This window comes from Scyliorhinus torazame, chromosome 3, assembly GCF_047496885.1.
Source record: "Scyliorhinus torazame isolate Kashiwa2021f chromosome 3, sScyTor2.1, whole genome shotgun sequence".
Lineage (NCBI taxonomy): Eukaryota > Metazoa > Chordata > Chondrichthyes > Carcharhiniformes > Scyliorhinidae > Scyliorhinus > Scyliorhinus torazame.
The window spans coordinates 7,261,599-7,322,546 of NC_092709.1; the positions used below are offsets into that span (position 1 = coordinate 7,261,599).

The window sequence follows — 60,948 nt, forward strand, 5'->3', positions numbered from 1 at the left end:
TGCGGGACAGCGAGTGTGGGCAGGGCACTGCGGGACAGCGAGTGTGGGCAGGCACTGTTGGATAGCGAGTGTGGGCGCCAGCACTGCGGGACAGCGAGTGTGGGCAGGGCACTGTGGGACAGCGAGTGTGGGCTCTGCACTGCGGGACAGCGAGTGTGGGCAGGGCACTGCGGGACAGTGAGGGTGGGCCAGCACTGCGGGACAGCAAGTGTGGGCAGGGCACTGCGGGACAGTAAGTGTGGGCTCAGCACTGTGGGACAGTGAGTGTGGGCTCAGCACTGCGGGACAGCGAGTGTGGGCTCTGCACTGCGGGACAGTGAGTGTGGGCAGGGCACTGTGGGACAGTGAGGGTGGGCCAGCACTGCGGGACAGCGAGTGTGGGCAGGGCACTGCGGGACAGTGAGTGTGGGCAGGGCACTGTGGGACAGTGAGTGTGGGCAGGGCACTGTGGGACAGTGAGTGTGGGCTCAGCACTGCGGGACAGTGAGGGTGGGCCAGCACTGCGGGACAGCGAGTGTATGCTCTGCACTGCGGGACAGCGAGTGTGGGCAGGGCACTGCGGGACAGTGAGTGTGGGCAGGGCACTGCGGGACAGTGAGTGTGGGCAGGGCACTGTGGGACAGTGAGTGTGGGCTCAGCACTGCGGGACAGTGAGTGTGGGCAGGGCACTGTGGGACAGTGAGTGTGGGCTCAGCACTGTGGGACAGCGAGTGTGGGCTCAGCACTGCGGGACAGCGAGTGTGGGCAGGGCACTGCGGGACAGCGAGTGTGGGCAGCGCACTGCGGGACAGTGAGTGTGGGCAGGGCACTGAGGGACAGCGAGTGTGGGCTCAGCACTGCGGGACAGTGAGTGTGGGCTCAGCACTGCGGGACAGTGAGTGTGGGCTCAGCACTGCAGGACAGCGAGTGTGGGCAGGGCACTGCGGGACAGCGAGTGTGGGCAGCGCACTGCGGGACAGCGAGTGTGGGCAGGGCACTGCGGGACAGCGAGTGTGGGCTCAGCACTGCGGGACAGCGAGTGTGGGCTCAGCACTGTGGGACAGTGAGTGTGGGCTCAGCACTGTGGGACAGTGAGTGTGGGCTCAGCACTGCGGGACAGCGAGTGTGGGCTTGGCACTGCGGGACAGTGAGTGTGTGCAGGGCACTGTGGGACAGCGAGTGTGGGCTGGGCACTGCGGGACAGTGAGTGTGTTCTCAGCACTGCGGGACAGTGAGTGTGTTCTCAGCACTGCGGGACAGCGAGTGTGGGCAGCGCACTGCGGGACAGCGAGTGTGGGCTCAGCACTGCGGGACAGCGAGTGTGTTCTCAGCACTGCGGGACAGTGAGTGTGTTCTCAGCACTGCGGGACAGCGAGTGTGGGCTCAGCACTGCGGGACAGTGAGTGTGGGCTCAGCACTGCGGGACAGCGAGTGTGGGCAGGGCACTGCGGGACAGCGAGTGTGGGCAGGGCACTGCGGGACAGCGAGTGTGGGCTCAGCACTGCGGGACAGCGAGTGTGGGCAGGGCACTGCGGGACAGCGAGTGTGGGCAGGACACTGCGGGACAGCGAGTGTGGGCTCAGCACTGCGGGACAGCGAGTGTGGGCTCAGCACTGCGGGACAGCGAGTGTGGGCAGGGCACTGCGGGACAGCGAGTGTGGGCAGGGCACTGCGGGACAGTGAGTGTGGGCTCAGCACTGCTGGACAGCGAGCGTGGGCAGGGCACTGCGGGACATTGAGTGTGGGCTAGGCACTGCGGGACAGCGAGTGTGGGCAGGGCACTGCGGGACAGTGAGTGTGGGCTCAGCACTGCAGGAAAGTGAGTGTCGGCAGGGCACTGTGGGACAGTGAGTGTGGGCTCAGCACTGCGGGACAGTGAGTGTCGGCAGGGCACTGTGGGACAGTGAGTGTGGGCAGGGCACTGCGGGACAGTGAGTGTGGGCAGGGCACTGCGGGACAGTGAGTGTGGGCAGGGCACTGTGGGACAGTGAGTGTCGGCAGGCACTGTTGGATAGCGAGTGTGGGCGCCAGCACTGCGGGACAGCGAGTGTGGGCAGGGCACTGTGGGACAGCGAGTGTGGGCAGGACACTGTGGGACAGTGAGTGTGGGCAGGGCACTGTGGGACAGTGAGTGTGGGCTCAGCACTGTGGGACAGCGAGTGTGGGCTCAGCACTGTGGGACAGTGAGTGTGGGCAGGGCACTGTGGGACAGTGAGTGTGGGCAGGGCACTGTGGGACAGTGAGTGTGGGCAGGGCACTGTGGGACAGCGAGTGTGGGCTCAGCACTGTGGGACAGTGAGTGTGGGCAGGGCACTGTGGGACAGCGAGTGTGGGCAGGGCACTGCGGGACAGCGAGTGTGGGCTCAGCACTGTGGGACAGTGAGTGTGGGCAGGGCACTGTGGGACAGTGAGTGTGGGCTCAGCACTGCGGGACAGCGAGTGTGGGCAGGGCACTGCGGGACAGTGAGTGTGGGCTCAGCACTGCGGGACAGCGAGTGTGGGCAGGGCACTGCGGGACAGCGAGTGTGGGCAGGGAACTGCGGGACAGCGAGTGTGGGCTCAGCAATGCGGGACAGCGAGTGTGGGCTGGGCACTGTGGGACAGCGAGTGTGGGCAGGGCACTGCGGGACAGCGAGTGTGGGCTCAGCACTGCGGGACAGCGAGTGTGGGCTCAGCACTGCGGGACAGCGAGTGCTGGCAGGGCACTGCGGGACAGTGAGTGTGGGCAGGGCACTGCGGGACAGCGAGTGTGGTCAGGGCACTGTGGGACAGCGAGTGTGGGCAGGGCACCTCGGGACAGTGAGTGTGGCAAGGCACTGCGGGACAGCGAGTGTGGGCTCAGCACTGCGGGACAGTGAGTGTGGGTAGGACAATGCGGGACAGTGAGTGTGGGCAGGGCACTGCGGGACAGCGAGTGTGGTCTCAGCCCTACGGGACAGTGAGTGTGGGCAGGGCACTGCGGGACAGCGAGTGTGGGCTCAGCACTGCGCGACAGTGAGTGTGGGCAGGGCACTGCGGGACAGTGAGTGTGGGCAGGGCACTGCGGGACAGTGAGTGTGGGCAGGGCACTGCGGGACAGCGTGTATGGGCTCAGCACTGCGGGACAGTGAGTGTGGGCAAGGCACTGCGGGACAGCGAGTGTGGTCTCAGCCCTACGGGACAGTGAGTGTGGGCAGGGCACTGCGGGACAGCGAGTGTGGGCTCAGCACTGCGCGACAGTGAGTGTGGGCAGGGCACTGCGGGACAGTGAGTGTGGGCAGGGCACTGCGTGACAGTGAGTGTGGGCAGGGCACTGCGGGACAGCAAGTTTGGGCAGGGCACTGCGGGACAGTGAGTGTGGGCAGGACACTCCGGGACAGTGAGTGTGGGCAGGGCACTGCGGGACAGTGAGTGTGGGCTCAGCACTGCGGGACAGCGAGTGTGGGCAGGGCACTGCGGGACAGTGAGTGTGGGCAGGGCACTGCGGGACAGTGAGTGTGGGCAGGACACTCCGGGACAGTGAGTGTGGGCAGGGCACTGTGGGACAGTGAGTGTGGGCTCAGCACTGCGGGACAGTGAGTTTGGGCAGGGCACTGCGGGACAGTGAGTGTGGGCAGGGCACTGCGGGACAGCAAGTGTGGGCAGGGCACTGCGGGACAGCAAGTGTGGGCAGGGCACTGCGGGACAGCGAGTGTGGGCAGGGCACTGCGGGACAGTGAGTGTGCGCTCAGCACTGCGGGACAGCGAGTCTGGGCTCAGCACTGCCGCCGCAGTTTTTCTCATGATGTGGAGATGCCGGCGTTGGACTGGGGTGAGAACAGTAAGAAGTCTTACAACACCAGGTTAAAGTCCAACAGGTTTGTTTTGAATCATTAGCTTTCTGAGCACTGCTGCTTCCTCAGGTGAGGAAGGAGCAGTGTTCCGAAAGCTAGTGATTCAAAACAAACCTGTTGGACTTTAACCTGATGCAGTTTATATCCGCAGGGTGGAATTTTACGAAATGCTTGCAAATTGTTGGTTCCAGTGAAAAATACTGGCTGCCAATCTCACCGAATATTCAGCCTCTTTAACAAAATTATTTTTTCCATGTGATTCACGCTACGCTCATCGCGCTCGCCTCTGAATAGCTCGCCCGGGAATACGTAATCTCTGCAATCAGCGGGGAGTTGCTTTTAAACGCCTTCCCAGCCCGAGTCCAGGCAGGGGGTTGGCTGTCAGGAAAACAGCACCAAGACGTTTGCAGGGAGCTCTCACCAAACCTCTGAATGGTGTTGAGCAGAGACGTGACAGCCTCTATCTGTGATTGGCATCCATCAACCAAGACATCCATCAACCAAGGTCACTACCCCGCCTGGGAGGCTGTGGCCATGATAGTGCGTTCCAGCTCGTCCATAAGAGGATGGTGAAACAGCATTGGAAGAAGGTGAAGAACCTTCATCGTGCAGCCAGGGTAAATCTGCCTCCTGATGTCTCCCGTTGCACCCCTTAACACATCCATCACACCTCCACGGTGATCTCTCAACAGCCACCTCACGGGGCCCCAACACTTGACAAGCCCCCGTGGCGGAAGGCGTCAGCTCCATGGTGCAGATCTTCAACTGCAAGGGACAGGAACGAGTGGGAATCCACCAGTGTCAGCGCCAGAGGACAGGGGGTCTTCTCGATCTCACTCCAGCTCTCCCTCTATCCCATGGAGGAGCCCATGAACCCCTGGGCACCCGAACGGACGAGGATAGGCAGGAGCAAGCCTGGGGACTTCCACCCAGGAGACCTTGGGGATTTCCAGCCCATCTGACAGCCTCCTCCCTGCGAGGGACACACCTTCAGCCCCCACACCACGGAGGGCAGGTCAACACCACCCATGCAACCAGAATGTTGGCCTGGAACCTCAAGGTCCAGGCCCTGCCCGGGGACCTCCGCCAAGGTCATCTCAGGTAACAGGGTGTGGGTGGCACCCTCTAGAGGGTGTGGCTAAACCTAAACATCAGGAGAGATAAGTCACCATTGTAATAATGCTCTTGTAAAAATCACTTTGTTCACCCTCACAGATCCTCCATGCTGTTGTTTCATGGCGGCAAACTCCGCAAACACCCCCCCCCCCTCCCACCCCCCGCCCCCCCGGCGCACACTCGGCACTTCAGCCCTTGAGTGTGCGCATGGACACCGCATGCACCCTCTTCAGGGACACCTGGCCGCGAATATAGTCACAGACGAGGGGCAGACAGTCGGGTCAGATGACCCCTTCGATTGCTCACTGCCTAGGCCTGTTGGTGGCAAGTTTGGCCAGGTCGAGGGGCATGTTCATGAGGAGGTCCTCCTCCTTCCCCGCCCTTCTCTGCGCCGGCTGCCCCTCAGTAGCGTGGGACTGAAGTGGAAAGAAAACTGCTTCCAAAGGGTTAACAATTGAGTGCTGATCAGTTTCACACTCATGCATTTCTTTGACTCTTACCAACTTTTACAGATGCACCATAGAAAGCATCCTATCGGGCTGCATCACAGCCTGGTATGGCAACTGCTCGGCCCAGGACCGCAAGAAACTTCAGAGAGTCGTGAACACAGCCCAGTCCACCACACAAACCTGCCTCCCATCCATTGACTCCATCTACACCTCCCGCTGCCTGGGGAAAGCGGGCAGCATAATCAAAGATCCCTTCCACCCGGCTTACTCACTCTTCCAACCTCTTCCATCGGCAGGAGATACAAAAGTCTGAGAACACGCACGAACAGACTCAAAAACAGCCTCTTCCCCACTGTCAGCAGACTCCTGTATTCCCCTCTTATGGACTGAACTGATTACTACTGCAATCCTGTCTGCTTCACCTGATGCCGGTGTCTATGTATTCACATTGTGTACCTTGTGTTGCCCTATTATGTATTTTCTTTCCATGTACTAAATGATCTGTTTGAGCTGCTCGCGGAAAATACTTTTCACTGTCCCTCGGTACACGTGACAATAAACAAATCCAAATCTGACTGAATCGGCACAATTGACTCACCACGGTAGGGTCAGCGAGCTGATGAGGCAACTGGCTTCTCCTTGAGGCAGGTGAGGCATAGTAGATGCATGTGAAGCCTGCAATAATGTCAACGTTATCCTCAGAGCGCACCCTAACTCCCAGCTCGCAAACCTTCCAAGTGGAACAGCCAGCCCCCCCGGACACTACTCCCTGACATCCCCGCCTCCATAACCAGTGGCCTTGAACCGCCAGACATCTCCTGCCCTCAGACATTGCAGTGTTGCCTGCGTGTGGGAGGGTGGGGGGAGGGCGGGCGGGGGGGGGAGGGGGGTTCATTCCCACTCCCCCATGTGATGGTCTTCAACCCTCGCGAGGTTGGAAAATACCCCGTGTCCCCCAGACTGCCCATTCAGCTTGGCCTTTCATGGGACCCCACCCGACGAGTTCGCAACCTGCTCCCACCCACTTTCCAGCCGCCTCTCTCAAAGGGCAATCTCTCAGCGGTGATATTACCACAAGCCCACCCTGGGAGAAACGGGAAGCGCTGCCTGAAAACCTGCCGCCAGGCCCCTTTAAACCTAGAGGCTCGTAGACATCAAGGGCGCTGTGGCCTACGAGCGACCGCACCCCCAAGATGCCAATACTGAACCCCACCGCCCAGGCGTGTTGAACCTATCTGGGTCACTCGCATCCCCTCCGCCCGCCCCCTCTGTCACTTACACCCTGGATGGTAATGGCGACGTGAGCGCTTAGGTTGCATGGTGTTTGGGTGGCACTGGATAAGCGACAAGGTCCATTTCCCAGTGGAAATCAGCGCAATAATTTGCAGCATGAACTAAAGAACGAGTACCCAGGAAGTAAACAACGTGGGGCTGGATTCACCGTTTCAGAGACTGCCGACGCTGGCGTGGGAACTGGCGTTTTACGACGGCATAATTGGCACCGAACCCTCATCGATCCTGAAACCAGTGAGGGGCTAGCAGTCGTGCCAAGTAAAACTCCCGGCTCCCTTGATATAAACGCCTGGAGAATTGCCGGGTCCGTAGCCGTGCATGCACACAGTGACGACCTGCAGCGGTCGCACCGTAAAACATGACACTGCCTGTGCGTGGACCCGACCTTTCAAATAGTGCCCCTCTAGCCACCCCTGGCCACCTCGCACCAGTCCCCCCAGCCCGCTGGAAGCCCCCGCCCCCCCGGCCAGCAGCACGATTCCGCCCGACCGTTGATGACGCTGGGCACAGTCCGCAGCCGCCATGCCAGGTTCCCGACTGCTGAGACCACACATCCACCGCACGGTCGGGGACACGGTGTAGCGCACAAAGACTCCGAGAGACGAATAGAGTGAAGTCGATGAGGCTTTATTAAGCGTGTCTGTTCCCCAGCAGCTCGATAGTAAACTGGCCTGCGGGGGAAGACACCGGCTTCTTATCCTCCGCCTTCAGGGCGGAGCTTGAGGTCAACGGCCAACCAGGACCCGGGATCTGTCAGCCAATGACATTAGGGCTTCCAGTCCCACATGACCCCCAATACATACTACCACATTCACCCCTTGTCAAAAATGAACCCGGCGGGGTGATGCTTCGTATGGTGGTAAGGGTTTACAGGGCTGGTCCTGGGAGGATAGAACATTCACATGGTAGTACAGTATTGGACAGTTTCGTCCTGTTGCAACTATTTACAGAGGGTATAGGAAAAAAAACAAAATGTTCTTGTGAACAGTCCATCTGTGTTTTACATCGACGCCACGAGTCGGTCGGGCGGTCTGGTCGTCCGTGTCGATCGCCTCGGCCCCGGCGGTGGTGGTGGTGCCTGTACCGGTGTTGTCGCCTCCAGGAGCCGTACAGTTTCAGCTGTCGGTGCAAAGGGGAGGGGGACTGATCCTCCTGGGAAGGGGGCGGTCGCGGGGTGCGGCGGTGGCAGGAAGGGGGGCGGTTGGGTTGATGGTGTCGCGGGGGTGTGCGTGGTGCCGGCGGGCGCCAGATCCCGCAGGGAGACCGTGTCCTGTCGGCCGTCGGGGTACTCCACGTCGGCGTACTGGGGGTTTGCGTGGAGGAGGTGAACCCTTTCGACCAACGGGTCCGCCTTATGTGCCCGCACATGCTTTCGGAGCAGGGTGGGTCCTGGGGCCGCCAGCCAGGTCGGCAGCGACGTTCCAGAGGAGGACCTCCTAGGGAAGACAAGGAGATGCTCGTGAGGCGTTTGATTAGTGCTTGTACATAATAACGACCGGATGGAATGGAGAGCGTCCGGGAGGACCTCCTGCCACCGTGAAACTGGGAGATCCCTGGACCGTAGGGCCAGTAGGACGGCCTTCCAGACCGTGCCGTTCTCCCTTTCTACTTGCCCGTTCCCCCGGGGGTTGTAGCTGGTCGTCCTGCTTGAGGCTATGCCCTTGCTGAGCAGGAACTGGCGCAGCTCGTCACTCATGAAAGAGGACCCTCTGTCGCTGTGGACGTATACGGGGTAACCGAACAGTGTGAAGATGCTGTTCAGGGCTTTAATGACTGTGGCTGCGGTCATGTCGGAGCAGGGAATGGCAAAAGGGAAGCGGGAGTATTCGTCCACTACATTAAGAAAATATGCGTTGCGGTCGGTGGAGGGGAGGGGCCCTTTGAAATCGAGACTGAGGCGTTCAAAGGGGCGGGAAGCCTTAATCAGGTGTGCTCCATCTGGCCTGAAAAAATGCGGCTTGCATTCCCCGCAGATGTGGCAGTCCCTTGTGACTGTACGGACCTCCTCTAAAGAGTATGGGAGATTGCGGGACTTGATGAAGTGGTAAAACCGAGTGACCCCCGGGTGGCAGAGGTCCTCGTGGAGGGTTTGGAGGCGGTCAATTTGTGCGTTGGCACATGTGCCGCGGGATAGGGCATCGGACGGCTCGTTCAGCTTTCCGGGCCGGTACAAGATCTCATAGTTGAAGGTGGAGAGCTCGATCCTCCACCTTAAGATCTTGTCATTTTTAATTTTGCCCCGCTGTGCATCATCGAACATGAAAGCTACCGACCGTTGGTCAGTGAGGAGAGTGAATCTCCTGCCGGCCAGGTAATGCCTCCAATGTCGCACAGCTTCCACTATGGCTTGGGCTTCCTTTTCCACTGAGGAGTGGCGGATTTCTGAGGCGTGGAGGGTTCGGGAGAAAAAGGCCACGGGTCTGCCCGCTTGGTTAAGGGTGGCCGCTAGAGCTACGTCGGAGGCGTCGCTCTCGACCTGGAAGGGGAGGGACTCGTCGATGGCGCGCATCGTGGCCTTTGCGATGTCCGCTTTGATGCGGCTGAAGGACTGGCAAGCCTCTGTCGACAGAGGGAAGGTCGTGGTCTGTATTAGGGGGCGGGCCTTGGCTGCGTACTGGGGGACCCACTGGGCGTAGTACGAAAAGAACCCCAGGCAACGTTTCAGGGCTTTTGGGCAGTGCAGGAGGGGAAATTCCATGAGTGCGCGCATACGTTTGGGGTCGGGGCCTATTATCCCATTGCGCACTACGTAGCCCAGAATGGCTAGCCGGTCGGTGCTAAAAACGCACTTGTCCTCGTTGTACGTGAGGTTCAAGGCTTTGGCGGTCTGGAGGAATTTTTGGAGGTTGGCGTCGTGGTCCTGCTGATCGTGGCCGCAGATGGTTACATTGTCGAGATACGGGAACGTGGCCCGTAACCCATGTTGATCAACCATCCGGTCCATCTCCCGTTGGAAGACCGAGACCCCGGGCGAAATTCTCCGTTATCGGCGGAAACTCCGCCGATCGGCGCAAAAAACGGCGCAAATCCCACTTGCGTCACGTCATAAAAATGGGCCGATAGTCTGCGGCCCGAAATGGGCTAGCAGCGACGTAACGGGATCCGCGCTTGCGCAGTGGTTCACGCCCTGCAGCGTCATACGCGCTGCACGGCGTGACGGCTCATAAGGCCGCGCAGCTCCCCCCCACCCGACCGGAACAGCCGACCGCAACACCCGACTTGATGGCTGGCCGTCGCTCAGCCCCGAGGTTCGAGTCACGCGATGTGGAGGCGCTCCTGGATGCGGTGGAGCAGAGGAGGGACGCCCTGTATCCCGGGCACGGCCGCAGAGTTGCCCCACGCCACAGCCGGTGTCTGTGGAGGGAGGTGGCAGAGGCCGTCACCGCTGTGGCCCTAACACCACGGACAGGCACCCAGTGCCACAAGAAGGTGAACGACCTCGTCAGAGCAGGCAGGGTGAGCGTCCCCCATATCCCCCATATCCCCTCTCCCCCAAATCCCCCCCTCCCCCATATCCCCCCCTCCCCCATATCCCCCCTCCCCCATATCCCCCATATCCCCCCTCCCCCATATCCCCCCTCCCCCATATCCCCCCCTCCCCCATATCCCCCCTCCCCCATATCCCCCCTCCCCCATATCCCCCCCTCCCCCATATCCCCCCTCCCCCATATCACCCCTCCCCCATATCCCCCATATCCCCCCTCCCCCATATCCCCCCTCCCCATATCCCCCATATCCCCCCTCCCCCATATCCCCCATATTCCCCCCTCCCCCATATCCCCCTCCCCCATATCCCCCATATTCCCCCCTCCCCTATATCCCCCCTCCCCCATATTCCCCATATCCCCCCCTCCCCATATCCCCCCTCCCACATATCCCCCCTCCCCCATATCCCCCATATCCCCCTCCCCCATATCCCCCCCTCCCCCACATCCCCCCTCCCCCATATCCCCCCTCCACCATATCCCCCATATTCCCCCCTCCCCCATATCCCCCATATCCCCCCTCCCCCATATCCCCCATATCCCCCCTCCCCCATATCCCCCCCTCCCCCATATCCCCCATATCCCCAAGTGAATCCAGCCCTAACCTTAACCTCTGCAATGCACGCGCAACCGATGGCGTGCATTCATATACCTGCCTAACACTGTTGCCTTTTACCCCTGCCACCACCCCCCCACCCCCCAGGAGAAGCGCGCACACAACAATAGGGAGCATGTGAGGACTGGAGGAGGGCCCGCTGATGAGAGGCCACTGACCGTACACGAGGAAAGGGCCCTGGAACTGGCTGGCGGACCTGAGGACCGGGAGGTTGCTGATGCAGAGGTCGGGGCCCCACGAGCAAGTGAGCCACCAACAGCCCGTCCCCATATCCCCCCTCCCCTATATCCCCCTCTCCCGTATCACCTGATCACTGCCTGATGTCTAACCATGCATGCTTCATTGTGTATCGCAGGACCAAACGTCCAGGCACCCATCCCCGCAGATGCAGACCGCCCGCAGGATGCCCCTCGGAGACCACGGGAGACGGAGAGACCCGCACCCTCCAGCATGCGACGCCCGCAGGATGCCCCTCGGAGACCACGGGAGACGGAGAGACCCGAACCCTCCAGCATGCGACGCCCGCAGGATGCCCCTCGGAGACCACGGGAGACGGAGAGACCCGAACCCTCCAGCATGCGACGCCCGACGGATGCCCCTCGGAGACCACGGGAGACGGAGAGACCCGGACCCTCCAGCATGCGACCCCCGCAGGATGCCCCTCGGAGACCACGGGAGACGGAGAGACCCGGACCCTCCAGCATGCGACGCCCGCAGGATGCCCCTCGGAGACCACGGGAGACGGAGAGACCTGGAGCAACAGGGAGACGACACCCCCGTCACGTGCGGGAGCGACCACCCAGCGATGAGGGGGGCAGCCACAGGCCCCCGTCACATCCGAGCCTGGACACCACTACCCAGGACACCACTATCCAGGACACCCCTACCCGGGACACCACTACCCAGGACACCCCTGTCATGGTATTCAAACACACACATCATGATAGACACACCAACAGACAAATCAGAACACACAACACCACAACCAATGACAGAAAGATATAAAAGCACAGACACGACCCCCGGTGGTCAGTATTAGCTGCAGAGGAGAACCAGGACACATCTATTGCCAAACACACTCAGGGAGACAGCACGTGCAGAGTATCCAGAACAAACTGTATTATAAGAGTTATAATAAAATAGAGTTGTACCACATACAACTGTGTTGGCTCATCTGTGCACCAGAGCACCCAACACCACATGGTACAGGAGTGGATCGATACCTGCCGGCATACCTCAGTGTACAGAGACAACCAGCAGTGCCCAGGCATGATGTACGAGCTCCCGGTTCCGCAGGCGCTCCAGTGCCACGGCGACCTCCGCGAAAACTGGCGGCGATTCCGGCAAAATTTCGAATTGTTCCTGGTGGCAGCTGAACTCAAAGACCTGGATGATAAGGAAAAAATTGAATTTCTCCTCACCGTCGCCGGTGCAAGGGCAAGAGAAATATTCAGAAGGTTCAGGTTCTTCAGGAGGCAGCAAAGGCACGATTACCAGGCAGTCCTGGACAAATTCTCCAAGTACTGTGAAGAAAACGCAATCCAATCGGCAAGTAAAGGTAAGAAAAGCTGCAGTACTCACCTCGTGGCTGGGATCCCGGAGCCCGAAATCCCGGGCCTGAGAAAAGGCTGGGTCGAGGTCGGCGGCCATCTTGCTAAAGGTATAACGCTATCACAGTTGCGCGAGAAGTGCGCAGAACCGGAAGTTTCGTTTGCGCATGCGCGAGATGCTGCGCATGCGCAGTCAAGAAAACGGCCATCGGTAAAGGAACAGCGATCTGAGCATGCGCAGTCGCTTCCTACGTGCTACATACCGAGCGTCAGGATGTCAGAGGCCCCAGACTGCACCAATTTAAAAGGGAAATGTCCCAAATCCAATTTAAAAGGGAAACGTCCCAAATCAAAAAAACAAAAATCTGTTAAAGCTGTAAAACAACCTTCCCTCACCTGGAATGACAGCACAGTGCCGCAAATTGACCCAGGAGATGAATTTGACCTCCGAAGAACCCTCCGACAAGCAGTTACCTACGCACAAGCCGATGATTCCGACCTCGAATACTTCGATGACGATCTTTACAGTGTTTCCGGACCTCGCGAGCCCAATGATAGCTCCGTGGTCCTATATGACTATGACTCGGACGAACCTTTCGTGTTGCACATTGGCGGCCCCCACATTGAATCCGACGCAGATGCGGATTCATTTTTCGGATTTGAGGATCTTCAATCCAGCAGATATGACGTTCCAACTTATCAGTACCGGATGATGCTGCAGCCTGACATTAACAGACAGGGAGCGGTGCAAGCACACGGAGAGTGCCCTACTGCCACACAGAGCGTGGTCCACGTCCCGCTCAACGTTCCCGACTCTATGAAAGAAGACATGCAAGACTCCAGAGTGCAGTCCTCGCATGAACCAGAAGTGACTCCAGTGTCACAAGCTTCCACAGCAAGCTCGTGGACAGACTCCACAATTGCAGAAATGCAAGACTCCAGAGCGCAGTCCTTGCACGGACAAGAAGTGACTCCAGTGTCACAAGCCTCCACAGAGAGCTCGTGGACAGCCTCCACGATAGAAGCAACGCAAGACTCCAGAGCGCAGTCCTTGCACGAACAAGAAGTGACTCCAGTGTCACAAGCCTCCACAGAGAGCTCGTGGACAGCCTCCACGATAGAAGCAACGCAAGACTCCAGAGCGCAGTCCTTGCACGAACAAGAAGTGACTCCAGTGTCACAAGCCTCCACAGAGAGCTCGTGGACGGACTCCACGATGGAAGGAACGCAAGACTCCAGAGCGCAGTCCTTGCAGGAACAAGACCATGAGGGTCTAGCAACCTCTCCTGACCAACCAGCGGCAGACGATGCAAGTCTGCCATGCTCACGTGAACAGCAAGAAGGCTATAACAGCCTACCATGCTCCACTACACAGCAGCATGACCATGACGGTCTCTCATGCTACAATGAAGGGCACAGCGCTGAAGACTGTTCAAGCCCAACTGAAGACAAGCCAAAGGAATCGCCTCGTCCAAACCCGAAGAAAAAAGGTTTATGCGCTGACCTTCAGGATCATTGTAGCCGAACAGAGATTAATAATGCTGCACGGCCACAGAAGGATGCTGAGGATTTGCTAACGAAATTAATTGAATGTTTAACTTGCAAGGAGCAGACTGAGAATTGCCAGTGTTTTAGTACGGATCGAAAAAATGGACAAGACATTGATCCTCAGGTAATGGAAATAACACAACCTGAATCATATCTACAGCAGGGACAAATGTCTCCCTTCAACACAATGCCGCAAAATCCCAACTTCGGAGACCAGCAGTTAGTCAGTAATGACTCTTCAAACCTTGAGGGGAACATTAATTGCATTGAACCTATACACACTCCACTGATTATTGAGCAGAACATTGGAGCAAGAATCCTGAGGACACCGACATCGAGTAGCCAGATAACGAATTTAAAACCCACAGCAGTTTCAAGTGAACCAAGTGTGCTTTCCACTAATGGTGAAGATGCAGATAAGGTCGACCCGATTATCCATTGTACCACACTAACCCCAGTGATTAAGCAGTTATGTATGGGGAGTATAATGTGGGCAATTGAGAACAGTAAAAGAGAGACTGTGACCATGCCAGTCCCAGCAAAATCAGACCCAGAGACCATGAAGGCATGTACATTAAACAAAGTTACATATGAGGTACCTGAGAAGAAAAGTGAAACGGAATGTTCTTTGGAAAATGGTACAATGTCGATAGAAACAGTGGATCCTATATTCGAGACCATACATATGGGAGAATTTGGGGGTAATAAACAAGGTTCTGCAATGTCTGGGGGAAGATTTAAAGTTCCAAAGAAGAAAAGCCCAAATGAAGGACAATGGCAAGACAATGACAGTCCACCGACATGGTGTGCACCACCAGATGAAAACTCTGACAATTTACCCAACCCTAGTGAACAGCAAGCTGCTAATGACGATCTATCCACGGGATGTGAGACGAGTGACGACAGCATCCCACTTCCCATGCAAAAGGTGCAAGGTGACAGACCTCGCCTAGTGCGTACCGAGGCACTCGACGATCATGGTGGGACCACTGACGACTGCGGTGGCGGCGCACCGCTTCCACCCTCGATGGCTCGAGCCTCTCCACTGGTTGGTGCATTCCTGCATGTTCCGACTCCAGAAGTGCAGCTTCAGGGAATCTCGGCTGCCTCCAGTGAACCTGTTGGGACTCCGGACGGGGGGCATCGACGGAAGGCAGACCGGACTCCAGATGGGGAGCAGCCAAGCGCCGACTCTGATTTGCGCACGCCAGACCTTGCTCCGGACGGGCGGTGTCGCGGCCTCGGTGATGGCACGCTCAGGGTGACGGCAGATGCCACGGCGACAGGGAATGGATCGCGTGGCAGTCCCACTGGGTCGGCAGTGGCAACCAGCACCGGCGGTCCAAGATGGACACACCAATTCGCGCCATCGCCAGACGTTGATGCGAGCAACAATTCTCTCTCCAAGGCGACATGCTTCGACGTTTCTCTGCGGAGTCGCCCTTCCGGCACAGCAGGTGGCCGGAACCAGCGTACACGGTCTCGGCCAACTTCCACATCTGGCACAGTCATCGCCTTGCATGATATTAGTGATGGTGCTACTTCGATGGCAACGACCCATCGGCTACAAGATGCCGTCCACCATAAACATAAAAAGAAAACAGACTCCACCTTGTTCCTGGCATGCAGGGCGGATGGATTGGTGCGTAGGCGCAATCAGCGGGCTTTGTGCCGCCTTCCACGCTCGCAACTGCACCGTACGCACACGCCGGATCCTCCACTGGTTCCCAAGGATGACTTCGTGGAGATGCCACGGATCATGCCCCTTCCATCGCCACCAGAACCAAATCTCCACAGCTGAACCGGCTTGAGGACCAGCCCATTCTTGAGGCGGTCACCCATTAGACTGGACTTATAACGCTGTTCATACGTTCAAAAAGTCAAACACTTCTGTATTATAACCTGTTGTTGTTTATTGTTCCAGATATCGTCTGACCGGACCAATGTTCAAGTTTTTTTTTTTCTCTCGCATCCAAGTTTTGTTATGGTACAACCTTGTTAGTGTGACGCACCCGACATCGCCCCATGTAAATAGTTACGTCATAAACACACGCTGTACACAACACACACACACACTCTTAGATGCACTCACGACACAATTATATTTATAACCACGTAGGCACTTATCTTTGTAAAAAGGGGGGATGTCATGATATTCAAACACACACATCATGATAGACACACCAACAGACAAATCAGAACACACAACACCACAACCAATGACAGAAAGATATAAAAGCACAGACACGACCCCCGGTGGTCAGTATTAGCTGCAGAGGAGAACCAGGACACATCTATTGCCAAACACACTCAGGGAGACAGCACGTGCAGAGTATCCAGAACGAACTGTATTATAAGAGTTATAATAAAATAGAGTTGTACCACATACAACTGTGTTGGCTCATCTGTGCACCAGAGCACCCAACACCACAACCCCTACCCGGGACACCACTACACAGGACACCCCTACCCGGGACAGCACTACCCGGGACAGCACTACCCGGGACAGCACTACCCGGGACAGCACTACCCGGGACAGCACTACCCGGGACAGCACTACCCAGGACACCCCTACCCGGGAAGACGAAATACCGGACAGTGACTCAGAGTGGATGGGTGGAGACGAACCCCCACCCCAAAGTGCCATGGACTCAGAGTGGGACGAAGAGCACGACACAACGCCACTGCTGTCACCAACACCCTCCACCATCGCAGAAACACTCACCACGGTTGGGCACTTTAGTGATGAGGCGTCTGGTACACTCACTGGTGCGCACAACACAGCCGTCCCGGTACAGCAGGTGGAGGTAGGAGCAGCAGAGGGACCGGGCGGTCGGAGGGCAGCCCAGGCCAAGCGAACATCTGCCGCCCAGATGGATCCCGGGTTCCTGCAGTTACCACACCCACACATAGATCCTATGCAACCACCGACACGGAGACGAGCGAATAGGGTGATGGGTGGCTTGCGGCGGCTGCGGTCGCAGGTGGAGGAGTCCACCCGCGTCCAGAAGCTAGGAGTGGTCCCGGTCATGCGTGCCACCCAGGCTGACACCGCACGGGTGGCGTCCGCGGTGGAGGCAATGGGTGCGACGGTGTCAGACATGGGGAACGGTTTGCGAGGCCTGGGGCCTTCCATGCAGGCGGCGTCTGTGGCCCAGAAAATGGCTCCCCTCTCACAGGAGGCCATGAGCCAGTGCCAGCGCCAGATGGCAGAGGCGCTCAACGCCATAGCCCAGTCTCAGCACGCCATAGCCCAGTCTCAGCAGGCCATGGCCCAGTCTCAGCAGGCCATGGCCCAGTCTCAGCAGGCCATAGCCCAGTCTCTGCAGGCCATGGCCCAGTCTCTGCAGGCCATGGCCCAGTCTCAGCAGGCCATCGCTGAGGGCATCGACGCCAGTGGCCATGTGCGAGCTGGCGTCGCACTGTCGCAGACAGGGTTCGACAACCCCCTGGGCTCCATGGCTGCAAACCTGCAGACCCCTGTCGATACCAGCACGGGCCTCCAGGACTGGCAGCGCCAGATGTCGGGGGCGCGTCGGATGGCCAGTCCGTTCGCATCCCCCACCCATGTAGAGGCCTGGGGGCCATCGGGCACCCCGAGGGAGGAGGAGGTGGTGTGGTCCGTCCCGGCTCCCTCTGTAGGGGAGGTCCCGGTACACCGCGACACCTCGGACTCCCCCCCTTCCGTCCCAGGTGCATCGGGTGGGCAACGGGCAGGACAGGCTGGCAGCTCGCCATCCCAGTCGCCCGGGCCGCAGCCTGGCCCATCTAGGCCAGGACGCCCCAGGAAACGGCCGCCAAAGGGATCCAGTGTCAGAGGGCAGGAATCACAGGAGTCCACCTCCAGTTCTGCTGTACCGTCTGGGGAACCACGTAGACGTAGTCAAAGGGCCCGTAAGGCCAAACAATTAGACACTGAGTAAGTTGGCACGGGTGCAGGGCACAGATGAGTTTTAGGCGCTAGGGCACGTGCATGAACTCCTTTGGTTATTAAAGTCAATGTTACACCTACCGAAGCTGCCTTTGTGCTCTGTCCAAAGTGTGCGGGCGTGTCATGTACGTTGAGCGCAAGTGTGTGTGTGACGGGTGGTCTTACCTCAGCCCCAGGTGAGTCTGCCCCCTTCCCCCTGGGCCGCCATCAACATCCCCCGGGCAGAGGACGGGACCGTGCGCTGCAGTGTCACAGCCGCATGCAGGGATGGTCCGGGTGGATGGTGGTACTGTGGCCATGGGTCAGACATAGTCCAACGATGTAGAGCCAGGAGCTCATCGGAGGCGGGTTGTCATCATTCTCCATGGCCTGCGATAGACACGCGTCCACCCGCAACTGGGTGAGCCCGGCCCGTTGTGCCGCCGGTGGATCGGCAATTGGGAGTGAGGGGGTGGTGTGCATGCGGGTGGGGTGTGTGGGGTTGGGGAGGGGGGTGAGGGTGCTGGGTGGGTGGATGGGTGGGGGGTGTGGGTGGTCGGCTGTTGTCATGGTGTGCGGTCTGTGGCCATACTACCCGATTCCCACGCCCATCTAGTCAGTGAAGCGGGCGTCTATCAGTCTGTCCCGTGCCCGCTGGGCCAGCCGGTAACGGTGGACAGCCACCCATCTGTGTCTACCCCGTCTGCCCTGACCATTGCCCCCATCCCCCTCATCTGGGGAGGACTGGGCCTCTTCCTGCTGCTCCTCCACTCCGCCCTCCTCTGCCTGTGGCACATCGCCCCTCTGCTGGGCTATGTTGTGCAGGACGCAGCACACCACAATGATGCGGCCGACCCTATCTGACCGATACTGGAGGGCGCCCCCCAGAGAGGTCCAGGCACCTGAAACGCATCTTCAGCACGCCAAAGCACCTCTCGATCACTCCCCTTGTCGCTACGTGGGCATCATTGTAGCGGTTCTCCGCCTCATTGCGTGGCCTCCGTATAGGCGTCATCAGCCACGATCGCAATGGGTAGCCCCTGTCGCCCAGCAACCAGCCCCTCAGCCGGGGATGGCGTCCCTCGTACATGCCGGGGATGGATGACCGCGACAACACGAATGAGTCGTGTACACTGCCTGGGTGACGGGCGCAGACGTGCAGGATCATCATGCGGTGGTCGCAGACCACCTGTACGTTCATCGAATAGGTCCCCTTCCTATTAGTGAACACGGCCCTGTTATCTGCAGGTGGCCGCACGGCGACGTGCATCCCATCGATCGCGCCCTGGACCATGGGGAACCCGGCAATGGCAGAGAAGCCCACGGCCCGGGCATCTTGGCTGGCCCGGTCCACGGGGAAGCGGATGTAGCGGTGCGCCATGGCATAAAGGGCATCTGTCACTGCCCGGATGCACCGATGTCTGCGATATGCCGGACAGGTCCCCACTCGGTGCCTGGAATGACCCCGTTGCATAAAAGTTCAGGGCCACCGTAACCTTGACGGACACGGGGAGAGGGTGTCCCCCGCCAGTGCCACGCGGTGACAGGTGTGCCAGCAGGTGGCAGATGTGTGCCACGGTTTCCCGGCTCATCCGGAGTCTCCTCCTGCATTCCCGGTCCGTGAGGTCCTGGTATGACTGCCGGGGCCGGTACACACGGGGCGCCCTCGGGTGCCTCCGTTGCCGTGGGGCCGCGACGTCCTCCTCCCCCTCCTCGGCCTGTCGGTCAGGTGTCCCTCCAGCCTGGGCGGCTGCCGCCTGCCCCTCTGCGGCAGCCTGCGCCGCCTCTCTGGCACGCTCCTCCTCCTCCTCCTCCTCCTCCTCATCCAGGGCAACATAGACATGAGCGGCTGCCACCACGGCGGCCAACATCGCTGGATGGTCTGAAAACATGACGGCCTGGTGGGGGGGAGGGGAACGACGACATGTCATCATTGCCCATATCCCCTCCTCCCCCCAGCCAGGTGGCATGGACCGCATGGGTCCAACTGTTGGAGGCTGGCACCTGGCCAGGTGGACCAACTCATTTGCCCTCCCATCACCCACCCCGGCACGGACCCCCCCCCCCCCCCAACCTCCACCCCGGCACGGACCCCCTCCCCAACACCCACCCCAGCACGGACCCCCCCCAACCTCCACCCCGGCACGGACCCCCTCCCCAACCTCCACCCCGGCACGGACCCCCTCCCCAACCTCCACCCCGGCACGGACCCCCTCCCCAACCCCCAACCTCCACCCCAGCACGGACCCCCCCCAACCTCCACCCCGGCACGGACCCCCTCCCCAACCCCCAACCTCCACCCCAGCACGGCCCCCCCCCCAACCTCCACCCCGGCACGGACCCCCTCCCCAACCCCCAACCTCCACCCCAGCACGGACCCCCCCCCAACCTCCACCCCGGCACGGACCCCCTCCACAACCCCCAACCTCCACCCCGGCACGGACCCCCTCCCGGCACTCCCCCGGAGCCCAGCCTACTCTAACCCCCCCCCGCCGCACACACACACAAGCCGAGACACACCTCTCCTCAGGCAATCAGTCTGCGGCCACGCCATTTCCTGCCCAGAGCCAACCCCCCAGGCCGTCACTCACCTCCTCGCTGGTCGGCGTGAGCCTGGAGCACCGGGTCACGCCGATGAAAAGGAGGTTTGATTCACGTCGACGTGAACGGTCATCACGTCGACGGGACTTCGGCCCATCCGGAAGGGAGAATATCGGCAGGCCGAAAATCGGCTGCCTTGCGCAGACCCGTGACATTCTCCGCGGCAGCGGCGCCATTAACGCCCCGCCGACTTTTCTCCCTTCGGAGACTTCGGCGGGGGCGGGGGCGGGATTCACGGCAGCCAACGGCAATTCTCCGACCCGGCGGGGGGTCGGAGAATGACGCCCCCCGTTTGTGACGCCAAAAGGGACCCGTAGGAAATGGTATAATCGCCCGTCTGCCTCGAAGGCTGTGTACTTGCGGTCACTTGGGCGGATGGGGAGCTGATGGTAGGCGGACTTGAGGTCCACGGTGGAGAAGACTTTATACTGGGCAATCCGATTGGCCATGTCGGATATGCGGGGGAGAGGGTACGCGTCTAGTTGTGTGTACCTGTTGATGGTCTGGCTATAGTCAATGACCATCCTTTGTTTCTCCCCTGTCTTCACTACTACCACCTGCGCTCTCCAGGGACTATTGCTGGCCTGGATTATGCCCTCCTTTAGTAGCCGCTGGACTTCGGACCGAATGAAGGTCCGGTCCTGGGCGCTGTACCGTCTGCTCCTAGTGGCGACGGGTTTGCAATCCGGGGTGAGGTTCGCAAACAAGGACGGGGGTTGCACCTTGAGGGTAGCGAGGCCGCAGATAGTGAGTGGGGGTATGGGGCCGCCGAATTTAAACGTAAGGCTCTGTAGATTACATTGGAAATCTAATCCCAGCAAGGTGGGGCACAGAGTTGGGGAAGGACGTTAAGTTTGTAGTTTTTGAACTCCCTCCCCTGCACCGTTAGGGTAACTATGCAGAATCCCTGGATCTGTACGGAGTGGGATCCTGCAGCTAGGCAAATCTTTTGTGCGTTGGGATAGGTGGTCAAGGAACAGCGTCTTACCGTGTCGGGGTGTATAAAGCTTTCCATGCTCCCGGAGTTGACTAGGCATGGCGTCTCGTGGCCGTTAATTAGGACCGTTGTCGTCGTCGTCTGGAGTGTCCGGGGCCGAGCCTGATCGAGCGTAACCGAAGCGAGCCGTGGTTGTACCAGTGGGGTGGGGTCCGTTGTTGCCGTCCAAGATGGCGTCGGGGATGGACAAAATGGCCGCCCCCATACATCGCACGTGGCTGGGGGGTCACAAGATGGCGGCGGGGGTGGACAAAATGGCCGCTTCCATGCGTCGTACAGGTCGGGGGCGGTCCAAGATGGCGGCGCCCCTCCTCCCCTCGTGGTGGTCGGGACCCAAAATGGCGGCGTCTGCGGGTCGCACAACGGCGCCCCTCCTCCCCTCGTGGTGGTCGGGACCCAAAATGGCGGCGTCTGCGGGTCGCACATGGTGTGCTGGGGGGTCTGGGGAGCGCTAGGACCGCGAGCGCTAGGACCGCGCGGAGCTCCCTCACCGCGAGCGCTAGGACCGCGAGCGCTAGGACCGCGTGGAGCTTCCTCACCGGGGACAGCGGTGGTCGTGGCCCAAGTCGGCGCGCCGGCAGGTCAGGCGTGGGGCCGCGAGCGCAAGGAGCGCGAGGAGCTCCCTCACCGGGGACAGCGGTGGTCGGGGTCCAAGTAGGTGGCGCCGGCGGGTCAGGCATGGGGCGCGGGACGGGGGTGAGGGTGGCGTTAGGGACGCGAAAAACCCCCTCCTCTCCGTGGAGAGTGTTGGCCGGGACCCAAAGCGGTAGCGCCGGCGGCGGGTCGTACATGGGCTGCGGGGAGGGGGGTTGGGGAGCGTAGGCAGCGTGCAGGGCTCCCAGTTCTCCCGGGACCGCGGTGGTCGGGAACCAGAGCGGCTGCGCCTGCGGGTCGCACATGGCGTGCTGGGGGGGTTGGGACGCATAGACTGCTTGTAGGGCTCCCTGTGGCCCCGGGACGGCGGCGACCTCGCGGGATCGGCACACCACCGCATAATGGCCCTTTTTCCCGCAGCTTTTGCAGATGGCTGCGCGGGCCGGGCAGCGCTGTCGGGGGTGTTTCGCCTGGCCGCAGAAATAACAGCGGGCGCCCCCGGTGCGACTCGGCGTTTGGACTGCGCGAGCCTGTGGGGTGTCCGGGGGCGGGTAGGGGGTTTGCCGCGACGGGTACGTACGGGGCCCAATGGTTTGCCGCGCGGTCGGGGCCGTAGGCGCGGGTATTACGCGCGGCCACATCTCGGGAGGCTGCTAGGGCCCGTGCCTCTGAGAGTCCTAGCGACTCTTTTTCTAGAAGTCTTTGGCGGATTTGGGAGGATTGCATACCTGCCACAAAAGCGTCGCGCATTAACATGTCCGTGTGTTCGTTTGCGTTCACCGACGGGCAGCTGCAGGCTCGTCCCAAAATCAGCAGCGCGGCGTAGAACTCGTCCATCGATTCTCCGGGAGCTTGCCGTCTCGTCGCGAGCTGGTAGCGAGCGTAGATTTGGTTAACTGGGCGAACGTAGAGATTTCTCAGTGCTGTGAACGCCGTCTGGAAATCGTCGGTGTCTTCGACGATACCACACACGGTCCATTGGTGGCGGAGCATCGGGGAGGGCCTTCAGGTGACGCTACAACGCCGTTCCAACGGTGTGCGCCGTGCGACGCCATGACGCCATTTCAGAGGGGGAGGAGGATTAAAACCGGCGTCAGAACTGGCGCCGCCCCCGATCTCGGCGTCGGAAGGGATTTTTGCCCGATTACGATATCAGCGTCAGAGAACGGTGACTCCCACCCCGTAATCTATTTATTTGCAATCTTCAATCGTACACTAAAGCATAAATTAAAGTATTAAATAATAATATCTAGGCATGGATTCCAGATAGATTCCCAATTGATTCCTGTTGGTAAAATGATTTGTATTTGGGGAACATCTTCTATTCTAGTCAGTCGAGCATTCGGTTGGTAGAATGTTGGATAACACAAAGCCGACTGTATAGAAAAACAGGCCATTCGGCCCAACTAGTCCATGCTTGTGTTCTGCTCCACGTGAGCCTCCTCCCACGCCTCCACATCTCACCCTATCATCATCCTCTTCTATTCTTTTTCTTCCTCATGTATTCATCCAGCTGCCCGGTAAATATATCAATCAGGGAATGGAGGGTATAAAGCGGGGAAGTGGAGTTGAGGATTATCTCCGATTAGTCATTGATCTCAGTGCAGAGTGGTGCAGACTGACTGGGCTGAATGGTCTACCTCTGACCGTACTATCTTCCAGTCTATTCATCTCGACCGCTTCCCATGGTGACCAGGTCCACCCTCTGGGTGAGACCTGAATTTCGGATTTATTAGTGGCTGTCTGATGTTTTTATGCATTTTGTCGGATGCCTGAAGTGGTTAAGTGTGAGACGTGTGTTCAAGTCCAGGCGTGCGTTGCTGCATTCTTGGGTTCTGACCGATCTAAATTATTCAACGTGAAGCGGAAGCCCGGTGGGATGTGAAGGAAACAGCAACGAATTGGAATGTGTGACACACTGAATGAGCGAAAAGGAACCCATTATGAAATCCACTTGTGGCAGGGAGCTTGCCAGAACATCTAGTCCTCTGAGGAATGTAGAATTGTGAAAATTTGGGCAAAGTAGATGGAGCAGAACAAAGAGAGGTTGCAAATAGCTTCCTTGACCTTCAGAAGCTATTTGCGTAACTACAAAATAAAGAAATAATTTGCATCTATACAGCGTCTTCCACAACATCAGGCCAAACCAAAATACTTTACGGCCAGTGCTGTACTCTACTTTAATGGAGGGGCATGTAGGGGTTAATGTAGGGTCTGGTTTAGCACGTGGGCTAAATAGCTGGCTTGCAATGCAGAAGAAGGCCAGCAGCGCGGGCTCAATTCCTCGTACCGGCCTCCCCGAACAGGCGCCGGTATGTGGTGCCTAGGGGCTTTTCGCAGTAACTTCACTGAAGCCTCCTTGTGACAATAAGAGATCATTATTAATATGTGTGAACGGTGGCACAGCAAGATCCCACAGCCGACAACGTGATCATTTCCATTTCAATTTCACTTTATTCCCCAGACGGCAGTTAATTTTGGGTACATAGCTCATGTGTCAAAAAAAAATACACATAAATGAATAGCAACACTATAAGAACACCGATTACCCTGTTACAATGGCCCAACTTTCATTAAAATCAATATTAAAAATATTCCGATGCATTAAAATAATCAGTCAGCGAGTCTCACCCTGAGTACTTATCTTGATCCAGACATCAAAATTCCTGAGAGAATGGCGTAAGTTCAGGGATGGATTTGTCCTGTATCTGAGGAATTGTAACCTTTTCTCGGAACACAACCATACTGAGACAGGGAGAGATTCCCATTGTTCGTGATACTCTTTACTTTGGTCAATCACCATCTCATTGGTTTATTTTGGTGTTGTTTGAGGGGGAAATGTTGGCCGAACACCCATTCGCGTCGTGCCATGGGATCTTTTCACACCCAAGAGAGGAAACGAGCCTCAGTTTAATCCCTCCTGCAAAGCAAATAGTTCTGATGCTTTTGGGGGTTAAGCCTGTGACTCGAAACGGGAAAATGTTTAAATCCAGGTCATTAAAATGTTGCAGTCAGGTACACAAAATAGTCAAAAGTGTTCAGGGAACATTCGTCTTTATACTAGAGGATCGATAAAATAAATAAATAGGAGAAGTGTTACACCCATGATGCACAATCAATACTCTTGAGTCCACGTGGAGTCATATCGATTCAGCTTTAATCAGATAGAACTGTACCCAGCAGCGATGTTACAGAAGTGAAGGCTGCTGGGACGGCATTGGTTCTTATACCCCGCCTCTGAGGGCGGGGCTATGTACATTCCCCAATGGTAGACCCCGCGGTCTAGCCAATGGTCATTCCTCCCTCAGGCAATACCTGGTGTTACCACAACCAGTCCTTCAAAGCCCTGGGCCAGAGTTTTATGCCACCCCCCACCCCCAGCCCCCACCCCCTCCAGCAGGTTCTGAGGTAGGGGGGGAGAGGTAACATTGAGTGGACAGATTCCTTTCGGCATCACGCCTGTCCGAATCTGGCCACAATTTTACAATGGGGTGGGCAGGCAGGGTTCAGGTGGCAGACCTGCCCTTGACCCACTTAACGGTCACTGTTACATACCCTGTCCCGCGGCACATGCGCCAGCGCGCAAGATGACCGACTTTGGGCTATCCACGAAGACCTCTGTCGCCCGGGGGTCACCCGGCTTATCCACTTTATTAAGGCCCGCAATCTGCCCTTCTCCACCGAGGAAGTCAAGGCAGTGACCAGGGACTTCCAGGTCTGCGCGGAGTGCAAACCGCACTTCCACCGGCCAGACAAGTCCCGCCTGGTAAAGGCCCCGGCCCTTTGAGCGCCTCAGCATGGACTTCAAAGGGCCCCTCCCCTCCACCAGCCATAATATATACTTTCTAACCGTCGTCGACGAGTACTCCCGCTTCCCCTTCGCAGTCCCCTGCCCCGACATGGCCTCGGCCACTGTGATAAAGGCACTGCACAGCATCGTCACACTGTTCGGTTTCCCTGTTTACGTCCACAGCGACCGGGGTACATCGTTCATGAGCGATGAGCTGCGTCAGTACCTGCTCAGCAAAGGCATCGCCTCGAGCAGGACTACGAGCTATAACCCGCAGGGAAATGGGCAGGTGAAGAGGGAGAACGCGACGGTATGGAAGGCCGTCCTTCTGGCCCTCCGGTCTAGAAGTCGCCCGACCCCCCCCCCCCCCCCCGCTGGCAGGAGGCCCTCCCCGACGCCCTCCACTCCATTAAATCACTCCTCTGCACAGCCACGAATGAGACCCCTCACGACCGTTTGTTTGTATTCCCCAGGAAGTCCATCTCTGGGGTCTCGCTTCCATCTTGGCTGACAACTCCGGGACCTGTCCTTCTCCGGAGGCACATGAGGAGCCATAAGACCGACCCCCTGGTCGAGAGGGTCCAACTGCTGCACGCCAACCCCCAGTATGCCTACACCGCGCACCAGGACGGATGGCAAGATACGGTCTCCCTACTGGACCTGGCGCCAGCTGGTTCCCCTACCAACACGCCCACCCTCCTCCCGCTGCCTACCGCCACCCCCAGAGGCCCTTACGCCACCCTGGGTCTCCTGTATTGTCCCACACCGACACTGCCACCACCCATCACCCCGCTGCTTACCCCCACCCCCCAACCGTCTCCGACACGCCGGACTGAGGCCAAGCTCCAGACTCAATGCCCCCGGAGTCACCATCTGTAACAACCGTGCCCGCCGCATCGCCAGAGCTGAGGAGGTCTAAAAGAACGATCCGGCCTCCAGACAGACTGAATATTTAATGACCCCACGTCACCCCCGCTGGACTTGATTCTTTTAACAGGGGGTGAATGTGGTGAATGTATTCACCTAATGCATGAGCTGTCTGTATAATGATCTGACCTATGACCTGGAAGGGATGATACGGTCTACTTCCAGGTACTGTACTGGAACCCCAATGGGCTCCGCCTCTGGCTCCGCCCTCACCGGGACCATATATAGATCGGTCTCACCCCCACATCCAAAGATGTGCAGGATAGATGGATTGGCCACGCTAAATTAACCCTTAATTGGAAAAAAAAATGAATTTGGTACTTTATATTAAAAAAAAGAATTGTTTTTGCCTGACTCAGTCACGTCATGGTTTGCAATTGCAAAGATTAGGGACGATTACTTATTGCAACAGAGCAATTGTTAAAAGGGTGTATTTTCTTTGGGTTATACAGACAGCACCAAATTACTGGGCTGCACCAGTCATTCCTCTGCCAAGGGTGGAATTAATTTTGTTTGCCGTTGAGTTATGGCTGTGCCCAGTCCACACGCGGAAAACTGAAATAAAGTGATAAAAACATTAAACACAACGGGTGCTGGAAATGCTCAGTAGGTCAGGCAGCATCTGTGGAGAGAAACAGTTCGGCTCATGAGATTTACAGTTCTGGGGCGAAATTCTCCCGAAACGGCGCGATGTCCGCCGACTGGCGCCCAAAACGGCACCAATCAGACGGGCATCGCGCCGCCCCAAAGGAGCGGAAGGCTCCGCATCCGAGCCCCAACATTGAGGGGCTAGGCCGACGCCGGAGGAATTTCCGCCCCGCCAGCTGGCGGAAACGGCCTTTGTTGCCCCGCCAGCTGGCGCGGAAATGACATGTCGGGGCGGCGCATGCGCGGGAGCGTCAGCGGGCGCTGAAAGATTCCCGCGCATGCGCAGTGGTGGGAGTCTCTTCCGCCTCCGCATGGTGGAGACCGTGGCGGAGGCGGAAGGGAAAGAGTGCCCCCACGGCACAGGCCCGCCCGCGGATCGGTGGGCCCCGATCGTGGGCCAGGCCACCGCGGGGGCACCCCCCGGGGTCAGATCACCCCACGCCCCCCCAGGACCCTGGAGCCCGCCCACGCCGCCTTGTCCCGCCGTTCAAAAGGTGGTTTAATCCACGCCGGCGGGACAGGCAATTTATCGGCGGGACTTTGGCCCATCCGGGCCGGAGAATCCAGCGGGGGGGCCCGCCAACCGGCCCCGCCGAATATCCGGTACCGGAGACTTCGGCAACCGGCGGGGGCGGGATTCACGGCAGCCCCCGGCGATTCTCCAACCCGGCGGGGGGTCGGAGAATGACGCCCCTGGTGTAAGGCCGTCGATCCTCTGCACCCCCCTCCCTCCCTCTCACTCTCCCTCCAGGCAGATTCTCCCTGTCCGGTTAGGTGTTTTCCAGCAGGGTTGATTTTTATTTCACTTTTGTTTTACTGTCGGTTAACAGAGCAGAGCTGGATTTCAGCGAGAAGCAATCGAGCTAACAATGGATGAAGTAATTGCGAATTAATCCCAGCCTCATTCAAAGGTGCATTCACTTTCCTTCTTTTGAACCCTTTGTCAGTTGCGTCACATCGGAAACGGTCCAAGGCTTTGCTACATTGTGTAATCCGCTGTTACGTTGAAGGTAAGGATCGAAGCCCCAGTCTTGGTCGGAGGGTTAGGGGACTTCCATTCGCCGATTCAAAGCTAATTCACATATTGAAGTAGCTGCCTGAATAACATGGGACGTACGTGGGGACACACCTTTGGGTGGCGCGGAGTAAAGCGTCGATGCAGATCTGATTACTGGATCAAATTGACCATTTCTGTGTGTAGCATTCTCTGATCCAGCTCAGCATCCATCCAGCCAACAATTTACAGATTCGTAAAACTCGAATCTGACTTCACTTCTGTTCCTTGCCAGTTTGCTGGTGTGTTTATTCGCTCAGTTAGTATCGCTCTGTAAGTCACAAAGCTTTGTGGTTAAGGTCCACTTGGGGATGATATGAGCACAAGGGGCTGGTTTAGCACACTGGGCTAAATCGCTGGCTTTTAAATTAGACCAAGCAGCCAGCAGCACGGTTCAATTCCCGTACCAGGTGCCGGAATGTGGCGACTAGGGGCTTGTCACAGTAACTTCATTTGAAGCCTACCTGTGACAATAAGTGATTTTCATTCATTTCATTTCAAGCTCTAGGTTAGGGTCGGTGCTGCATTGCGGGAGTGCTGCATTCTCAGAGGTGATGTCTGCTTGTTCCGGCGGGTGTAAAAAATAATTAAACAGCTTCCCTGCAAAGTGATTGCGGGCTATACTTCCAACACACTTATTGACTGTGAAGTGCTCTGGCGCATCTTGAAGTCATACGAGGTGCATAATTGTATGTTTTTCTCTTCCTTTTCCCAGTGGATCTCAACTCTTCTTTGGGATTTCCCATTGCCAACACAGCCCTCACCACCGCCACAAACAAACATCCAGGAACAATCAGGAATGGGAGGAGATAATCTTAAACGTAGAGTTGAGCAAAGAGTCCGAGGGGTCTACAGCACAGACAAGGCCCTTCGGCCCAAGGTGCCAGTGCTGGTCAACAACAGCCACCGAATTATTCTAACCCCCATTTCCCAGCACTTGCCCCATAGCCCTGTCTGCCCTGGCATCGCAAGTGCACATCTAAATACTTCTTAAATGTTATGAGGGTCTCTGCCTCCACCACCCTTTCCGGCAGTGAGTTCCAGACCCCCACCACCCTCTGGGTGAAAAGGTTTTTCCTCACATCCCCTCTAAACCTCCTGCCCCTCACCTTAAATCTCTGCCCCCTGGTCATTGATCCCTCCACCAAGGGGAAAGGTTTCTTCCTGTCTACTCTATCTGTGCCCCTCATAATTTTATACATCTCAATCATGTCCCCCCTCAGTCTCCTCTGCCCCAAGGAAAACAATCCCAGTCTATCCAATTTCTCCTCATAACTAACACTCTCCAGCCCAGGCAACATCCTGGTAAATCTCCTCCGCACCCTTTCCAGTGGCTATCACATCCCTCCTATAATGTGGAACTCTAGCTGTGGCCTAACTAATATTTTATACAGTTCCAGCATAACCTCCCTACTCTTAAACGCTATGCCTCGGCTAATAAAGGCAAGTATACCATATGCCTCCTTAACAACTATATCCACCTTAAGGGACGGGTGTACATGCACACCAAGGTCCCTCTGATCCTCGGTGCTTCCCAGGGTCCTGCCGTTTATCCTGTATTCCCCGGCCTTGTTTGTCCTGCCCAAGTGCATCACTTCACACTTATCCGGATTGAATTCCATTTGCCGCTGATCAGCCCATCTGACCAGCCCGTCTATATCCCCCTGTAATCGAAGACTAGCCTCCTCACTATTTACCACCCCACCAATTTTCATATCATCCGCGAACTTACTGATCAACCCTCCTCCATTCATATCTAAATCATTTATATAAACCACAAACAGCAAGGGGCCCAACACTGATCCCTGCGGGACCCACTGGACACAGGCTTCCTGTCAGAAAAACACCCCTCGACCATCACCCTCTGCTTCCTGCCACTCAGCCAATTCTGGATCCAATTTGCCAAATTTCCTTGGAACCCATGGGTCTTACCTTCGCTGTCAGTCTCCCGTGTGGAACCTTATCAAAAGCCTTGCTGAAGTCCACATAGACTATGTGAAATGCATTTCCCTCACCTACACACCTGGTCACCTTGTGGAAAAACTCAATCAAGTTGGTCAGACATGACCTCCCCTTAACCAAACCACGCTGACTGTTCCTGGTTAATCCTGGACTCTCCAAATGCAAATTAATTCTATCTCTCAGAATTACTTCCCCACCACTGAGGTTAGACTGACCGGCCTGTAGATTCCTGCTTTATCCCTTCCTCCCTTCTTGAATAATGGAACCACATTAACTATCCTCCAGTCCTCTGGCACCTAATAATAATAATAATTTTTAGTGTCACAAGTAGGCTTACATTAACATTGCAATGAAGTTACCGTGAAAAGCCCCTAGTCGCCATACTCCGGCACCTGCCCGGGTACACAGAGGGAGAATTCAGAATGTCCAATTCATCTAACAAGCACGTCTTTCAGGACTTTCAGGACTTGTGGGAGGAAGCCGGACCACCCGGAAGAAACCCATGCAGACACGGGGAGAACGTGCAGACTCCACACAGACAGTGACCCAACCCATACACATGTTGTAGCGTGGCCCCTTTAAGGGGCGATACTTCACGGGCCACGTGACAGGTCCTGAACCTATGGGACAGTGTGCGTGAATGTTAACCTAGGCTTGCTTGCCTCGCAATACCACAATGCGCTAATGCATGCTTTCTATATCGGCTCCTAGTCTGTAAATGTCTTGATTTGAAAATACTCACCTTTGTTTCCAAATCCCTCCATGGCCTCCCCCCCCCCCCCGCCCACCCCATCTCTGCAATCCCTTCCAGCCCCAGTAGATTGCTGCACTCCTCAATTCTGATCTCTAGCACATCTCCAATTTTAATTGCCCCATTATCGGTAGCCATGCCTTCCCCTGCCTGGGTCCTTTAGCAGTGAACTGCCTAAGAGCAGGTCCTCTGTGCACTTTTCCAAATCTCCCGGTCTCGCAGATTCTTCTTCAGTTGCCCATAGGAGCTTCCCATTTTCCATTTCAGTGAACAGTATGGCTGTGGAAAAGAATATATTCCCATTGCCTTCCTCATGTGCACTTAATGGAAACACTTCTCGTTCCATTAGCATCCTATCCAATCTCATTATAATTTGGAATGCTCTATTAAATCTCCCTTTGGCCTCCTCAGCTCGAAGAAGGACAATTCCAGTTTCTCTCCACATGGCTGAAGTCCTTCACCCCTGGTATCGCTCTAGTAACTCTCTTCTCCAAAATCTTGACATTTTTCCTAAAGCGTGGGTGACTAGAATTGAACGCAGTAATCAGCTGAGGACTTACCATTGTGATTTTCCATTTGCTCATGGGAGATGGACAACACTGTCTAGGCCAGCATTTATTGTCCATTCTTAATTGCCCTGGAGGAGGTCTTATAAGGGTTCAGCATAATGTCCTAGGTGTTGTACACTCTAGTAATGAAGTCAAGTACCCAATGGTCTTTAACAGCCTTTTCAACTTGCCCTGCCAAAGAGTTGTCTACATTCACCCACAGATCTCCCTGACCCTCTATTAAAATTTACTTCATATTACCCCTCCTCAATCTCTCTATTCAAATGCATCACTTTGCACTTCTTTGTCTTAAATGTCATTTGTCATTTGGCTTCCTATTTCATCTGTCTGTCCATGACCTTCTGACACCTGTGACCATCTTTAAGGTTGCCAAGCCTCCACGGTGGGCCAGCAGCCTCCAGGAATTGAAAATCAACCTCCAGGCCGCCGCTGTGTGCAAACCTGGAGATAAATCAGCGGGACATGAAAAAAGATTGTTTCTTTGTCATTTTGCTTGAACATTTTTCTTGACTAGATATAAAAAATATTGAAAATGGGAAAGGGCAGATAGTTTGGCTGACAGTCAAGTTGGGTCAGGAGCCTTTCTGCTTTGCATTCGACATGGGCAGGTCGCGCATCGCAGGGTGGGGGGTGTTGCCGACTAATGGCTGGATCGTGGGGGGAAAGTCAAGTGATAAAACCTCCAGGAATATATTTAATTGAAGTTGGCAACCCCTTTATCCAATCTGTTAACCCAAGCATTTCTCGTGTCAGCTGTGGTAGGCCACTTGCCTCTAACTCATGAGGTTTTGGGTTCAAGTCCCACAACAGGGCTTGCGTACAATAATTAAGGTTGACAGTACACTCAGGTAAAGTCCCCACAGTCCCAGATGAACACAGGCTGTTTTCCTCTCTGAGGGGGAGATCTGACTGGTGGTGATTTAACCTGCGAATCACCATGAAACGCAATCAATCCGCTTGAGTCCACGTGGAGTCATATCGATTCAGCTTTAATCAGATAGAACTGTACCCAGCAGCGAAGTTACAGAAGTGAAGGCTGCTGGGACGGCATTGGTTCTTATACCCCGCCTCTCAGGGCGGGGCTATGTACATTGCCCAATGGTATACCCCGCGGTCTAGCCAATGGTTATTCCTCTCTCTGGTACCGCAATACCTGGTATTACCACACACCACACCTCAGGCGAGGGACAAGGTTGAACCTCAGTCGGTAGGGGGAATTGAACCCATGCTGTTGGCCTTGCTCTGCATCACGAACCAGCTGTCTAGCCAAGTGAGCTAAACCGCGGCTCCCGGCACAGAGGCAGGTTACCCACTGCACCGCAAGACCTATCTCAGGAGGAATATGGCTTGAAAACACTTTGGGGTATCCTGTGGCTGTGAAAGTTTCTATACAAATCCAGGTCTTTCTTTTTATTGCCCTGTCAACATCCCCTTTCCCTTTTGCTGAACATTGGTTCAATTGGGAGCGGGCACTGCTGAATTCAGACACAAACAAATGGCAGTATTGGCTCCGAGGAAGCCCCGAATGACTGAATCATTTTTTTCTTCATGATAAACGGGTCAGCATTTTTTTCTGAATTAACAACTTTCCAGTGACTCTCCCTTTGTTTGCTCAGCCTTGTAGCTCCTTTCACCGACCTTTGGAGTTTCAGCAATTCCGCACATTCCTTGGCGACTGTGCGTCCTGCTGCAACCTGTCAGATTGCAGAGTTTCCTTTCGATTGCCCAACGTGGCTACACAGAGTATGTGCCAGGAAGCGACTTCTACAAACCTCCACCGTGGCACAGCACGGAATTTTCAATTTTCTTTTCCCAGGGCAACTTCTTCCTCTGACTGAATTTTCTTTTTAAAAAGCCCAAAATGCAAGACTTTCACTGGATTCGGGAGATTTCACATCGTGTAGGTCACCAGGGTGTGGCTAAAATCAACAGCTTCGGACCAAGACACATACAGTGTTTGCGAATGCCATTCGATTGCCACACGACCTGCCCATGATAAATACTTTCATCTTTCGCACTCCCCGCCCAGGCAGGAAATGGTTCTGCCCGGCGGGTTCAAAAGGCAACCTTCCTTGCGACTGGGGTTTATTTCAAAGTGACTCAGTGGGAGCTCCCAGGATGGCCAGGAGGACATGGCGATGGTCAGGCCTTGCATCCGACACCCAAGGCAGGGAGTGTTTCTAATCCATGAGCATCGTCTCGCACCACCCACCCCCCCTCTTCTGCATCTATCCCTGTCACGATATCCTTCTACTTCATTCTCCCTCATGTGTCTGTCCACATTCTCCTTAAACAGTTCTGTGTTATTCACCTTAACCACTCCCCGTGGGAGCGAGTTCCACATTCTCACCACTCTCCGGGTAAAGAAGATTCCCCCTGGGATTTGGGGCTTAGTTCTGGTCGTTGATGGATAAATATTGCCCAGGTTCCAAGGAAAACTCTGATGCTCCTCCAGGAAGCAGGATCTTAATCTCCTGGAGAAGTCGGCATTTTCTTAGCATCATGATTCATCCACGAGATGAATGGGACGACACGGGGGCACAGTGGGTCGCACTGGGGCAGCACGGACACAGTGGTTAGCACTGGGGCAGCAGGGGGGACACAGCGCTTAGCACGGGGGTGGCACAGGGCACAGTGGTTATCACCGGGGTGATACAGTGGCACAGTGGTTAGCACTGGTGTGGCACAGGAGGGTACATTGGTAAGCACTGGGGCAGTGGCGGGCACAGTGGTTAGCACTGGGCTAGCACGGCGGCACAGTCGTTAGCACTAGAGCGGCACATGGCATAGTGGTTAGCACTGGGGCGGTACGTTGACACAGTGGTTAGCACTGGGGTGGCATGGTTACACGGTGGTTAGCACTGGGGCAGCACAGTGGTTAGCACTGGGACGGCATGGTGGCACATGGGTTTGCCCTGGGGCGGCACGGGGCACAGTGGTTAGCACTGCTGGCTCACAGCACCAGGGACGGGAGTTCAATTCTGACCTTGGGTGACTGTGGAGTCTGCACGTTCTCCCCGCGTGTGCGTGGGGCTCCTCCGGGTTCTCCGGTTTCCTCCCACACTCCAAAGATGTGCAGGTTACGTTACAGGGATAGGGTGGGGGAGCGGTCCTAGGTAGGGTGCTCTTTTGGTGGGTCGGTGCAGACATGATGGGCTGAATGGCCTCCATCTGCACTATAGGGAATCGATGGATTGTATAGATGACACCCCTGACAGAGCAACACCCTGATAGGAACAATTTTTTTGTTCAAGTATAAGGGGCGTCATTCTCCAACCCCCCGCCAGGTCGGAGAATGGCCGTTGGCCGCCGTGAATCCCGCCCCCGCTGAAGTCTCCGGTACCGGAGATTGGGCGGGGGCGGGAATCGGGCCGTGCCGGTTGGCGGGACCCCCCGCTCAATTCTCCGACCCGGATGGGCCGAAGTCCCGCCCAGAAATTGCCTGTCCCGCCGGCGTAAATCAAAGCTGGTATTTACCGGCGGGACCAGGCGGCGTGGGCGGGCTACGGGGTCCTGGGGGGGGCGCGGGGCGATCTGACCCCGGGGGGTGCCCCCACGGTGACCTGGCCCGCGATCGGGGCCCACCGATCCGCGGGCGGGCCTGTGCCGTGGGGGCACTCTTTCCCTTCCGCCTCCGCCACGGTCTCCACCATGGCGGAGTCGGAAGAGACTCTCCCCACTGCGCATGCGCGGGAAACTGTCGGCGGCCGCTGACGCTCCCGCGCATGCGCCGCATTTCCGCGCCAGCTGATGGGGCACCAAACGCCATTTCCTCCACCTGGCGGGGCGGAAATCCCTCAGGCGCTGGCCTAGCCCCTCAATGTTGGGGCTCGGCCCCCAAAGATGCGGAGCATTCCGCACCTTTGGGCCGGCGCGATGCCCGTCTGATTGGCACCGTTTCTGGCACCAGTCGGCAGACATCGCGCCGTCTCGGGAGAATTTCGTCCCTGAAGTGGGATTTGAACCTATGAGCTTCTGACCCAGTACAGAGCTGATAACTGGGTGGAGGGCCACCCTCAACTAGGCCAACATTCAGTGGGAAACGAGTTTAATTTACAACAATATCAACAAGAACTTAGATTGATATGAAGGCCTTTGATGTACTTGAATATCCCATGATGCATTCTGGAAAAAACATTGACACTTAGCAAAATAAGGAGATATTAGAACAGGTTTGTAATAAGTTTGTAATAAACCTGGGGCTGGTTTAGCACAGGACTAAATAGCTGGCTTTTAAGGCAGGCCAGCAGCACGGTTCAATTCCCGTACCAGCCTCCCCGAACAGGCGCCGGAATGTGGCGACTAGGGGCTTTTCACAGTAACTTCACTTGAAGCCGACAATAAGCGATTTTCATTTAATTTCATAAGCATCCTAAAGGAGAATAGGCAAGATTAGAAGTTTAGGAAGGCGATGGATGGTGGCGCAATGGTAATGTCACTGACCAGTAATCCAGAGGTCCAGGTTAATGCTCTGGGGTCAGGGTTCAAATCCCACCGCTGGTGGTGGTGGAATTTAAATTCAATTAATAAATCTGGAAAGCTGCTGACAGTGATCATACCATCGCTGGTAACCCATCTGGTTCACTAATGTCCCTTTACACGGTCTGGCCGACACATAATGTAGTTGACTCTTCACTCCCTTCTGAAACGATCGAGCAAATCACTCAGTCCAAGGGCAATTGGGGATTTGGCAGCAAACGAGGAATAAAGAAACAAACCCATCCCAGAGCTGAGTTCCCAGGCAGTTGAAGGAACGGCTGCCAATGGTGGAGTGATGAAATTCAGGAAGACACAAGAGCAAGGAAAGACCACGGAGATTTCTCAGACAGCGACAGGCGGGTCCATGGAAGGATTTTCAAACAAGGATGAGAATTTTAAAGTGAGGTGGTTTTGAAACGTGAGCCACTGAAGGTCAGCAAGCATAAAGCTGTAACTCGTGAGGAGCAAAGTTTTGGGTCAGCTCTTTGATTTGATTTATTGTCACATGTACCGAAGTGCAGTGAAAAGTATTTTTCTGCGGCCGAGGGAACGTACACAGTACGTACACAGTGGACAAAAAGAATAATCGACAGAGAACATTGACAAATGGTACATCGACAAACAGTGATTGGTTACAGTGCGGAACAAGGGGCCAAACAAAGCAAATACATGAGCAAGAGCAGCACAGGGCGTCGTGAATAGTGTTCTTACAGGGAACAGATCAGTCCGAGGGGGAGTCGTTGAGGAGTCTTGTAGCTGTGGGGAAGAAGCTGTTCCTATATCTGGATGTGCGGGTCTTCAGACTTCTGTACCATCTGCCTGATGGAAGGGTCTGGAGGAAGGCAATGCCTGGGTGGGAGGGATGTCTGATAATGCTGTCTGCCTTCCTGAGGCAGCGGGAGGTGCATACAGAATCAATATGGGGGTGGCCAGCTTGTGTGATGCGTTGGGCTGAGTTCACCACACTCTGCAGTTTCTTGCGATCTTGGACCGAGCAGTTGCTATACCAGGCTGTGATGCAGCCGGATAGGATGCTCTCTATCGCACATCTGTAGAAGTTTGTGAGAGTTGATGCAGACATGCCAAATTTCTTTAGCTTCCGTAAGATTTCAAACTCCATTTCTTATGGAGCTTGAAATCTTCCTCTTTCTCACTCTTTATTCTGGATGAAATCTGCTTCATTTCTGGATCTATCAGCTGTTACAAGGTACATATAGGCCAGGCTATGCCAAGGTTGAGGCCAGGCTACACCGAGAAACATTTTCTGTTTTAGCAGCACAGAGACCATAATGAGTTACGGGTCATTAAAATAGGCTGTCACTTCTGTGTGGAACATAGTTTGTTGTGTCTGTAGAGGTTGCTTTGTGAGTGGCTGTCTCTTCCACCGCTGGCACGGACATTGGTTATTTCTTTCCAGTGGGCTGTCCTTTCCGCCAAATTGGACATTTATTTTGCCCTTTGCTTTTTCTGTGTCTGCCCTGACTGTCTCCAGACACTCCGATCAGGAAAGAGGACTTTTTACGCATTGATACAAATCCCAATCAACCTGAGGTCTCGCTTGCGAGTGTCTTTTATATCACAGGCGACAACTTGTGCCGAATTTGTCCAACATCATGTAGCTGCCTTTTCCACTTCTCCTGATGTGTTCTCCAGAAAGCGCTGCGAGAGAGCAGGACGCAGAAAGTGCCTCGTAGCGACAATCAGCTTATCTCAACATGAGGTAACTTTACTGAAAGACTGTTGCGGAAGGAGACAGAAACAACAAATAACAACTGAAGAATTGCAGAAATTGTAAAGTACCATGTGGCTGATTATTACCTCATGACATATTCCTCACGCAAACATTTGTGGCAACTAATTGTAGATCGTTTCTCAATGTTACAACATTAAGAACATCTTGAACATCAGTTTCCTTGTGCATGTGTGCCTGAATGAGTATGTTCAGGAATGCAGAGTGGCAGTGGTAGTGTATGTGAGTTGAAATGTGTGAGTGTATGTGAGTGTGTGAATGTGTGTGTGTGAGTGTGTGAGTGTGTGAATGTGTGTGTGTGTGAGTGTGTGAGTGTGCGTGAGTGTGTGTGAGTGTGAGTGTGTGTGTGAGTGTGTGTGAGTGTGCGTGAGTGTGTGAGTGTGCATGAGTGTGTGTGAGTGTGTGAATGTGTGTGAGTGTGTGTGAATGTGTGTGAGTGTGTGAATGTGTGTGTGTGTGTGAATGTGTGAGTGTGCGTGACTGTGTGAGTGTGTGAGTGTGCGTGAGTGTGTGAATGTGTGTGAGTGTGTGTGTGAGTGTGTGTGTGAGTGTGTGTGTGTGCGTGAGTGTGTGTGAGTGTGTGAATGTGCGTGAGTGTGTGTGAGTGTGTGTGAATGTGTGTGAGTGTGTGTGTGAGTGTGTGAATGTGTATGAGTGTGTGTGAATGTGTGTGTGTGTGTGTGAGTGTGTGAATGTGTGTGTGTGTGTGTGAGTGTGTGAATGTGTGTGAGTGTGTGAATGTGTGTGTGTGTGTGAATGTGTGTGAGTGTGTGTGAGTGTGTGACTGTGTGAGAGTGTGTGAGTGTGTGTGAGTGTGTGTGAGTGTGTGAATGTGTGTGTGTAAGTGTGTGTGAGTGTCTTGACCAATCAGAGGCACCTTGCCAATTAATCAGCACCCTGTTCTCAAGCAGTATAAATTGTTGTTTGCTTTGAATTTCAACGTCAAAACCGATTCTCCGCCCAATTGTGTTTCCCAGAGAAAGGAGAATCCCGTCCATCGGTTTTAAGAAATTATTTAAAGGGAGAAAGAGGCGAAGCCAATGTTTGTTGGTGAGGACAGAGGTGATGGAGAAACTGTAAAAATAAAAGCTCATTTGCTCATTCAGAACTTGGGTATTGCTAAAAAGGGACATGTTGTTGAAGTTTGTCATCATGCACTCACCAGGTCTGATGTAGAATGCCAAATTTCAAAGGGAACAACAATTTATACTGATTGAGAAAAGGGTGCTGATTAGTTGGCAAGGTGCCTCTGATTGGTCAAGACGTTGCCATGGCAAATGCACCACAGAGCTATTGCCCCCCATTACTTTTGTTTATTTGAATATGTCTGGACATATTCCTTTTGTCTGCAGAGGACAGGTCCCTGCGCATGTATACATGTAGCTTCTAGCAAACCTAACCTCTGCGAACCCAATTGATGATCTTAAATTGCCTGTTAGTGTGCTTGTTAGCACACTCAGGATTTTTCAGCAAGTGCTTCCCAATTCTGGAATCGTATCCAACATTGGACATTGTGTTCTGAGCTTAATGTTTGCTATATTTAAATCTGCAGTTGCATGTAAGGATTTCCTTTCATGCTCCATGCCATACTCAAATTCACCTTTTAAATTGAACAATGAACAATACAGTGCAGGAACAGGCCCTTCGGCCCTCCAAGCCTGTACCGGTCATGATACCACCCTTGGCCAAAACCCTCAGCACTTCCTTGTGCCGTATCCCTCTATACCCATCCTATCCATGTGTTTGTCGAGATGCCTTTTGAAAGCCGTTAATGTATCTGCTTCCACAACCTCCCCTGGCAACGGGTTCCAGGCACTCACCACCCTCTGCGTAAAAAAACTGCCTCGCACATCTCCTCTAAACTTTGCCCCATGGACCTTAGACCTATGCCCCCTGGTGACTGAACCATCCACCCTGGGAAAGAGTGCCTGCCCATCCACTCTATCCATGCCCCTCATAATCTTGTAAACCTCTATTAGGTCACCCCTCAACCTCCGTCATTCTAATGAAAACAGTCCGAGTCTATTCAGCCTCTACACAGAGCTAGCACCCTCCAGACCAGGCAACATCCTGGTAAACCTCCTTTGCACCCTCTCCAAAGCAGAAGATGCAGTTGAACGAGCTTCTTTTTATCAAGGTGTTCGTTGAGAAATCCAGTTGATGGTGGTTTCTTTAGTACTGTCTATCGTAAGCCCACCTTCACTGGTCAGTATAACTGCTGGGATTGCTGCAGCTCCATTTGTTACAAGACTGGTCTTATCGGCAACCTTGCAATAGGGCCCGACCATTGGCGCACCGTGCAAGCTTGACGCTGAAATAGGGCACATCAAAGCTATCCTGCAGGATAATGTCTAACCCAATCAGTCAGATTATTGCTTGCTGTGTGCCATGTGTACTCATGAATAGGCCCACGGCCACAACTGCTGGACCTGAAAAGTGCCCAGTCTGCCTCAAATTACTCTGGGAGGGTAAAGTGTCTCCAAGATTTGAGCAGCAGGTGAAGCTGTTTTACACCGCGAATATGGAATGACAACATGAGCAGTATTTTCCCCTAACAAGATACTACTGTCGAGCCTAAAAGATGTTCTGCCGGATACACAAATGAGTAATGTGGGATATGAATTTCAGTGCCGATGCGATGTCAGGTATGTAGATCTTATGTGCCAATGACTGGCAGGTCATATCAAACAGAATATATCTTCGAAATTCACAATAGGCCGAGAGTACTGACCATATTCAACCAACCAAAGCTTTCAAAACTCAGAACACAGTATCTAATGTTAGAAGTGATTACACAAGTGGACAGCATTGATAATAATAATCTTTATTAGTGTCAGAAGTAGGCTTACATTATAGCGCCAGGGTCCCGGGTTAGATTCCTGGCTTGCGTTACTGTCTGTGCGGAGTCTGCACGTTCTCCCCGTGTCATGCGTGGGTTTCCTCCGGGCGCTCCGGTTTCCTCCCACAAGTCCCGAAAGACGTGCTGTTAGGTGAATTGGACATTCTGAATTCTCCCTCCGTGTATCCGAACAGGCGCCGGAATGTGGCGACTAGGGGATTTTCACAGTAACTTCATTGCAGTGTTAATGTAAGCCTACTTGTGACAATAATAAAGATTATTATTATTATTATTGCTGAACAATCCAGAGTCTGCGAAGAATTAAATGAACAACCAGTTTAAGATCATCAGTCAGGCTACAAATGTTTGTTTCCAGGCACCTGGTCTCTACAGGCAAAAGGTATATGTCCAAACATCACACCTTTTGTAACTAAACAAAAGCATGGTGCATTCGCCTGGCACCATCTCAAGCAATCAGAGTCGATTTGCCAACCATTCAGAAGATTTTTCTCATGCAGTATGAATTGTTTCTCCCTCTGAAATTTGGCATTCTTGTATCTGTCCTGATGAGCATCAAGATGTGGGAGATATCAAGAACTTGGATCTAGAAATTGGGGTCCGAGGTGCAGCAGGCAATTTGAAGATTAAACAGACTGAAAGAAAACACAGTTAGCCCGGACTCAAAGGGATACGCCCTCACCTGGCTGAGTCACATGGTCCCATTCAGACTTAAACTCATTTGGGAATGCATAAGCTAATTCACCCATGATCCATTGTCTTTTGGGACATTACTCCATGACCAGCCATTATCGTATTGCAGAGTCTGATGGCCCATTTGTCCGTCAATGGAAGGCCATTGCATATGAATGGCATAGCTCTGGTCATTTGTGTAAAGGGGAGTGGGCAATCAAGCAGCCCAATTACAGATGAAAAGTTCCAGTCTGGACATTCCAGAGGAGAACCTTTATTTGAAGGGGAGAGAGAGAGAGAGAGAGAATCAATTTGGAACAGGCAAAGAAAGAAGGATGTAAGCAGCCATCGAAGAGGTCATGAAAGAAGCAACAGAGAGAAGGCTTTGGAATGCGTGTCCCTAACAGAAGAAAGATTGCTTCCGAAATGCAAGTGTTGCCTTTGCCTGTAAGTGGAGCGAGAGCTGTATTTTCACACAAAGTATTGTTTGATGGGAACTAGTGTTAAGGCTAAGAAACTATACGTAATCTGTTTGTGGTTCAGTTTGAGTTTAAGAGTTTAAATATTGTTTTCTTTTATTTTAATAAAGTTTGTTTAAAAAGTAACCAAGGCCTATTTCTTACAATATCACTCCTAGAACGAATGGATCTTTCTGTACTGTCTAAAACTTAAAAAAATTATGCATCTGGTTCAATCCCTTAGCCATTATTGAGGGCTGACCAGGCATTCGTAACATGAGTGTAAGGTGAAAAGTTTGTCACTTTTTCAGCAATATAATAGCTCATTGCGACACAATGCTACCTCCGGAAAGAAGGTGTTTAAAATCATTGATGGGCAGCAAGAGGCACAAATTAGACCCTTAAGGACGTGTTTTAATATACATGTCCGATTTATTTATTTATTAGATGGAACAATGATCCCAGAAATCAGATTGCCAGCATCCGCAGTAATTTACTTTTACGCTTTCGCCTTTCCTGACTTGTTGTTTGAATTTCAAATAGGTGTAAATGGGTACATGATGCTTAACTAACGACCACATTCACAGCATGTAGAATTAATAATCCGAAGCACCTCTAAAAATAGTCGCATTTCCATGTTAGTTCAGAGCTGGCAATAAATGACCCAGTGCCCCCAGATGTACTGAATTCCTGTTACTCTGCACCCGCGACCTTGCACAGTGACAGAAATGAACCACAGAGTTATATTATAAAAAAGCATCATGGGTGCAACACAATTTAAAGAATAAAAATTATGATTCTTGTGATTGAGGCAAACTTGTAACATTGTGTTAATGTAAGCCTACTGGTGACACTTCTAATCTTTATAATAATAAAGATTATTATTATATTGATTGAGGGAGAAATATTGCCAATGACACTCCAACACTTCTTCGAAATGCTGCCAAGGAGCTTTTTCTACTTGAGGGGTAGACAATTCAATGTTAGGTCTAATGTTTCATCCAAAATTTATCACCAGTTTCATCTGAAGAACGTGGAAGCTACTCTGAAGCGTTTACAGAACCACAATCTGAGACTTTTTCCAAGTCTTACACAAGTGACCTGGGCCATGTCCTCGATAAAGATGGATAACACAAGGAGCCAAAGAAGATGTCAGCAATCTTAGAAGCACTACGTCCTCAAAATATGACACAATTCAGGTCGTTTTTAGAATTGATCAATGATTAGGGTAAATTTGTGCCAAATTTAGCAACAGGATTGAAGCCTTTACAGACTTTGCTATGTGCCAAACAGGTATGGCACAGGCCAGAAGAATGTGAAAATGTGTACAATGAGGTAAAATATGTCTTGCAGGAGTCAGAGCTGTTGGTTCACTCGAGTCCCAAGCTGAAGTTACAACGTGCTTGTGATGCCTCACCCTAATGGGGTTGGCGCAGTCACATCGCACATCATCCGATCAGGAGAGGAATGGACGACAGCATTTGCTTCACAAACTCTTACTATCGCAGAAACCAATTACACTCAGCTAGAAAAAGAGGCTTTGAGCATTTTGGGATAAGAAAGTTCCATCACATTGTTCCATCTATAAATAAATAAATCGAACATGTATATTAAAACACGTCCTTAACGGCCTAATTTGTGCCTCCTGCTTTATGGACACCATGGGCAAAATTCTCCGTAATCGGCACGATGTCCGCCGACCGGCGCCAAAAACGGCGCAAATCAGTCCGGCATCGCGCCGCCCCAAAGGGACGGAATCCTCCGCATCTTGAGGGGCTGAGCCCTAACCTTGAGGGGCTAGGCCCGCGCTGGACTGATTCCCACTCCAGCCTTACATCCTGGCATGGACTGGGGGCGGCGCCAACCCGCGCAAGCGCAGTGGCGAAGCGCCAACCGATGCATGCACGGTAGACTCGCGGAACGCTCCGGCCCCAACGCAACACGGCGCGGGGGTTCTGGGGCCGGAAGCGGAACAAAGTAGGCCCGGGGGGGGGGGTAAGAGTCCGGCCCGCCAATCGGCGAGCCCTGATCGCGGGCCAGACCCCATCGGAGGCCCCCTCCGTCCCGGAGAAGGAGCGCTTTGCCCCGCCCCACAGGCCAACCCCCGACCCTTGGCGCAGAGTTCCCGCCGGCAGCGATCGGGGTGAACGGCGCCGGCGGGACTCTGTCGTATCCGCGCGGTCGCTCGGCCCATCCGGGCCGGAGAATCGCTGGATCAGCCGTGGACAGCAGCCCGCGACCGGCACCACGCCAAATGCGCCGGCGCAAATGGCGCTGATTCTCTGCACCTGTGGGAGGAAACCGGAGCACCCGGAGGAAACCCACGCACACACGGGGAGAACGTGCAGACTCCGCACAGACAGTGACCCAAGCCGGGAATCGAACCTGGGACCCTGGCGCTGTGAAGCCACAGTGCTAACCACTGTGGTACCGTGCCGCCCACGGTCCTCACTGTATCACTCAGGCCATTTTATTTACCATGGGAATTTAGTCAAATTACCTTTTACTGGTTTATGTACCTGGACGGAACAGTAAAAAGGCTGCTGAAAGGGTTGTGAATAGTTTTACCGGTGAGGTTTCACGATCGGCTAACCAGACAGCGTTTGGACTTGGGGATTTTAATATTCTTTCCCTCTCGGTGCACCTTCCTACTCTGCAGCAGTACGTCACCTGTCCCACTCGTTCGACTCGCATTCTGGATCAACATTATGGCTATATAGTGGACGCACACAAGGCAGTGTGGAGACCAGCTTTTGGGAAATTGGATCATAAAGTTATCCATCTCCGCCAAAGTACGACAGCGTGTGAATCGTGAAAGGCCTGTCCTGAAGACAGTTCAGGTGTGGACCATAAGACATAGGAACAGAATTAGGCCACTCGGCCCATCGAGTCAGCTCCGCCATCAATCATGGCTGATATTTTCTCATCCCCATTCTCCTGCCTTCTCCCCAGAACCCCTGATCTCCTTATTAATCAAGAAAGATGAGTAGGGAGGAGCTCATTGGCGTCACTGACTGGTCAGTGTTTTTTGATTGGTGTGGTGATCCACACGAGTTGACAGACACGATCACATCACATATCCGGTGTTGTGAGGATACATAGAACATAGAACATAGAACGATACAGCGCAGTACAGGCCCTTCGGCCCACGAAGTTGCACCGAAACTTTTGTTATCCATACAGTTATGGATAACAAAACAGTTAAGGTATTTTCAAACAATGAACCTTGGGTATTGAGAGATTTGACAAAGTGTCTGAATGAAAGGGAGGCGGCAATTCTTCGAGGTGAAATTGATATTTTCTTCGAGGTGAAATTGATATTGTCAAGGAAAAAGCGAGGGAATTCAAATCCAACATGAGGAAAGCAAAAATTGATTTTATAAATAAAGTTTTGCACAATAACCCAAGGCAAGCCTGGGAATGGCTTAACACGATGATGGGGAGGCAAAGGGAAGCACAGAATGCGTTTGTGGACTGTCCAACTTTTGTTAATGACCTTCAACAATTCTATGGAAGATTTAGAAATGAATGTAACAAGGCGTGTGATAGGATCCCTGTGCAGTTATCAGCGAATGAGGTTGTACAATGACTTTCCCGTATTAAACCATATAAAACCCCTGGTCCTGATGGGCTAGGAGGTAAAGTGCTGAGAGAATGGGCTCATCAGTTTAAAGGGGTATTTACACAGTTATTATTGGATGTTCGCTCTGCTCCAATTACTTTGAAAGCATCAACGTGTGGCTCCCACTTCTTTATTGGCTTATTGTATGGGGAGAGTCGCTAGCAACCAGCTCACCTCTTCTCTTTCCGATTATCTCCGACAATTTACTTATAAAGCACATAGGGGAACTGAGGATGCTGTCCGATGAACTTGGTAATTAATCACTTCCAACAGTCAACATCTTTTGTGTGTCCCATTTATTGATTTTAGTTCAGCATTCAACACAATGCAAATTCACATCCTGTCACAAAGTTTGTTTACTTTGAACGTGAATGGGGGCCTAATTCAGTGGATCAGGAATTTGCTTCCTGATCGCCCTCAGCGTGATTATATAAATAGCATTTTGTCTGCTGAACTTTGTTGAAACACAGGGGCTCCTCAGGGCTGTGTCCTGTCCCCTCTGTTATTTTCCATATGCACTGGCGAAATGGGAATCGCGGGCCGGAGAGAACGTGTAGACTCCGCACAGACAGTGACCCAGCAGGGAATCAGGGACCCTGGTGCTGTGAAGAAACAGTGCTAACCACCGTGCTACCGTGCATGCAAACCTCTCGGGCAGGATTCTCTGACCCCCTGCCAGGTCGGAGAATTGGCGGGGGCTGGCATGAATCCCGCACCGAATTCTCCGGCACCGGATATTAGGCAATGGGCGGGAATCGCGGCGCGCCGGTCTGCGAGCCCCCCCCCCGGCGATTCTCCGGCCCGCGATGGGCCGAAGTCCCGCTGCTGGAATGCCTGTCCCGCCGGCGAGGATCAAACCACCTCTCTTCCCGGCGGGACTAGGCGGCGCGGGCGGGTTCCGGGTCCTGGGGGGAGCGCGGGGCAATCTGGCCCCGGGGGGGTGCCCCCACGGTGGCCTGGCCCGCGATCGGGGCCCACCGATCCGCGGGCGGGCCTGTGCCGTGGGGGCACTCTTTTACTACGCGTCGGCCGTGTAGGTCTCCGCGATGGCCGATGCGTAGGTGACCCCCCCCCCGCGCATGCGCGGATTTCTGCCGCCCGGCGAAGTCCTTTCGGCCCCGACTGGCGTGGCGCCAAAGGCCTTTCCCACCGGTCGGTTGCACGTCAACCACTCTGGCCCAGGCCTAGCCCCTCAAGGTGAGGGCTTGGCCCCTAAAGGTGCGGAGAATTCAGCACCTTTGGGGCGGCCCAACGGCGGAATGGTTCCCGCCACTCCATCCCGCCGGGACCCCCCCCGCCCTCCATCCCGCCGGGACCCCCCCGCCACTCCATCCCGCCGGGACCCCCCCGCCCCGCCGGGTAGGGGATAATCCCGCCCCTGTTTCTTAATGATCAACCGGTAGAGGTTGTAGAGTGTTTCAGGTATCTGGGAATATATAGAGACTAGAAGTTAAGTTTCACAGAGAATACAAAACGCTAGTCAGCGTCTGTTTTTAATTAGAAAACTGAAAGAGTTCAGAGTGAGTCAAGGGGCGGGATTCTCCACTCCCGCGCCGAAGTGCCCGCGCCGTGGTGAACGCCGTCGAGGTTCACAATGGCGCAAAACGGCCCCGATCCCGACCGATTCAGGGCCCGACAATGGGCTAGGATTGGGGCCGCGTCGTCTACACGCGCCAGGCCTTGTCGCCGCGTAAAGGCGGCGCCGCATACATGACGTGGCCGGCGCCGCATAACTGGCGTCACCCGCGCATGCGTGGTTACCGTCGTCTCTGAGCCGCCCCGCAAGAAGATGTCAGACGGATCTTGCGGGGCCGCGGAAGGAAGGAGGTCCCCCTTCAGAGAGGACAGCCCGACGATCGGTGGGCACCGATCGCGGGCCACCCCACATTTGAGGTACCCCCCCGGTGCCGGATCCCCCCTCCCCCACCCCCGCAGGCCGCCCCCCCCCCCCCAGCGTTCCCGCGCTGTTCCCGACGGCAGCGACCAGGTGTGGACTGAGCCGGGGGGAACCCGCCGTTTTGGGCTGGCCGCTCGGCCCATCCGGGCCTGAGAATAGCGGGGGTGCCGGAGAATCGCCGTTTTGGGTGTCTCGGGCGATTCTCCGGCCTGCGGCCCGCGGAACTCGGGGCCGTTCCCGCCGCTTGGGAGAATCGCGGGAGGGCGTCGGACCGGCGTCACGGGAAATTTTGGCGGCCCAGGCGACTCTCCCAACCGGCGCGGGAGTGGAGAATCGCGCCCAAGATGTTTTGGAGAAGGTTTACAAAAGACTGGGCGATAATGGGTGGGATTCTCCGATCCCGCGGCGAATCCCGCGACGCCGGTCCGACGCCGGGCTACCAATTTTCCGGCGACCGGAGAATCGGTGCCAATGGTGCCGGCGCGGTCGCCGCGGCGTCGGCCTGAGGCTGCTCAATGCGGTCCCCCCGGCGATTCTCCACTCTCGATGAGCCGAATGCCCGCCAAGTTCGGCCAAGTCCCGCGGGCGTCGTTCGCGTGTGGTCCTACCCAGCGGGACCTCGCCCTTCTGTGCTGCGGAGGCTGTCCCGGTGGGGGGGGAGGGGGGATCCGACTCTGAGGGGGGGGGGGGGCCTCCACAGTGGATCGGGGGGCTACCGATCGGCGGGCGTGCTAATTCCGAGGGGGCCTATGTTCCTCCTTACCGGGCCCCTGTAGGGCTCTGCCAAGTTGCCCAGGGGCCGGCGCAGAGAGGGCAACCCACACGCATGCACGGACCCACGCCAGCCATGCTGGCGCTCGTAGCGGCAGCTGGAGTGCGCAAGGCTCTCCAGCGCTGTGCTGGCCCCCTGTGCGGCGCAGGATCACTGCTCCTAGCGGCCAGATGATGCCGTTGTAAAAAGCTCCGGCGTTCACGATGCCGTCATTACTTAGCCCCATTATCGGAGAATCCCGCCCAGTATTTTCACATTGAACATGTCAGTCTGGTCTGGTAGCCTGAGTGTGAAATACAAAGGTAGCTGGCCAGAATGGTCCACACTGCAGGTGAAACCATTGGCAGACAGCAGATACTTTAATTTATTCAACAACACAGTGAAGAAGGAAGCTCAGGTCATCATCGGTGATCCCTCTCACTCTTTATACCATCAGTTTGAAAGACTCCCGTCGGCCCACCGCTTTAGAATGCCTATTGCTAGAAAAAGTCTGTTCATGGGGTCAATGTACTTTTGTTCACAGGGTCCATGTACTTTTGTTCCCAGTGCATAATGTAAATTTAATCTGCTGTATTTATTTATTTTAACTGCAGTCAGTGTTTTGATGGCAGAGTGTAATGTGGTGTGTTTGTACGGTATGGATGTATGTTATATCTGCACAAATGTATGAATGTAGGTGTACATGAAATAGTCACTGTTTTTGACGAATGACTACGAAGCCATAGACAAATTTTCACTTTTGAGTTGATATTAAAGTTTGATTGTAAATTCCACTGGGTGTGAATGATGTCACGGGAAACGGAGAATTGTGACAAGTTTTAAAGAAAAGCATTAATATGAAGACAAAGAGACAGATTTAAATTTGTTTTTATTGAATACTTTGTTGCTCAACAATATTTTTAATTCATATAATTCATAAAAAAGTACATAAATAACTTTAAATAACAAATAAATACTGATACAGTAACAAACCTGAAGGAATCCTCGATACAGTTTCGAGACTCAAACTCTAAGTAGTCCAAGGAGTAAGAGGAGGGGGGGGGGGTGCGGGGGGGCGGGGGGGGGGCGGTGAAGGGTCAGCATGAATGAAGTTGGTTAGGGCAGTGATGAGCTGACCCTGACCTGAGCTGAGTGTGAGGAACTCCAGCAGGGCTGTGTGGATACTAATGTTGGCCTCAGTGTCCCTGGAACGCAAGAGGGAGAGACTGCTGGGATAAGGGAACCAATGATCCTGATCCCTATTGGGTGATCCTTGCTGAATGTGTACAGGTTAAAGTTGTGAGAATCAGCGTGGTTAAAGTTTATTAAAATGTGCTCCACAGTCACTACTTATCAATGTGCAATGCATCTGAACCACTTACAAAGCACAAATTGTATTCTTCTCCTTAGCTGCTAACAGTTTACACAATAGACTCTCCATTTGCAGCAGTCCCGTGTTGACACTTCTGTAACGTTGCCAATCGCCGACCAATTTGCTACTGAAACATCCTTCAATGCTTTTGCTATCTCCAGGTTCATTTTAATCCAATACTTTCTTGGTCATACTTTAACCTTCAGCTTTTCTAAAACATTGTGCCATCAAGTTTTGTTTGACCATCACCCGCCCCCCCCCCCCCCCCCCCAACCCCTGTGCTTGTTGACCTGCACTGGCTCCTAATCCATCAATGACTGACATTGAAAATTGCTGTTCCTGTTTACAAATCCCTCCACGGCCAGCCCCATCTTATCTCTGTAACAGCCAATATTCCTAAATTCCGAGAACTCTGCATTGCTCTAACTCTATCTTCTTTGCAGCCCTCTCCCCTTGGCACAGCATTGGCCACAGCGCCTTCATTCATTTAGGCCTGGAGCTCTGCAGCTCGCTCGCTAACCTTCTCCGGCTTCCTTTAAGACCTGAATTTTCCAGGTGGCTAGGACTCAACCCACACCACCTGGAGAGCTGCCAGCCATTCCCACCATCCACGCACAGCGCTGCAGTGGCCTGAAGAGGTACTGCAGTGCCATGGCTTGGGTCTAAGTTCAGGGGGCCAGTGAGAAGGTAACGAGCAGGAGTCCCAGGAAGGGAATGCCTGGGGAGTTCGCGAGGGGGTGGACTGGATTATCGAGGGGTGGGCCAGGAAGGGAGATGAGGTCCTGAGGTATCCAGTTCTTGAGGGGAGTGCGCCTCAATTAGAAGGGGCCATCCGAAAGAGATGCCTCCACCACCTTCCCAGCCAAGATTGAGGATGGTGCATCTCCTATTTCCCACCCTGAGTTAGGCTGAGCGAGAATAGGTCCTTAAACAGCTACTTAATGGCCTTAATTGGGGCAAGTGTAGGCTTCCCATTCGAGATCCTGCCCACCCCATTGTAAAATCACGTCCGGAGTGAGGGGTGGGGGGGTGAAAATTCATATCTTAGACACCATGTAAAATCTACTTCTTTTCCAATTTCCAAAGATTTTAGCCTTCTTTGGCTCAGTGCTAATATTGGGCAGACAATGCCTCCTGTCAAGTGCCAGCAGACATAATATTTTACGTGCTATGATATAAATAAATTCAAATTGTTATTGTTTCATTTATGTTACACATTAGTCACACCATCGAATTTTACTTTGTGTAGTATTGTTTCAAATAACTGTATAAATCGAGAACAGCTATGCAGCAGAGGAGGGAGATAGCGGTGGACAGCCAGGCGATCGATATATTTGGACATCTAATCCATGTTCTAAATGACTGATTCAGTCCTTCCTGAAAATACAAGTTTATCAGCCATTAGTATCAATACAGCAACTGCTGCGAAGCATCCTACCAAAAATAAATTACATCTGGGGCGAAATTCTCCGGTATCGGCGCGATGTCCGCCGACTGGCGCCCAAAACGGCGCAAATCAGTCGGGCATCGCGCCACCCCAAAGGTGCGGAATGCTCCACATCTTGGGGAGCCGACCCCCAACCTTAAGGGGCTAGGCCTGCGCCGGACTAATTCCGCCCCACCAGCTGGCGGAAAAGGGCTTTGGTGCCCCGCCAGCTGGTGCGGAAATGACATCTCCGGGCGGCACATGCGGGGGGCATTAGCGGCCGCTAACGGCATTCCCGCGCATGCACAGTGGAGGGAGTCTCTTCCGCCTCCGCCATGGTGGAGACCGTGGCGAAGGCGGAAGGAAAAGAGTGCCCCCACGGCACAGGCCCGCCCGCGGATCGGTGGGCCCCGATCGCGGGCCAGGCCACCGTGGGGGCACCCCCCGGGGCCAGATCGCCCCACGCCCCCCCCAGGACCCCGGAGCCCGCCCGCGCTGCCTTGTCCTGCCAGTAAGGTAGGTGGTTTAATCTACGCTGGCGGGACAGGCATTTTAGCAGCGGGACTTCGGCCCATTCGGGCCGGAGAATCGCGGGTGGGGGCGGCCGCCAACCGGCGCGGCGCGATTCCCGCCCCCTCCGAATATCCGGTGCCGGAGAATTCGGCAACCGGCGGGGGCGGGATTCACGCCAGCCCCCGGCGATTCCCCGACCCGGCGGGGGGTCGGAGAATCTCGCCCCTGCTTCTTATCACTGGGAGCCTTGCGGGTGAAACAGATTTTAATTCTACTTATTTGTGTAGCTGAGAATGGCCCTCAGGCAGGTCCTGAAGCATGGGGCAGGGTGACGAGCAAGGGCCTGCAACAGTCCAAAGGACAATTGTGGATCTGGAAGAAACAGCCCTGATCTCTCTAGTTCCATATTCAGGCAATTTATTTTTTTAAAGAATTAGCTTGTTGACAGCATCTGCCCAAAATCGCTATAAATCTAGCTCGGCCACAGCGCTCTGATGCGCTCAATGGTGACAGGCCAGGGACATCAGCTGAGTTCAGGACAGCTCAATTTCAGAGAAGGCTTTGGACACCATTTGCACATCCAAAGGGAACACCTTGATCAGGCACAGCTCCTAGACGTCTATACTCCAGTTTTCACCAATATGGTGAGTTGGGCACATTCAGAGTGGGATACTTCTGTGGGCACCACCACAGCCAAATTTGGAGAGTATCTGCTGTAACAGGAATGACTTTGGTGTATTTCTTGACCAATATTGGCTGCTTCAACAATTTTTTGGTGTCTTCATGATCAATAAGTCATCTGTTCATTAAAATGTCAAACTTTCCATTCAAAGTAGCATAACAAAGCAAGGAGCTAAGATTCAGGGGAAATGTTATATAGTTTGAAATATATAAAAACACGAGATCATGAATACAATAATTTCTCCAATAGAATAGACATTATTGTGATGGGGTTCTGGAGTCTAGCAGCTTGGGACTACATGTGAAGTAGGTTTAACCTCAAGAACATAAGTGTATTCTTTGATTTGAGAAATCGAGGTCCACACAAATCCCTCTCTCTGTACATTTGACAAATCCAATTGAACTGATTAACTGAATACAGATGCACTTCAGCTTCAAACCCATGTTGAAAATCTCACAAGGCCGGCTTACTCTTCTTTTAAATACGCACGGAATTAGTTTAACTTACATTTTTAAATGACATTTCCGTTCTCTGTTCTCAGTTTCTGTTTCTCTTCATTCAAGATGTCATGTTCGACCCGCATTTTTCTCCTAATTCTGGATAAAGAGGTGTTATTAGAAATGTGATGAGGAAAGCAAAGCAATTTAATGTTAATTAACAAATAAGGGAGAACGGAATGGACAGGTACTTCAATGGGGGTGAAATGAAAAAGGTGAAAGGAGGTTTGGTTGGAGTATAAATAATTACAAGGAGCAGTTAAAAAATGGTCAGTTTCTGGGCGGATACTTCGGAATATGCTTGCCTCCAAATTGTTCTCAAGTTGTAGCTGGGAAGGTTTAATTGCAATTTAGTGAAGCAAGAGAGTTGAGATATTTATTTTTTGTTTTAAATTCGAATTTACAGTGCAGAAAGAGGCCATTCTGCCCATCGAATCTACACACGCCTCTGAATGAGTATCCGACCTAGATCCACCCTATCTCCGTAATGCCACCTAGCTTTTGGACACTACGGGGCACTTTAGCGTGACCAATCCACCTAATCCACACATCTGTGGACTGTGGGAGGAAACCGGAGCACCGGGAGGAAACCCACGCAGACACGGGGAGAACATGCAGACTCCGCACAGACAGTGACCCAAGCCGGGAATCGAACCCGGGACCCTGGCGCTGTGATGCAACAGTGCTAACCACTGTGCTACTGCGCTGCCCTAACACAAACCCAGAAATGTTGGCTTGAGCAAGTTCCAAGCATAGACAGCCGTCGGCTGTCAAATAAATAAACTCAGCTACAGGCTTAATTTAACCCATCCATATTTAGGCTACAGTTAACCCATTCATATTTAAAACTGGCACTCTGTTATAATCAGGTGAAAAGTGATGGTAACCATTAGCCAACTGCATTAAAGTCAATTTCAAAGTTGACATCTCAATTGCTCTGTTTATTATTAAGAAATGTTTGTGTTCACTCACAAGTTGGCACTTGGTTAAGCTGCTCTGAATATATAAATAAGTGGCACCTCATTAATGTTCAATTACTTTTTGTGTACTTAAACTCCTCTAATCAGTTCCTGTGGGGGTTACAGTCTGTACAATAAGCATTGACACTGCTTTAAGTAATGATACAGCTCAGGGCGGAGCTAGCACCAATAGGACAAATGGTCATTACACAAAGAAACATTCTTGCTGATCCTATTGCTTTCGCACACTGGGCTGAATCGCTGGCTTTTAAAAGCAGACCAAGGTAGGCCAGCAGCACGGTTCGATTCCCGTACCAGCCTCCCCGAACAGGTGCCGGAATGTGGCGACTAGGGGCTTTTCACAGTAACTTCATTGAAGCCTACTCGTGACAAAAAGCGATTTTCATTTCATTTCATTTTCAACATATAAATAACCTTTATAAGCGATGGGAAGTATAGAGACCAAAAGAAAAATGAGTTAGTTACTGGCGAACAAGAAAAATGCCCTCAATACTTACCGCAATATCACAACAACCACGGTTGTTATTATGAAGATGAGCAACATTATCGCCGCTACCACTAAGACAATTGAGAGGCTATTGATCCTCTTCTCTGTTACCACGTGCAATGTCTGGATCCCACAGCGCTCATTCTGATAACCAGGAAGGCATCTAAAAAGGATAAATGTGAACAGAGATTTAAAATCGCAAGACTGAAAATATATAATCAAATACTCAGGGTCATGCATTAAAATATTTTCTTACAGGCCCCATTTACAACTCGATTGCAGCGCTGTCTAGAGAATGGTGTGGAGTTCTGCCCTTTATATCAGATGAAAAAACACAGACAAGGAGGCATTGGAGAACGTGCTAAAAAGACTTTCAATCACAATCCCAGGGTTTAGAGGGTAAAACTATAAAGAATGGTTGAACAGACTACGACTCTTATCATTACTTAATAACAGCCTTTAAGATTATGAAGAAGTTTGATAGGGTAGGTGTAAAGAAGATGCGTTATCGCTTATAAAGGTTATTTATATGCATCTAAGGGCCATTAATATGAGACTAAGAAATCCAAACAGGAGTTCAGGACAGACTTCTTTATCCGAAGAGTGGTGAGAATGTGGAACTTGTTACCTCAGGGGATGGTTGAGGTGAATAGTATCGATGCATTTAAGAGGAAGTTGGACAAAACAAAGACAGAAGGAGGAGGGGAATAGAGGATGGGGGGATAGGGTGAGAGGAGGTTTGTACGAACAATGAGCACCAGCATGGATCAGCTGGGCTGAGTGGCCTGTTTCAGTTATGTGTAATATATCAAGACTCCATCTCAGGTTATACACCCAGCACTTTGACCACATTGCAGCTGGAACACATCCTCTCAGATTTCACATATTTGCATATTTTTAACCTGGGGCCAACTTTGACTATGGTGATCGTAGAATCATCATAGAATTTACAGTGCAGAAGGAGGCCACCGGCCCTTGGAAAGAGCACCCTACCCAAGCCCACACCTCTACCCCATCCCCACGCCTCCACTTGTCCCCGTAACCCCACCTAACCTTTCTTTGGACATTAAGGACAACGGGGCAAAACCAATCCACCTAACCTGCACATCTTTGGACTGCGGGAGCACCCGGAGGAAACCCACACAGACTGTGACCCAAGCCGGGAATCGAACCTGGGACCCTGGAGCTGTGGAGCAACTGTGCTAACCACTGTGCTATAAGCTACATTCAAAAGAGAATCAGACAGAGGTGAAAATGAACACTTAGCAGGCATTGGGGCCAATTAAATAATTATAATTATTAACCCAAATAACTTAACAAATAATTTTGAAAATCCACTATACTGGATAAAGGACCATGAATAAAGGAGACCGATGGCGTAGCAGCAGAGTTTACTGCAATGCAAGACAGTTGGCAAACAGCTTAAACAAAGAGAGAAATGTTACGAAGCAGCTTAAAAATAATAGATGTGGAGAAGTTGAGGGAGGGAATTATTTAGCCCAGGCAGCTGAATGAGGAATAGATGATCAGGTTAGCCCCTACACTGATTGGAGTTTAGAAAATTGAGAGGTGACCATTTTTACACACCTCTGAGATGGCTTCAATTGCTACAAGATGTGTCCCCACATGGGGGATATCTAGAACTAGAGGGCACAGTTCAAAAATAAGGGTTTCCCATTTAAGATGGACATGAGGATGAATTTCTTCTCTCAGAAGGCAGCTGATGCCTGGAATTGTTTTCCCAGAGAGCTGTGGAATTTGTGCCATTGAATATATGCAATGTTGAGTGACACGGATTTCCGATCCACAAAGGGGGTCACCGGTTATGGAGGAACAGGTAGGGAAGCAGAGCCAAGGCCACCAGCAGATCAGCCATGATCTTATTGGCTGGCCGAGTGGTTTCGAGGGGCCGAATGGCCTGTTCCTTCTCCTATTTCTTATGTTCTGATGAAAAGTATGGCCACCAATGGTGGAGTGATGGATATTAAAAAGCAGTGGCCAATTATCCACAAGGTCCTACGGCACACGGATTGACTTACACACATGATGGTTGATTAAGGTCCCTCAGGAACTGACATTTTCCATAAATACAGTAGTCTTTGTAATCGGTCTTGCATGGATCTTTCTGCTTCTTTCTTCCAGTTCTCCTTCTCTTTCCCTTACTCCGAGATTTTTTTGAGCCCTTCTTCTTCCTGCCTTCGTTGTTGGGTTTGACAACATGTTGGACTGGAAGCACAAGTTGATAGGTGTTATTCCAAAGCATTTCACACACCGAGTCCTGCACCCCGACCAGTTTACCATTTCTTGCATTCATTTATCTAACGTTTTAAAGAATACAAACATTTTTCCTATATAGATGCACACACGCACTTTTTCTGGATTCTCCGTTCTGGAGACTTAGTACTCCCGTCAGAGTGGAATCGCTCCAGGTCTCAGCTGGCACTAGGAGGGGTGCCCGGGAGTAATTCACTCCTTTTCCATGCAAATTTATGCATGGAGGAGATCTGGCAGGAGTCTGTCAGAATCTTGGTATTACGTGGCCCCCGCCCCCACAATGCAAAACCGTTGTCAGTCATATCAAGAATCTTTATAGTTACTGTGGTTAGCATCAAAACAGGGTAATGGAGATGCATTCAATCATGAAGGGAAAGATAGATCAACAATCCATCAAACAACTGTCTCTGGAGTAATAAAATGGTCAATCACTGGCTAATGTAATGTATTGCTGTGTGAAATGAAACGGAAGATTTGCTGTCAACCAATTTCAAGCCCTTTGAAGTGTACTGGGCTTTGGAGGAAGCCTCTGACACTTGTAAAAGCTGCTGCTTCAAACACTTTTGTCTGAGGCAGCAGATGTTAGGAAAGGGTAAGTGAGAGTTCAGTGATTTTTCAGCCTACTTCCTGGACTGTTCTTCAACTTTCAGCCAGATGTCCCTGCTGGGAGACTGGGGTGGGTTCACAGGATTATTGGGGAGGGAGGCCGCAGGCCTTCCAATTGATTTTGGGGCGGCACCTCTGTTGTGCACGGAGCTCCTTGACCCACCACATCAGGGCCACCCTTGCAAATAATTGCACCAAATCACTTCTGCGTGACTCACAGCTGAGAGGCAAGGAGCAACACGGGAGGGCTGGAAATTCGGCCTTTCAGCCTGTTAATCAGATGCGAATGAGTACATGTGATGCCATTTGTATCCCACTGCAGCCGCTGGTGGGGAGGGGGGGATCTGGAACATCAGAAAGTGAACGGCGCCATTTCTAGGCCGACGCTCAATTCTCTGCCGAATCGGGATACCTGCTATCGGTGACAAGCAGTGAGGAATCCACCCCAATATTTTCCGGTGCCTGAATTGCCACAGTACATTGGTGCTGTAATGCAACAATACTTAAGTAATTGCTTTTTCACAAAAGTTTATCGGTATAATTCAGTATTCACTAAGGGAATGAAATGTTATTAAAAAGCCTGCCACACCCTGTGGCTTTCCTTTTATTGATGCTCTTCTGTAATGTCGCCTACATCACAAACACTGTTCCCTCGATGACAGATTTTTTAACTGGCTGTGCTGGATGTGCAGAAAAGACGCTGAAATGAGTTGAAAATGGTAATTTTGGAGCTCAAAAGTAGAAATCTACTGGCGTGGGAATGGGCAACCAATTATTTACCCTCAACTTTGCCACTTTATGCCCATTTTGAGTTTGGGTACTGTAATCAGATTGGGAGAATACTTGGGTGTAGCTTGACAAATTGTCAAAATGGGAGTCATTTCAGGTGTAACTTACAATCTGTGATGAAGGAAACGATTCCAGGGTAATGTGTTCATTGAATGAGCACAAAACGCCTTGTAGGATTCAAGGCAAGACACAAGCCAGGTTTGTGTGTTTGTATCAAATACGTGCACTTTGTAAATAAAATTGAGAAGGTTTTCCAATGTTCAGACCACCACAATAATAATCCTAACGATAGCTAGAGTTCAAGGTTCAAGGTAAAGCAATAAATTCCTGACTTTATTCTCATTGCTCTGTTTAGGGTGAGTTTGGAAAGTGAAAGGCCTTTTGAAATGTCCCGACATTAAATAAGCAAATAGCTTCTCAGGTTATCAAATGTTCTGACAGAAGGTCATTGACCTGAAACCTTTCATTCTTTTTCTCTTTCGGATCTGCTGAGCATTTCCAACATTTTCCCTTTTTATTTCACAATGACAGCATCTGCTTTAGGGTGGCACGGTGACGCAGTGGTTAGCACTGCTGCCTCACAGCGCCAGGGACCCGGGGTCAATTCCGGCCTCTGTGGGTCACTGTCTGTGTGGAGTCTGCATGTTTTCCATGTGTCTGCGTGGGTTTCCTCCGGGTGCTCCGGCCTCCTCCCTCAGTCCAAAGATGTGTAGGTTAGATGAATTGGCCATGCTAAATTGCCCCTTAATATGCAGATTAGGTTACGGGGATAGGGCAGGGTGGACAGTGGGGGAGGGAGGTACAAGTGGATAGAGTGCTCATTCAAAGGGCTAGTGCAGACTCAATGGGCCGAATGGCCTAACTGCAGTGTCATTTCAGGCAGTATCCAGTTACAGTGTCTGGAAGGGGGACAGATCTTCCACTCATGATACATCCCTTGTTACATCTCTTGTTACAGTGCCAACCCCATCTTCAAGTAGCTCATTAAAATGTTTAGAAAACCCAAAAGGTATTTTTCTTTTTTAAAAACCCAGTTTAAATTTCCCGGGTCATTAGCAGCACTATAGAGGTGAAAACGTTGTACTCCCAGCAGGCTGAAACCAACAGTACCCCAGGGTTCCACTCTGATTCCCCAGTGAAATTGATTAAATTCCCACGGGTGCAAACTTCAGACCACTTCACGCCAAATCTGCTGTTGTTGTTAATTCAACTTCGGCCACAGGACTAAATCATTTTGGCGGCTATGCCATTGTCGCACCTGCCTTAATGCAGAAATCTCCAGGCCATGCTTCAGTTATAGGGCTGATAAAGTCTGAGAAGGGGTGGGTAAAACATGCTGGAAGTCAGTGGGGCAGGTAATCCGGGGTTAATTAGAAAATCTGCTCGTGAACTACAATGATTAGAATCATAGACTCCTTACAGTGCAGAAGGAGGCCATTCGGATCATCGAGCCTGCACAGACTCTCCAAAAGAGCACCCCGCCTAGACCCACTCCCCCACCCTATCCCTGTATCCCCACCTAACCTTTGGACACTACAAAGCAATGTAGCGTGGCTAATCCAGCTAACCTGCACATCTTTGGACTGTGGGAGGAAACCGGAGCACCCGGAGGAAACCCACGCAGACACGGGGAGAATGTGCAAACTCCACACGGTCACCCGAGGCTGGAATTGAACCTGGGACCCTGGTGCTGCGAGGCAGCAGTGCTAACCACTGTGCCACCCTAAGAGATGGGCAACAAGTGCTGGACGAGCCAGGGACACCCACATCCCAAGAAATAATACAACATTCCAGAGCCGAAAGTCGCCACATTCTGGTGTCCCACCAATACATTTTACAACAGAAGCATTCAGTATGGAATCAAGTCCAACACTTCCTCCCTGCATTACTAGTAAACATTACAGTTTGGGCGTTTTAATCAATCAACACTGAGAACACTGCAAACTGGGTGGAATCTCTGAAACACGCGAACAACTGGCCTTAAAGATAATATTGTAAAGAATTTATAAACCTTTTGCTGGTAACGTCCCATCTTCCAATTCTTCAGACTCCAATAGCTCATATTCGTCCTCATAATCATCATAGTCTTCATAATCCTCACTGGTTGGGGTTAGGGTTAGGGTTAGAGTTGGGGTTGACTGTTGACCGTCCTTGGGGCTCAGGGTTGGGAAACTGGAATCTGGGGCTCCGGAGGAAACCAACAATTTATCCTCATCTTCTGCCAAAGTTGGCCCCGCACCGAGCGACCGCACAGCAGCTGGAACACAAAAAGATTTGGTTTGTTGAAAGTGTTAAACCACCAGAGGGTTTACCTGCTTTGTTGCGAACCAGCATTTCCCAGTGAGATATTATTGCATCAAGAGCAGTATCTCCGCACAAGGGAGAGAGCAAAGCAGAAAGTTTCCTAAAATGCAGCCAGCAGAGACCCGGGACAGTTGCACAGGATTCCCTCTGTTCAAAGTTACAGCAAGTCAGATCTTTTTTAAAACATTGATTATAACTGCAGCTAGTTCAGTCCCGTTTCATTCCAAAGTGAAATTACAACACAACACATTCTCTGGCAAGAGAATCAAGTTTCAAATATCTGCCTTCTTATCGCAAATAATCCTTTGCAGCCTACTTTGTTGCATAGTCACGCTTTAGTAAGCATTTTTATCCATTCCAAACTTAAAAACAGTTGAAGAAATGTTTTTCTCTTACCTGAAGTTAGCACCAGCAACAACAGATGCAACACTTGCTGTTGAATCATTTTTAAATGAATTATGTGAGAGATAGTTGTGGGTGCTGTGCCTTGCTGATATTGCTCCACTGCCGAGTCCCAGGCGTGTGTGTGCAGCTTCTCCCCTTCGCCTTCAGGTGTGCAGTTTACCTGCAGAACGTCCTCCCATTTAAACAGGTTGTCATTCAAACCCCAGTGATGTCAGCGCCAGCCCCGCCCCCTCCCCCACCCACCCACCTTGACTCAGGTGTGTGACGTCACCCGCAAGGAAGCAGATGTGTTTGGGCAAGTTTCCCAATGGATCCAAAAAAGGAGACCCCCTACACCCTGCCCCCACCCAGTAGCTTCCAACAGACTAAATAGAGGTGCAATTAAAACTATCCAACAAAGGGAATTTTATGAAATAAACAATCAGACTTTGCCAACAAAATAACTGTTCAGCAGACAGTATTCTCAATTTAATTAA

General features: G+C 53.1%; 1 protein-coding gene across 1 annotated transcript; it reads right to left on the minus strand.

Moving 5' to 3' along the window:
• Positions 1-49,009: 49,009 nt before the first annotated feature.
• On the minus strand, positions 49,010-60,612 carry LOC140408272 (uncharacterized). The gene is made up of 6 exons (XM_072495242.1): positions 60,464-60,612; positions 59,775-60,020; positions 56,134-56,320; positions 54,105-54,257; positions 52,638-52,726; positions 49,010-50,886 (listed from the first exon to the last, which is right to left on the minus strand). The coding sequence occupies exons 1-5, from the start codon at positions 60,510-60,512 to the stop codon at positions 52,642-52,644; spliced, it is 720 nt and encodes a 239-aa protein (XP_072351343.1). The 5' UTR covers positions 60,513-60,612; the 3' UTR covers positions 49,010-50,886; positions 52,638-52,641.
• Positions 60,613-60,948: the final 336 nt, after the last annotated feature.

Bases quoted from the DNA above. Each gene is read 5' to 3' on its own strand.
- LOC140408272 (XM_072495242.1), bottom strand. From the start codon at position 60,512: ATGATTCAACAGCAAGTGTTGCATCTGTTGTTGCTGGTGCTAACTTCA. The intron at 60,021-60,463 runs GTAAGAGAAAAA...TTTGTGTTCCAG, and splicing joins GTTGCTGGTGCTAACTTCAG to CTGCTGTGCGGTCGCTCGGT. The intron at 56,321-59,774 runs GTTTATAAATTC...TTGTGCTTCCAG, and splicing joins TGGGACGTTACCAGCAAAAG to TCCAACATGTTGTCAAACCC.